Source organism: Lolium rigidum, chromosome 1 (genome assembly GCF_022539505.1).
Source record: "Lolium rigidum isolate FL_2022 chromosome 1, APGP_CSIRO_Lrig_0.1, whole genome shotgun sequence".
NCBI lineage: Eukaryota > Viridiplantae > Streptophyta > Magnoliopsida > Poales > Poaceae > Lolium > Lolium rigidum.
In genome coordinates this window covers 297,503,306-297,575,394 of record NC_061508.1, presented here as the reverse complement: position 1 = coordinate 297,575,394, position 72,089 = coordinate 297,503,306, and the positions used below count along the sequence as shown (strand labels likewise).

Sequence of the window (72,089 nt, the reverse complement as noted above, 5' to 3'; positions counted from 1 at the left end):
AACCCCGAAGGGACTCGAGTTTTTCGGACCCTCCGTGTGAAGCATGGCAACCCACACATATCCTCGTCGTTTAGTTCTGGGGAATGCCGATGTTCTCTTCTATTTGGCCGTGCTCTGTCCACCCTTGCTTGCACTGCTGTGTCTCTTGCTCCACTTGTTCCTTCGGGAACTGTTGCTGCTCCCGCAGGTCGTGGAATGTTTTGCCTTGCTGTTCCTTCGGGAGGTGTTGACACAAACGCCGTTCCCATGGCTCCGACTCCTGCCATCGCCATGTTGTAAAATGCCTCCCTTGGATCTCCTGGAGGTGGCCTGGATGAAAGGATAAAGGCCTGTGTCGCCATATACCCAGCTTCTGGTGTCTTGGGGATAATGTTCCCTCTCGTGTCTATCGACATAAAAGACATGTCGAGGTTTTGAACCAAGTGCTCTCTTTCTCCTTCAGGTATGTTTTGCAGCCTTGATCTTGCTCTATTTCGAGCTTCTCTATGGCTATCTCCCGAAGTTCCTGATTGTCGACTTAATTCTGCCCTTCGCCTGCTTGATGCGGAGGCTGCCTCCTTTCTTCTATTCAGAGCTGCTGTCTGTTTTTCCAATTCCCTTGCAGCTCACGCGAGCCTATATTGATATGCTTGCAACTCTTCTGGCGTGGATGTTGTGGCCATTGGTTCTGAACCATCCATAGCTCTCGCAGCTCTATCCCATGCTGCTTGTGGAAGTTGAACTCTAACACATGGTGTAGGCCCGACATATTTATTGCCTAAACCTCGCCTTAGGTCAGAGGGATCGATGTATGGATTTCCCAAATCGTCGAAAGCCTCAGATGTTTCCTCCTGATCGCGACTTGGCTCTTCAATGGCATAGATCTGATGATACTTTGAATTCCGATCTTTGCTGGGTTTGGTGACACCATCATAAAGATTGGTGAAGACCTTGCCCACAGTAATGGATTTGTCGATGAAGTTGAAGCTGTCGACGCTGCTCGAGTCATCGCTTATATAGGAGTCCGCGGATGACTCGAAGGACATGTCGCTGAAGATGTTGGCGAGCTTTTCGCTTGCCCTGGTACTGATGAATCGTGGCGATGAAGTCTCCTCTTCGCCTGACTCAATTGACGATGTTGAGTTCGAAAAGTCGGAATCGACCGCCGACAATCCCGACGAGATCGAAATTTCGAGACGATACGCTCCCTCTTTCTCGACGCGAAAGTGGAATCTTCTGAACGTCATCTCCATAGGCTCCTCCAGATATGCATATGCATCCAAACGGGAGGGCGGGTGAGGAACAAAATCGACAGGACCAGTTGCGATATGTTTACCTCGATCCATCACGTTGCTTGCTGTTGACGAAGTCGACGATCTTGAACGTGCCATCGAGATCAGATCCTTGACGCCTCTAATTCCCACAGACGGCGCCAATTGACAAGGTATTAACTTGTCAATGCCTACGGGTTGTAGACTAGGGTTTAGTTGGAAGTAGAGGGCAAGTAGATCTCGAAGGTTTCAGCCGAAAAGTACTCGACGATACGAAGACTAGGGTTTGTAAGACAATGATTCGATGCTTTCTTTGTCCCTCGACTCACCCTTATATAGGAGGTGGAGCCGAGGGATTCTTGATGTACAAGTTACAGAGTTCGGGAAGGTTTCCAACTCCTCCCGTAATATTACAAGTGTTCTTTCCTAATATGACTCTAGCTTTCCTTAACTAACAAGTTGGGCTTCCGAATTCTTCTTATCCTTCGGGTCGTGGGCCTTCAATAAACCCCGGGTACCATCTTCGGCAGGCCCATTGGGGATGCCTATGTCAATAAGTGGCTTTGCGAGTGTCTGTCTCTCTCACCATAGTTAAGATTCAATCTACTCTTTCTATTTACAACACTAGTATCACCGTTGTGGTTCATGTTCGTAGGTAGATTGGATCTTACTCGAAAACCCTAAACCACGTAAAATATGCAAACCAAATTAGAGGCGTCTAACTTGTTTTTGCGGGGTTTGGTGATGTGATATGGCCATGATGTGATGATGATTATATTTGATGTATGAGATGTTCATTATTGTATTATGGCAACCGACAGGAGCCTAATGGTTGTCTTTAAATTTGTTAAGACATGCGTGTCTATTCATCATGTAATAGCTTTATTTCAAGTAGTTGTTATAGTAGCTATAAGTGATGGACAACTATGAAGCGGCGCCATGGACCTTGGCGCAATGCTGGTGATGATGAAGATCATGCTCATGTGCTTTGGAGATGGATATCAAAAGCACAAGAAGAAAGGCCATATCATATCACATATTATGAATTGCATGTGATGTTAATCCTTTATGCATCATACCTTGCTTAGATCGCGACAGTAGCATTATAAGATGATCCCTCACATTAATATCAAGATAATAAAGTGTTCTCCCCTCGTATGCACCGTTTCTAAAGTTCATCGTCTCGAAGCATCTCGTGATGATCGGATGTGATAGATTCTACGTTCACATACAACGGGTGTAAGCCATGTTGCACACGCGGAAATATTTGGGTTTGCTTGACGAGCCTAGCATGTATAGACATGGCCTCGGAACACAGGAAACCGAAAGGTTGAACATGAGTCATATGGATGATATGATCAACATGTTGATGTTCACCATTGAAGCTACATCATCTCACGCGATGATCGGTTTTGGTGTAGTGGATATGGATCGTGTGCCACTAAAACAACTATGAGGGATGTTGTATTAAGTGGGAGTTCATTAGTAATTAGATTAAAACATGAACTAATTATCATGAACATAGTCTGAATAGTATTTTGAATTAAATTTTTAGAATTGGCATCCGTTATCTACCATGCGCTAGTTTTGTAATTGAAATAGAAATAATGTTAAGTCTGACAAGTAACTTTACGGACTGGTACCGTATTGTTAAAGAATCAAGAAATGATTAAGTCCTATTGCAAAGTTTTAGAAAACCTCACATTGTTGATTCAAAGAGCAATGGTTTCAATTAGTACCTAAAATCATCTTGTCTCCGTAAAACTTGAAGTTCAAATCCGTTTGAAAAGTGAGGAGCTGGAAATTTTGTTTTCAGAAATAAGCGAGGTATGAGATATATGTGATATCTAAGACCTTATTGCAAGATGATAGAATATAATCTAGTGAGACTACATAAACTCATAAGTTTTATGGGAATGTACGAAGGTTGAAGATGCTAGGCGTCCCAATCCTCCAACTAGTTGGGCACTAACGATATTCGCATATCCATGAAGTGATCGTCCTTAGTATGCACCGTTGCTAAGACTCGTCGTTTCGAAGCATCACGTGATGATCGGATGTTATAGATTCTACTTGTGCATACAACGGGTGTAAGCCTGATTTGCACATACGAGTACTAAGGTTAAACTTTACGATCCTAGCATGTACAGACATGGTCTCGGAAAGTCGTCATGATTTGATGGATAAAAATTATGAGTGAAATTGTTCATCACATTAAAAGGTTACTAATAGTGAAATCTGGAACACTTGTCATGTGATGATCAACTTCAAAGTAAGAACCTCAAGGTTATTAGTATTTGACCAATGGACCTAGAAGTTATTGAAGGTGAAGTGTTTTCTGAGAATGAGAAAAGCTAAAAGAGAAACTACAAAATATTTTTGGCAGAAAGAAAGAAAAGACTAGAAAGTCTAGCTCGGGTGTATATAGATGATATACATGTTATGAATGTATTCCTTGTTTGGTCACACAATGAAATTCTTGGGTATTCGTTCCATATTGGTTGGTATGAGGTGTCATACGAAACAATGAAAATACAAGAATAAAATGGCCTAAGTGACTGACAAGGAATATGGTAGGAATGCACGTCTGGAACAAAAATAAAATGTTATTATGTTCGTCGTTGGCATTCTATCTAGCCCTTCAGATTTATAATAAAGAACTTTATAATTGTTGTTTTGTTCTGGTTAAATGAAAACAATGAGTTGTTCCAATTATGATAACATTCCATGTACGATGGATAAGTTATTATAAATCTTTATGGTGAAGCACACATGCATAACACTGACGATAAAATGCCATAAGGCAAATGATGTGAATTCCACTCATTGGTGGAACCGCCATTTAGGTCATGTTAGAAAGGAACGCATGAAGGAACTCCATGCAAATGGATTTTTGGATTCATTTGATTTTTGAATCGTTTGGCGCTTGCAAATCTCTTCTAAAGAGAATGACTAAAATACCATTCATAGGCCAAAAGTTGAACGGGCAACTGACTTAGTGGAAATATACATGATGATGTATGTGGTTCACTGGGCATAGTTGTGTGCGAGAGATTCTTCTACTTCACGAAAACTTCCAAAAATGAATTCAGTATATATATGTAGATATATTTATTCGATAAGGAAGAAGTTTGAAACATTTGAATGGATTCAAATAAATTTCAGCATGAAGTGGAAATTATCGTAATAGAAAATTCAAATATCTATGATTGGATCATGGTGGAAATATTTGAATTACGAGTTTTAGCGAACATCTAAGAGAGTTATGAAATTGTTCTACAACTCACGTTTCTTGGAGTATCATAGTGATGATGGAGTATCTGGGAGACGTATCCAAACATTGTTGGGTTAATGATGAGATAAAATAAAATGACACCATTATATTTTGTGGATTATGCTTTAGAGACTACCGCTTTTACACTTAATAGAGCATCATCATAATCCATTGAAATGACACCATACGAGTTATGGCATGGGTATAAACCCTAATAGTCCTTTCTTAAATTTTGGTATGCGTAGCATAATTAAATGAGTTCATAACCAAAACCGGATGAATGTCTTTGTTGTTGTCCCAGAGAACAAATTGGGAATTCTTTCCACTATGAAGTAAAAGATAAAAGTGTTTGTTAATGTTACTTGCTTATTTCCAAGAAATTGTTTTCTAGCGAAGTATTTGAGTGGGAGGACAATGGAACTTGATAAGGTTCATGCCCTCAGCATGACGATCAGAGTAGTGCAGCATCGGAAATGGTTCCGGAAGCGGCCACGACGCATGGCTCCCATGTCTACAAAGTGTTATAGTCATGGAGATCAAAGTACCTATTGAACCTTGTAGATGTGGTTTACTTTGTGATCAAATAAATTATTTATGGACAAAGGATTGATTTTGAACAATGATAAACCAACTACATACAAAGATTTTATGATGGGCCCTGACTCCGTTAAAATGTCCATGCGCCATGAAATCCAACATAGGTGAATAATTTTTGAAAGTAAATGGGTCTATAAAATTGATGGACTTGGATGGAATATCCTTGAAGAAGCTCGACTTGTCGAAAAGTGTTTACGACAAAGTTCAAAGAGTTGACTACGATAACATTAGATCTTCCGTAGCCATGCTTATAGTCTATGTGGATTATTCTAGTAATCGCTACATATTTCTTTTATGAGATATGATAGTAGGATGGCAGAAATACATTCCTTACCAGAAGTGTGTATGAAGGATGTATACTAGATACAAACCGAGAGTTTTGCTAGTCCGTGGAATACTAGATAGGTATACAAACTTCACTGGATTAAGTAAGTATCACGGAGTTGGAATCTTCACCGGATGAAATAATCAAAGAGTTTTGATTTTATTAGAAACGATGAAGATGCTTGCATTTGCAAGAAATTAAGTGGGAGCGCTGAGACATAGTTATAATATTATATGTGGATGACATATCATTGATTATAAACGATGTAATTATATACTTGATGTGATTAAAAGGTTTCATTGAGAATTAACTTTAATGAAAGGATATGGACTGAAACATATTTAGTGTCAAGATCTATGAAAATAGATTGAAACACATAATAAGTTTAAGTCAAAGTACATAGAATGAATATTGAAGTAGTTCAATATAAAAATATTAAGAAGGTGTTCTTTTACATGTGAAGGGTTAACAAGACTTGGGTGTATTTGACACTCGATGAGTAAAAACACATGATTGATTTTAGATCACGAATAATATGTACAAAATTAGAAGTCCTGTGCTCTAAAGTGTTATGAGCATATACCAGAATGATTCATGTAATGATCATTGGATAACAGTAAGAATATCCCTGAGTGCTTTAGAAGAACCAAGGATATATATGTATAGTTTTGTATGGGGTAATGACAAATGAATCGTTGTAAGGTGTTCACCGTTATTAGTTTGGTCACATATAAAAATAAAATTTCAATCTCAATTAGGCTAAGTGTTGTTTAAAAGGTAGCACAATGAGCTAGAAGAAGTCTATGCTAGATTTAGATGAGGTCTAAATATTATGACAGATCCTACAAACGAAAGCAGAGTATGTCATTATTTTGACAATGACTGGGGATGTTTAAGTCAAGGAGTTCTTTGAGAACTTGTTGTAGTTCCGATAGTGTCGGAACTTTGAAGCTATATTGTGTGTGACAATATTAGTGACATATTTCAGACCGCGGAATTAAGGTTCCACCAGAAGACTGAACATATATGATTAATGCCGACTCATTTGGAAAATGAGTGATGCGTGGAGACGCAAATGAATTGCAAAATACATACATTTTTGAGCGTGTCAGATCCGTTGACTGAAACATCTCCCGTGAGCAAAACATGGTAAGCACCAGAAGGGCAAGGTGTTATATCTTTACAAATGTAAACTAGATTATTGACTCTAGTGCAAGTGGGAGACTGTTGGAGATATGCCCAAGTGGCAATAATAAATTAGTTATTGTTATATCTTAGTGTTCATGATAAATGTTTACATCCCATGCTATAATTGTATTAACCGAAACATTGATACATGTGTGTTATGTAAACAACAAGGAGTCCCTAGTAAGCCTCTTGTATAACTAGCTTGTTGATTAATAGATGATCATGGTTTCGTATCATGAACATTGGATGTTGTTAATAACAAGGTTATGTCATTGGGTGAATGATATAATGGACATACACCCAAATAAGCGTATCATGAGATCAAGTCATTAAGTTCAACTTGCTATAAGCTTTCGATACATAGTTACCTAGTCCTTCGACCATGAGATCATGTAAATCACTTACACCGGAAGGGTACTTTGATTACATCAAACGCCATTGCGTAAATGAGTGGCTATAAAGATGGGATTAAGTATTCGGAAAGTATGAGTTGAGGCATATGGATCAAGAGTGGAATTTGTCCATCCCGATGAAGGATAGATATACTGTAATGTCCCAGGTTTAGAGGCGATCGAGGGGTAGATTTTAGAAAGGGATGTGCATTGCATGGTAAAATCCGGGGAAATTTCGCGCTTTTAAAACAAAACTGCATCTAAGAGGGACAGGTTTCTCTCTCGACATCCTACAGGGCTAGGGTTTCGAGAGTGCGATGAACTTGTTACTACTTATCTAGATTAGGGTTTTGAGAAGAGATAGGTGATATTGCATTGAAATCATAAGTTGCATGATTGAATTACAAGTTAAGTTGTTTGAATGAATTCAAACCAAATTTGAATTTGAATTTCAAATTCAAACATCAAATGGTTATCACATAATTCAAACTTGAGATAATTTAGCAAACAATTATCATTAAGCAAGAATATAAGTAATACAACAATTACATAAAGTTCATTAAGGAAAACTTGAGCTTTATTGATAACCACACACATAATACAATGTCATTACAATATCCAGAATAGATAAATGAATTTACAACACATTACAAGAATTGATGAAATAGAAAATGAAAAAGGAAAATTACAAGTTATTTAAATGTCCTAAACTACATTGTGATCAGGCAACATATCCTATGCATCCGGACGATCTGTGTATCCGTGTATCCAGTCCATCCCCAGCCCTTTGATCTAAATCGAACACACAACATCATGGCCATGGCTAATTTACACTAACATGCCCGCCTGGCCACTAAGTGGATGTACCTTTACAATAAACTCCCGGCAACTAGCTGTTTCCGCTCCTTCCTAGAACAACTAAGCATCGCTGGCCGAACGCCGGCGGCGAGTCCACAGCACAACTTGTAGTGGCGGCTCAGAGCTGAAGACCACATAAAGCGGCGGCCAGCAACGACTACGTAACGCGGCTTGCCGCGGTGGTGGATCCCGGAAACCACATAACGCGGCGGCCGGCGGTGACCACCAAACGCGACGGTTCGGCAACAATGGCGAGCACAGCGCGCATGCGGCCGGTGTCAACCATCGAGGGCATTTGTAACATGCATGCAACATCACGTGTTACCCATAGGCCATAGCTGAGCACACCCAGGCGGCCAGGCCTGAACACATGTAGGTACGATCCAGTGTTTGTCTCCGCTGATCGGCCGGCCGGCTATGGCCGCCACAAGACACGCCTCATGTACTCGCCGCCGGCCGTCGGCCGCCACATTCTGTGGCCATCGTTCGGTCATCTCCATGATCCAGATCTGGCATGGAACGATATAGATCGGAGAATTTTTGTGAACTTGCCGTTTTTATAGGCGGTTTACTGTAAATTAGCCAAGATACTGATTTGGTATAGGCGATTTAGATCGGACGGCCAATGCTGGACGGATGCACGGATACATAAAAGCGCCAGATGCACAGGATACGTTGCCCCTTGTGATCATCATGCAATTCTTGCTCAAGAAGATCTTGATCTTCATCTTGATCAGCACTTGGTCCCTGCACACACACACAAAAAACCAAACAAGGATTAAGCCAAGTGGCAAAGCCACTTGGCAGGTTAAAAGAAAACTGGAATTGAGTAGATATGGATCAGCTCTGCCGAGCTGATCATCTCACCACTAGAACCAAGCCAATTACAAGGCACTTGACACACACACACAGCCAACCTGCTCACCAGGCAGTGTGCATGTGTAACAACACACAAGGCCAGAGTGAGTCACCACAAACTGCAGGCCAAGCTGTCGACCAACAGAGCAAAGCCAGGAGCATATAAAACCTTGCCACAGTAAACCCTAGATCATTCCATCGACAGCAGCCTCACAGAGTAAGTCACAAGAACACAAGAACACAAGAACAGCTTGAACAGCTACTGCTGTTCAACACATTTTCACCACCACAGCAAATAACCAAGAAGCATCAAACTCACAAGGAGGAGCAGGGCAAGCTAAACAAACCACCAGAAGCAAAACCTCTACATCAACTGAAATTCTTGGAGCTGGAGTGAGGTATACCAATCATCATGAACAAACCAGATGGTTTTGTTCATAAATAAGCATATGCACCAATCACACAGAAGAAAAAAGGGTATGAAACCCTGGATGTATCATCACTTGGTTGCTAAACCAATTGGTGCCGACAAATACAACTAAGGCTAGAAGGAAATCAAACCAGGGAACACTGGTTGTGACAACACAGTGTCACAACCAGAGAAATCCAGCATGGATTTAATCCTATGTAGCCATCCAGATTCACCAAGCACCTAATAGTCTAGCTAAACCATCAGACTGATAGGCAACATGTGCCTATCTTGTTTATCAACACCAAAGCCACTGGTAATTCACCAAGTGATTAGCCGATAAGCACCTATTCATCAAAGAAAGCCAACACTGGTGGGAGCCACCCTAACAGACAAGGATTTCATCGTCGGGGTTACCTCAACCACACAACCAATCCAAACGAGTTAAGCCTTACACATGCATCATCACCCAAGTGGGTTAGAGTGGGCTAGGGTCCCCAACAATTGTTGGCATCCCTCTAGCCCAAGCAAATCAATTGATATGATCATCACTGTGTCACAGTTCACATCATTTATCCAAATAACAAGGCAAATTAAGCAGATAAATGAAACAGATAAGCTACTGATGCACAGGGTCTTGCAGATGATCCAAAGGATCATTGCACACAGTCACTGATGCTTGGACAAGCACCGAGCACACCTGCACTAAGTCTGTAGGAAGCACAAATAGCACTGAATGAGTACCAGTGAGTCACAGAGAGGGGCACCCACTAATTCACAAACAAGAAATGATCATATGATCATCAGGGCTTGCTATAGCATGCCAATACATGTTAGAGCATCACTGAGCAGCAGAGCATGAACCAGATAATTATATAGCCACACATAATCGACAGTTGCTTCACAGATAATCAAATGGATGATTTATAATTGTATCCAGAAGCACATCAACTACATGATGTACCACTGGATCAAGCTAGACAAGGATGGCACACACACATAATCAAGTCATAACAATAATCAGAGCCATTAAACAAGTAAAGCACTTAGTGCTCATCACTGAATCATACCATTAAGCCAACAGCAATGCTCGGATGAGCATGCTCATGAATTTGAGCACAAGAACTAGCCACGAAGCTCAGGCACTTGCAAATTTGCAAGAATTGCATACTGCAATTAAGCCATTGAAGCATATATGAATACACATGAGTGTCAGGCAAGCATAGAAACAAGAACAGAGGCACAGGGAAGAATTCTAGCAAGTAAAGCAAGCTTTCACATGCACATAGCTTAGCAATCTTGCACAGCAGCACAAGCAGCACATCAGCATAAGCAAGACACAGACAGACACAGAAGCGAGCCGCAGCAGCAGTAAGCACGGCCACAGAGCAGCATGAGCACGGCTATCCTCTCCACGAGGAGGAGAAGCTGTGACCAGAACTAAGGGAGGAGGAAGAAGAACAAGCACACGAGAGAGAGGGAGAGATGGCGAACGTACCCAGGGTCGAGCAGGCAAACAACCATGGCGGCCACGGCGGCACACGTCAGGGCGCGGCGGCGCCAGGCCAAGCCAGGCCATGGCGGCGCCACAGCACCACCCCACCATGGCAGCACAGCCACGGCAGCGCCATCACGCCAGGAGCTCTGGGAGCCGCGGGATCACGCGGATCCCGTAACCCTAGCCATGGCGAAGAGGGTCGAGGACGAGCGGGAGCGGCGTCTGCTCCAGATCGACGCGGATGGAAAGGATCGCCGTCACAGGGCGGTTCGATTGCGCCCCATGGCGAGGGCCATGGCGGCCGGAGACCGCCGGAATCGGCCGTCGACGGTGAGGGCGACGCAGGTCGCCAGAGTGAGAAAGGGGATTAGGGTTAGGTCGAGGCGGCGCGAGGGGTGAGTGAGTGAGCGACCGCTCGGGTCGGTTGGACCCGAGCTGGTCTAACCCAACCCACTGGGCTCCACTGACAGGTAGGCCCAGGGGCAATTGTGACTTTTCACAACTCAATTAAAAACCAGAAACTTTAAAATTCAATAGAAAATTCATAAGAGCTCTAAAAAAATAATTAAAAATATGAAAATCAATCAGCATATAATTCTCTAACCAAATAAAATATCAAAGAGAATTTTTGAAGATAATTAAGAATAAGTCTTAATTTGATGATTTAAATAATGATTTAAATCACACATATTATTTTCAATAAAGAAAATAAGTCCATTAATGTAATTGGACTATAAAAACACCTTGACAATATTTCAAGGTTGTATTTACCCTAAATAGAGAATCTCCAAATTGTTCTTAGTATTAACCTCTCACATGAAATAATAACGACTTCGGAAGGAGGAAAAAACCCTAAAACTAGAATCATGCATAATTGCTTCTTTAACCATTGCCCTTATCGGACAATGATGCTATTTTTCAGAGACAGAGGACAAGGGTCAGTCCACACCATCCAACTGCAAAACTTTGCAGTGTTCAGGCAAGTTCATCACTTGCTCATGTCATTTGTGTATTTCTATCAAATTACTTGCAAAATACTATGGTTATCACTATTGCATAAAAACCAAAACCACTATTTTCATAACTATGAATATGACTATGTGGTTGGCAATGGAACCATGGATTGTGTTGATATGGTGGAGGTTCCATTGCAAGGGTTTATATCCATCTAGGATTAAACAACAAATGTCGCCTGTGATTCTTGTGCCGTAATACCCGTGTTAACCATAAGATCTGGAATGGGACGGACTAGTCAATCGTATTTCCACCTCTTGTACATCAACGGATGCGCTTACCGGAGCAGTTGTATCTGGCGGAACAACCGGAGGGTGGGGATCCCACTCTAATTCCCCACGGTAAAGCATTGCTTGCCGTAGCAGTTGTGTCTTGCGGAACAACCGGAGGGTGGGGATCCCACTCTAATTCCCCACGGTAATGCGGTCTATGATGGGTTGCAGCTGCCGGCGAAGGAGTTTATGGTAGAGCCCAGAACTGTTGTCGTGGTCGGGGTCCACCCTGAAATTACGGGAATAATGGGACCGGCGAGGACCCAGGGTCGGGGTTTGCAACAAAGGGTGGGTGTGCGAGGTAGCGGAGGAATATGATTGACTATGACCTTATACCGGGCCTCACACCGAAGGAAGTGTGGACGAGAAAGCTGCCCGGTTGGCACCAAGGTTAAGATCTCTTATGGGTAAAGCAACACACCTCTGCAGAGTGTAAAGAACCGTGACCTGTCACTCCCTATTCCGGGATAAGGAACTGCGAACGCGGCCGGAAAGGAGCTCCATGAAGTTCTAGTAAACCGGTGAAGGCTGACGGACATAGCTCTTGGAAATAAAAGCAATCTCTTGAAGAAATGTTTATCAAAACTTGCATTGGTATTAGATTTTCTGGTCTAATATCGTAGCTAGTGCATTAAACACCTCTTCTCTATAATGAACTTGTTGAGTACAGCTCGTACTCATCCCAAACTTAAATCCCTTGCTTAGATTGTCTGAATCGTCTAGAGGAAGGCTACGACCACACTGAAGGAGCCGAGATCATCGGCTATGAAGAACCAGACCTCTCTCGAGGTGTTGAAGGCGTAGACTATCTCATAGTCTACGGAACCGGGGAGGCTTCCGGAGGAGATTAAGCCTAGAACATCAAGTAGTAGTAGTAGCCGAGCAGCCCGAACTCTTAGTATTTAGCTGCTCGAGAGAATAATTGTACAACTTAATGAGACATCTATATTGTAAGCTAAGTTGGGTTCGCCTCGAACCCAGGAGTATTCCTCTTTGGACCCAAGAGGAGCTCCGAGACGATATGTGTATGATTATTGTAATATTAAATGAATGAGTTATGGACCTGCTATGTTCTGTTGTACTACTCGAGGGATGTAATATTTGCGGAATGGTACTTCGTGAATGTTATATCAACGACCGGCATACTACAACATGCAGTGGTATGCGGGTCACCACAGCTTGGTATCGAGCAAAAGCTTTGACCTTAGGTTGGAACCTAGTAAATGGGACCAAACGTTAGGAGTCAAATAGGATTAGTAAAGAATTCTCTAAAAATATGGTGTATATTCAATTGAGAATAAAACAATCATATCTTTTAGTGCGATAATTCTTTATTATCTCTATTATGATGCATTATTACTAATCTTATAATCTTTCTATTTCTACAGCCAACATGGCAAGTTCACGTCCGGGAAGAAACGTGAAAGTGATGGATTCCACACTGAGTGAATATGAAGGAGGACTTGCAGATATTCTACGTGCCATGTTACTTGAATTTGGGTGTGATCCCCAGATCCAAGTAAAGAAATACATGTACTACGATGGTACTGTATTGGCAAAGTGTAGGGTAGGACTGCGACTTCCCGAATCTTTGGGAATGAGCGTAGTAATGCCAGCAGGTGAAGCCAGAACTATCAACACAGCCTACCATATAGCCGTCATGAGAGCCATCACTGATATTCGGGAGCATAAGACGAAAGAGCTTATGGGTTCCGAATTCACCCACATTCCTCATATGCAGGAGGAAGAGGATCCCATGCTTAACCACTACAAATATGCAAAACGCAAACCAATAGCAGCTGCAAAATACATGGATAATAGCCGCAACTTAATATCATTGCTCTTTCAGTTGAACCATCATTTGACGGGAGCAATTGATACGATGCTGATGTCTACTTCCCCCTCCTTTTCCTGTAGACAGTATTGGGCCTCCAAGAGCAGAGGTTTGTAGAACAGCAGCAAGTTTTCCCTTAAGTGGATCACCCAAGGTTTATCGAACTCAGGGAGGAAGAGGTCAAAGATATCCCTCTCATGCAACCCCGCAACCACAAAGCAAGAAGTCTCTTGTGTCCCCAACACACCAAATAGGTGCACTAGTTCGGCGAAGAGATAGTGAAATACAGGTGGTATGAATAAGTATGAGCAGTAGCAACGGTGCCGTGAAAATAGCTTCGCCGGCGTGTAGTCGATGGTGGTAGAATTGCAGCAGTAGTAACACAGTAAAACAGTAAACAAGCAGCGATAGCAGTATTTAGGAACAAGGCCTAGGGATTACACTTTCACTAGTGGACACTCTCAACATTGATCACATAACAGAATAGATAAATGCATACTCTACACTTTTGTTGGATGATGAACACATTGCGTAGGATTACACGAACCCTCAATGCCGGAGTTAACAAGCTCCACAATAATGCTCATATTTTAGTAACCTTTAGTGTAAGATAGATCAAAAGACTAAACCAAGTACTAGCATAGCATGCACACTATCACCTTCATGCATATGTAGGAGGAATAGATCACATCAATATTATCATAGCAATAGTTAACTTCGCAATCTACAAGAGATCATGATCATAGCATAAACCAAGTACTAACACGGTGCACACACTCGTCACCTTTACACACGTGCAGGAGGAATAGAACTACTTTAATAACTTTGCTAGAGTAGCACATAGATAAATTGTGATACAAAACTCATATGAATCTCAATCATGTAAAGCAGCTCATGAGATTATTGTATTGAGGTATATGGGAGAGAGATGAACCACATAGCTACAGCGGAGCCCTCAGCCTCGTGGGTGGATTACTCCCTCCTCATCATGGAGGCAGCGATGGCGGTGAAGATGGCGGTGAAGACGGCGGTGGAGATGGCTCCGGGGCAATTCCCCGTCCCGGCAGGTGCCGAAACAGAGTTCTGTCCCCCGAATTGGAGTTTCGCGATGGCGGTGGCGCCCTGGAGTCTTTCTCGGAGTTTCGTCAATTGGTACCGCGTTTTTAGGTCGAAAGGGCTTTTATAGGAGAAGAGGCGGCGCAGGGGGCACTCGGGGCGCCACACCCTAGGCCGGCGCGGCCTAGGCCCGGCCCGCGCCGCCATGTGGTGTGGTGGCCCCTCGGCCCCTCTCCGACTCTTCTTCGGTGTTCGGACGCTTCCGGGAAAAATAGGAGGTTTGGCGTTGATTTCGTCCAATTCCGAGAATATTGCCCGAACAGCCTTTCCGGAACCAAAAACAGCAGAAAACAGGAACCGGCACCGCGGCATCTCGTCAATAGGTTAGTTCCGGAAAACGCATAAAAATGATATAAAGTGTGAACAAAACATGTTGGTATTGTCATAAAACAAGCATGGAACATCGGAAATTATAGATATGTTGGAGACGTATCAGCATCCCCAAGCTTAGTTCCTACTCGTCCTCGAGTAGGTAAACGATAAAAGATAATTTCTGAGGTGACATGCTACCAACATAATCTTAATCATACCATTGTAAAGCATATGAGATGAATGCAGCGATTCGAAACAATGTAAATGCAATGAGTAAACAAGTGAATCATATAGCAAAGACTTTTCATGAATAGTACTTTCGAGACAAGCATCAATAAGTCTTGCATAAGAGTTACTCATAAAGCAATAAATTCATAGTAGAGACATTGAAGCAACACAATGGAAGATTAAGTTTCAGCGGTTGCTTTCAACTTGTAACATGTATATCTCATCGATAGTTGTCAATGCAAAGCAATATAACAAATGCAATAAGCAAGTATATAAGAATCAATGCACAGTTCACACAAATGTTTGCTTCTTGAGGTGGAGAAAGATAGGTGAACCGACTCAACAATAAAAGTAAAAGAATGGTCCTTCAAAGAGGAAAGCATCGATTGCTATATTTGTGCTAGAGCTTTTATTTTGAAAACATGAAACAATTTTGTCAACGGTAGTAATAAAGCATATGTATCATGTAAATTATATCTTACAAGTTGCAAGCCTCATACATAGTATACTAATAGTGCCCGCACCTTGTCCTAATTAGCTTGGACTACCGGATCATCACAATGCACATGTTTTAACCAAGTGTCACAAAGGGGTACCTCTATGCCGCTTGTACAAAGGTCTAAGGAGAAAGCTCGCATTGGATTTCTCGCTATTGATTATTCTCAACTTAGACATCCATACCGGGACAACATAGACAACGAGATAATGGACTCCTCTTTTATGCATAAGCATGTAACAACAATTAATAATTTTCTCATATGAGATTGAGGATATATGTCCAAAACTGAAACTTCCACCATGGATCATGGCTTTAGTTAGCGGCCCAATGTTCTTCTCTAACAATATGCATGCTTAACCATAGGGTGGTAGATCTCTCTTACTTCAGACAAGACGGACATGCATAGCAACTCAAATGAAATTCAACAATGAATAGTTGATGGCGTCCCCAGTGAACATGGTTATCGCACAACAAGCAACTTAATAAGAGATAAAGTGCATAATTACATATTCAATACCACAATAGTTTTTAAGCTATTTGTCCCATGAGCTATATATTGCAAAGGTGAATGATGGAATTTTAAAGGTAGCACTCAAGCAATTTACTTTGGAATGGCGGAAAATACCATGTAGTAGGTAGGTATGGTGGACACAAATGGCATAGTGTTGTTTGGCTCAAGGATTTGGATGCATGAGAAGTATTCCCTCTCGATACAAGGTTTAGGCTAGCAAGGTTGTTTGAAGCAAACACAAGCATGAACTAGTACAGCAAAACTCACATAGAAGACATATTACAAGCATTATAAAACTATACATCGTCTTCCTTGTTGTTCAAACATCTTACTAGAAAATATCTAGACTCTAGAGAAACCACTCATGCAAACCAAATTTTAACAAGCTCTATGTATTTCTTCACTAATGGGTGCAAAGTATATGATGCAAGAGCTTAAACAAGAGCACAACAATTGCCAAGTATCAAGTTATTCAAGACATCATACCAATTACTACATGTAGCATTTTCCAATTCCAACCATATAATAATTAACGAAGAAGTTTCAACCTTCGCCATGAATATTATGAGCTAAGAACACATGTGTTCATACGAACCAGCGGAGCGTGTCTCTCCCCCACACAAGCATTTATTCAAACAAAAACAAAAACAAGAAACATACGTGACGCTCCAAGTAAAGTGCATAAGATGTGACCGAATAAAAATATAGTTTCAAGAGAAGGAACTCGATAATTTGTCGATGAAGAAGGGGATGCCTTGGGCATCCCCAAGCTTAGACGCTTGAGTCTTCTTGAAATATGCAGGGATGAACCACCGGGGCATCCCCAAGCTTAGAGCTTTCACTCTTCTTGATCATAGTATATCATCCTCCTTTCTTGACCCTTGAAAACTTCCTCCACACCAAACTCGAAACAACTCATTAGAGGGTTAGTGCACAATAATAATTAACATATTCGGAGGTGACACAATCATTCTTAACACTTCTGGACATTGCATAATGCTACTGGACATTAGTGGATCAAAGAAATTCATCCAACATAGCAAAAGAGGCAATGCGAAATAAAAGGCAGAATCTGTCAAAACAGAACAGTTCGTATTGACGAATTTTAAAATGGCAGCAGACTTGCTCAAATGAAAATGCTCAAATTGAATGAAAGTTGCGTACATATCTGAGGATCATGCACGTAAATTGGCTTAATTTTCTGAGCTACCTACAGGGAGGTGGACCCAGATTCGTGACAGCAAAGAAATCTGGAACTGTGCAGTAATCCAAATCTAGTACTTACTTTTCTATCAACGGCTTTACTTGGCACAACAAAACACAAAACTAAGATAAGGAGAGGTTGCTACAGTAGTAAACAACTTCCAAGACACAAATATAAAACAAAGTACTGTAGCAAAATAACACATGGGTTATCTCCCAAGAAGTTCTTTCTTTATAGCCATTAAGATGGGCTCAGCAGTTTTAATAATCCATTCGCGGGAAATAGTATTTGAAGCAAAAGAGAGCTTCAAGAGGCAAATTCAAAACAAATTTAAGTCTAACATGTTTCCTATGAAGAGGAATCTTGTACACAAATGAATTCATGAAGAACAAAGTGACAAGCATAAGAGGATAAAACACGAGTAACTTCAAGATTCTCAACATAAAGAGGGGAAACTTAATGTTATTAAGATGCATATAACCATATTTCCCTCTCTCATAATAACTTTCAGTAGCATCATTGATGAAATCCACAATATACCCATCACTTAAAACATTCTTATCATGGTTCATATGCATAGAAGTATCATTAATTTTGGCATAAGAAGAGTTATTCTCATTAATAGTAATTGGAGCAAGATTATTATCAAGAATTTGAACATGGTAAACATGTTGCATATTAAAAGAATTGTTTTTGGTAATCCAATCATGACTATGACAAGTTTCATAAGGATAATTATAACCTATATCATAGCATTCTTTATAATAATCATCAAAGATCGGAGGCACGAGTGTCATCATAAGAAATAGAATAGTTATCTTTCACGATCGGTTTATCTATGACCATACCATCATTGTTATTAGAAGGAGATGTATCAAACACATAATGATCAGTAGCAAAAGGATTTTCAAACACCTCTTCCCCAAGCTTACAGCTTTCTATATTATTATGGGAGGAAGCATGGATAGCACTGACACTATGGCAATTATTATCATCATTTTCAGAATTAGTTTCCCAGAGATTTGCAATATCAAAAGTAGTGTGTTCATTCAAATCATGATTGCTAATGTATGTAAAGGGCATAGGAAGATCATCGTATTCAGATTCATTATCACAATAATCATTAGGAGCAACATACTTACGGTTACCTAGCGTTATCTCATTCACGCGAGGATACGCCGTTACCTCTTTCTTTTTATTCTCCTTCTTCTTCTTCTTCATTCCCTTCTTCTTCTTCTTCTTCTCTTCCTTCTCCTCATTTCCTTCTTTAGGAGGAAGAGGCTTGAAGGGTAGCTTGTCCGCATAACCTGATTTACTTCCAGAAACAATAGAAGAAACTTGGAAGGATTCCTCCTTTTCATTAATTAGTTCAAAACACATGGCGGTCCTATCATATTTTGGCAAAGTGTCGTCTTCTAAAATATTTTGTATGTAAGTATTTGTATGGCTATTATCAATGCAATAAGAAAAACACCCATGCAGGACATCATCAATATCAAGATCACTCATATATAACAAAGAGATTTTTCTCGACAGTTCTTCACACCCTAAAAATAAAGTAAGTTCATCATACTGATTAGGAGTAATTTCATCATCACAATACAAATTTGCAGCACTCATTGGGTTCAAATTATCATTGGAGGAGCATTGAAAATTAAAATGACCCACTTCATGGCAAACTTCACAAATAAAAGGATAGAGGGCACAAACTTTTTTACCAAGATCATCTAGAGCCCTAAGCCACTTTCTAGTTTTTTCATTAATATGATGGATGCAATATTCATCTTTGACTTGATTAATTCCACAGGGTCTATGCATTCCACAAAAATTAACATGCTTATAAGAAATAGCATTCTTAGGAGTTTGAGCATGCTTATTGCAATAATTAACAACAATTTCATTCTTCATGCAAGCCTCTTTAAAAGGTTCATGATACTTATCAAAATTCTTTTTAGGCAATTCAAAATGAGAAGCAAAGGATTTATAAAGATTTGCAGCAACTTGAGAGTCAAGACCATAAGTAGCACTCATATTTCGAAATTTATCGGTATCCATAAAGGCTTCAATGCATTCATAATCATAATTTATACCGACTCTTTACCTTTGTCGTTCTCCCATCCTTCAGACGTTGTCCTCAATCCGATCAAGAAGATCCCACCTAGCTTCAATCTCCTTGCTTGTGAAAGATCCCTCCGAACGGGCATCCGGATAGTCCTTGTGTTGTCCTGAAAGTCTCGCATAAAAATTGTTAACAATAACATTACGGGGAGCTCATGAATGGGACATTTGAGCATTAGTGACTTTAGTCTCCCCACGCTTGAGAAATACTCTCTCCATCACGAGGATAAAAGTTATAAATATAATTCCTATCAATATGCACTTCATGAGGAGGATAAAATTTAGAATAAAACCGGGGCACAATATCATTCCATTCAAGAGAATCCCCATTATCCAGTAATTTATACCAATGCGCCGCTTTACCAGACAACGATATAGAGAATAGTTTCTTCCTCACTTCATCCATAGCAATACCGCACACTTGAATAAACCGCATAATTCATGCAAGAACAATAAATGATCTCCGGGTGGACAGTTCCATCCCCTGTATAACGGTTATCCATAACGCGTTCAATAATTTGCATAGGTATTTTATACGGAATACTTTCGGCAGGTGGATTTAAAATATCGAAGCATCATTAGAGTTATCGCATATGGGAGATAAAGCATTATCAGAGCAAAATATTTCTTCCAAAGCTGAGGAGCAAAAAAGATTATTTTTATATAAACTAGCTTCCCCAAGCTTAGACTTATCCATAGTATTAGTAGTAATTGCATTCATACTAATAACATCACTACTAGCATGTAAATAAGGTTCCATAGGTTTTTTAATTTTTGCATCAAACAATTCTAAATCAGGAAAAAGACTAAAAGGCTCACCAATTTTTTTTGTTGTTTTCCATTATGCCTAACTAGTGTAAACAAGAAACAAAAAGTTGCAATTGCAGGATCTAAAGGAAATAGCTTCGAGTACTTACAATGGCGGAAAATAGCTTAGTAGCCGAGATCCGGAGTGTGAGTACCTTTTACCTTTCCTCCCCGGCAACGGCGCCGTAAAATAGCTTGATGTCTACTTCCCCTCCTTTTCCTGTAGACGGTGTTGGGCCTCCAAGAGCGAGAGGTTTGTAGAACAGCGAGCAAGTTTTCCCTTAAGTGGATCACCCAAGGTTTATCGAACTCAGGGAGGAAGAGGTCAAAGATATCCCTCTCATGCAACCCTGCAACCACAAAGCAAGAAGTCTCTTGTGTCCCCAACACACCAAATAGGTGCACTAGTTCGGCGAAGAGATAGTGAAATACAGGTGGTATGAATAAGTATGAGAAGTAGCAACGGTGCCAGAAAATAGCTCGCTGGCGTGTAGTCGATGGTGGTAGAATTGCAGCAGTAGTAACACAGTAAAACAGTAAACAAGCAGCGATAGCAGTATTTAGGAACAAGGCCTAGGGATTACACTTTCACTAGTGGACACTCTCAACATTGATCACATAACGAGAATAGATAAATGCATACTCTACACTTTTGTTGGATGATGAACACATTGCGTAGGATTACACGAACCCTCAATGCCGGAGTTAACAAGCTCCACAATAATGCTCATATTTTAGTAACCTTTAGTGTAAGATAGATCAAAAGACTAAACCAAGTACTAGCATAGCATGCACACCGTCACCTTCATGCATATGTAGGAGGAATAGATCACATCAATATTATCATAGCAATAGTTAACTTCGCAATCTACAAGAGATCATGATCATAGCATAAACCAAGTACTAACACGGTGCACACACTTGTCACCTTTACACACGTGCGGGAGGAATAGAACTACTTTAATAACTTTGCTAGAGTAGCACATAGATAAATTGTGATACAAAACTCATATGAATCTCAATCATGTAAAGCAGCTCATGAGATTATTGTATTGAGGTATATGGGAGAGAGATGAACCACATAGCTACAGCGGAGCCCTCAGCCTCAGGGGTGGATTACTCCCTCCTCATCATGGAGGCAGCGATGGCGGTGAAGATGGCGGTGAAGACAGCGGTGGAGATGGCTCCGGGGGCAATTCCCCGTCCCGGCAGGGTGCCGAAACGAGTTCGTCCCCCGAATTGGAGTTTCGCGATGGCGGCGGCGCCCCGGAGTCTTTCCGGAGTTTCGTCAATTGGTACCGCGTTTTTAGGTCGAAAGGGCTTTTATAGGCGAAGAGGCGGCGCAGGGGGCACTCGGGGGCGCCACACCCTAGGCCGGCGCGGCCTAGGCCTGGCCCGCGCCGCCATGTGGTGTGGTGGCCCCCCGGCCCCTCTCCGACTCTTCTTCGGTGTTACGGACGCTTCCGAGAAAAATAGGAGGTTTGGCGTTGATTTCGTCCAATTCCGAGAATATTGCCCGAACAGCCTTTCCGGAACCAAAAACAGCGAGAAAACGAGAACCGGCACTGTGGCATCTTGTTAATAGGTTAGTTCCGGAAAATGCATGAAAATGATATAAAGTGTGAACAAAACATGTTGGTATTGTCATAAAACAAGCATGGAACATCGGAAATTATAGATATGTTGGAGACGTATCAGATGCTAGAGGAGTTTACTGAACCCAAGGAGGAGACTAGGGGGAAAGAACCTATGGAGAATGTGGTGCACACACCAGTTTACTCAGCTGGTGACTACATTAGTATTGATCCTCTTGAGCGTGAAACTACACCCGTTACACCTGGGAACTATCTGGGTAGTTCCTATGGGGGATATGAGGGTGGAGAGGAATCCGGAAACAATCAGCGTTCCGAGACTCCTATAGAAAACTCCACGGGTTGGCGTTGGGGATCTGATACTGGAACTCATAGTACTTCAGTGTATTATGACGGAGAGATGAATGAGGACGCCACGACCCAGAACCAGAGTTATCCAGGTAATGGTGGAGTTGATGGAGAGTATCCGACACAGGTTGAGTCGGATACAAATGTTGGAAACACCTATGGTGGAGCTACAGGGGAGTACACCCGATGGGTGGACTATGATGCACTTAATGACCAGTTTGTGAACACTGATTTCTCCCTAGGATCATCATCTGATTCTGATTACCAGCCGACGGGGAGACCTTATGTTCCAGGGTCTATCAGGAGGACGACACGTTCGACCGGATGGAAGCCTGGGGATGTACCGGGAGTGAAGATCGACTAGAGTCCACCAAGGAAGGCGGGACTACAATACACAAGTACCACGTGTATTGTAGTGTGTAATATTTGTAGAAATTTGTACATATACTTTAATAAGTGAGTTTGCATACTCACATCGACTTGAGTATTGTAATAAGACCACCTAAGTATGTATATACATGGTATATGTTTTGTATGATTTGGATTTGCTTCTTGATTTCCATTGCGTTACTAGTTCTGTGCACAAAGTTGAGCTCAGAAAACTTGCGCATGGAGTAATTATGAGTATCATCTTGTGTTGCAGAACTAGGGGGTTATGTCGGGAGCGATAGGTGAGGAGACCGAAGCGCAGCGCATGGAGCGCGAAGCAAAGCAAAAGGAAGAGGCTGATGAAGCAGCCGAGAATCGGCTTCCACCACCACCACCACCTATGACGCAGCGAGAATTTCGTCCAGTACATGCGAGTGGTAGAGGAGAGACAACGTGTAACGTTGGAGCAGTAGAACAAATTCTTCCAGGAGCTGCTGCAACAGAACAGGGTGGAGAGACCCGAGAATCAGGGAGTCACTTTATCAGACTTCCAGAACACCAAGCCTATATCTTTCGCATACGCGCCCGAGCCAATGGACGCGGAGGATTGGCTTATGGACACCGAGCGAAAGCTCAACACTGTTGGTTGTAACGACCAGGAGAAGGTTCGTTACGCTACACATTTATTGTGTGGACCTGCTGCATCGTGGTGGGACAACATAGTAGCCATTTATCCGGCTGGAAAAGTCTTTACCTGGGAGGAGTTTGCAAGGAAGTTCAGGGAATCCAATGTCCCTGAAAGTATTGTGGAACTGAAGCGTCGAGAATTTGAAAGTCTCGAGCAGAAGGACAAGGCAATCCTGACTTATGTCAGGGAGTTTTCAAAACTGTCCCGGTATGCTGTTGAAGAAGTCAACACTGAGGACAAAAAGAAGAAGAGGTTCTTGAGGGGGTTAAGTCCCCAGTTCAAGGTACAGCTCCGTATGATGAGAGCGACAGAATTCCAAGAGTTGGTGGATGCAGCCATCACTCTGGAAGATGATTTCAAGCAACTGCAGGAGGAAAAGAGGAAAAAGGCCAAGTTTGAGCCTAAGAGGTTTGTTAGTAACAAGCCCAATACCAGCTTGAGTTTCAAGCCAAGATACAACAACAACAACAACAACAACAACAACAACAGCAACTACTACGGTAGTAGGAAGAACCAAGCATTCCAGACTGCAAATCAAATAGTTTGCAGAAGTTGTGGATTCACAGGGCATTTTGCCAAGGATTGCAAGAAGCCCAAGATCATATGCTTTGGTTGTCGCCGTGAGGGGCACATCGTCGAAGGACTGCCCCAAGAGAAACACCGGAGGAGGTCAGTCTGGAGGAGGTGGAAGCCGAGGAGGAAACACCGGAGGGAACTGGAAGAATAAGAAGCCCTTCGGCAAGCTGAACTGCACTAGTCTGGAGGAGGTGGTCAACTCCGATCAGGCGGTGATAGGTACGCTCCAGATACTCACTCATCCTGGCAAAGTACTTTTTGACACTGGTGCAACTACATCATTCATTTCTCAGCAATTCATCATCAAACATGGGATTAGTTGCACTAAGTTTGATACACCCATAACCATACTTTCTGCGGGGGGAACGATAGTAGTAACCCATACCAAACAAAAACAAGTCATCATGATCAATAAGTGCGCGTTCGACGCAGACCTGTTCATTTTACCGATGAAGGACATTGATGTCATTCTTGGTATGAACTGGTTAGAAGCTAATGGAGCATTGATCGACTGTGTGAACAAGACGGTATCTTTGAAAAGCCCCGATGGAAGTAGAATGATCTACCAAGGCGATAAACATACACAGATCGAAGTTGAGCTATAGTTGAACAGTATGAAGGAGGTGAAATTGGAAGATATACCCGTAGTAAATGAATTCCAGGATGTATTTCCTACGGAATTACCTGGTATGCCACCAGATAGGGAGATAGAATTCACTATCGACTTAATTCCAGGAACAGCTCCGATTGCAAAAGCACCATATAAGATGGGGCCTAAGGAGTTGAAAGAACTTAAGGAGCAACTGGACGACTTGGAACAGAAAGGATTTATACAAGAAAGTGTTTCACCATGGGGATCACCTGTGATCTTCGTGGATAAAAGAGATGGAGGAAGAAGGATGTGTGGAGACTACATGAATCTGAACAACGTCACAATCAAGAACAAGTATCCACTTCCAAGAATACAAGATCTATTCGATCAAGTTAGAGGCGCGGGAGTCTTTTCCAAAATTGATCTAAGATCCGGTTATCACCAGATAAATATCAAGAAGGAAGATGTTCCGAAAACTGCCTTTGTCTCAAGGTATGGACATCATGAATACCTTGTAGTGCCTTTTGGATTAAACAATGCCCCAGCAATTTTCATGAATCTCATGAATAAGATTTTCATGCCATATCTAGACAAGTTTGTCATCGTATTCATTGATGATATCTTGATCTATTCCAAAGACAAGGCCGATCATGCCGAACATCTGAGGTTAGTGTTGCAAACACTAAGAGAACATCAACTCTATGCCAAATTTAGCAAGTGTGAATTTTGGCTGGATCAAGTGGAATTTCTTGGTCATGTCATCAGCAAAGATGGAATCGCTGTTAACCCGAGCAAGGTAGCAGCAGTTCTAGAATGGGAAGCACCCAAGACTGTCAAGGAAATCCGAGGATTCCTAGGAATGGCAGGATACTATCGGAGATTCATTGAAGGATTCTCCAAGATAGCAGGACCAATGACAAAGCTGTTAAGAAAGAATACACCATTCGTGTGGTCGGAGGAGTGTGAGAAGAGTTTTCAAACTCTGAAGGAGAAACTCACCACGTCACCGGTGTTAGCAGTTCCTGAAGTTGGCAAGGATTACACCGTGTACTGTGACACATCCAAGCATGGATTGGGCTGCGTACTCATGCAAGATCGGAAAGTGATATCTTATGGATCGAGGCAACTCAGACCTCATGAAGTAAACTATCCAACACATGACTTGGAATTAGCAGCAGTTGTGTTTGCACTCAAAACTTGGAGACATTTTCTCTATGGAGCCAAGTGTGAGCTCTATACAGATCATAAGAGTCTCAAATACTTCTTTACTCAGAAGGAACTCAACATGAGGCAGAAACGATGGCTTGAACTAATCAAGGATTATGATCTGACCATCAATTACACTCCAGGAAAGGCCAATGTTGTAGCAGATGCCTTAAGTAGGAAGAGCACTGGCGGAGTAGAACCAGAGTTATCACCGGAGTTGAGGGAGGAAATAAGTCAAGCCCAAATACAACTTTGGGAGAAGGAAGCTCATGAAGGACTATCAGCTTTACAAGTAGCCGATGAGCTAAATGTTAACTTGAAGAATGAGATAATGATGGGTCAGCTGGACGATCCATTCATCGTGGAGGAGATGAGAAGAATAGATGAGGGAAGACCATCAGAATTCCACCGCGGAGAATCGGGATCATTATGGTTCCAGAAGAGAATTTGTGTTCCGGATATTGCTGAAATAAAGGAAGTAATACTCCGGGAAGCCCATCAAACACCATACTCCATACATCCGGGAAGTACCAAGATGTACATGGATCTCAAGGAGTTATTCTGGTGGAACAACATGAAGAGAGAAATAGCACAATACGTAGCGGAATGCCATACCTGCTAGAGAGTGAAGGCTGAACATCAGAGTCCGGCAGGGAAGTTACAACCTTTACCCATTCCAGAATGGAAATGGGAGGAGATAGGAATGGATTTCATCACCGAACTACCCATGACCAATAAAAAGAAGGACATGATATGGGTAATCGTGGACCGGTTGACGAAAAGTGCACACTTCTTAGCGGTGAACCAGCAAGATAAAGGAGAGAAACTCATCGATCTTTACATCAAAGAGATCGTGAGTAAACATGGAGTGCCCAAGAAGATCGTGTCGGATCGAGGATCCGTGTTCACGTCAGCATTTTGGAAGCAACTACACGAAGCTTTAGGATCCAAGTTGGACTATAGTACCGCCTATCATCCTCAGACAGGTGGACAAACGGAAAGAACTAATCAGATCTTAGAGGATATGCTTAGGGCTTGTGCCCTAGACTTCGGAGGATCATGGGAGGAGCACTTGCCACTAGCAGAGTTTTCATACAATAATAGCTATCAAAGCAGCATCAAGATGGCACCGTTCGAAGCTCTGTATGGAAGAAAGTGTAGATCACCGATCTGTTGGTATGAAGCCGGAGCAAGCAAAGAGTTCAACCCTGATTATGTCAAGGAAAAGCAACAAATCATTGACATTATCAGGGATAGGCTCAAGATAGCCCAGAGCCGACAGAAGAGTTACGCCGATCAGAAAAGAAGAACATGGGAGCCACGAGTTGGAGACATGGTATATCTTAAGGTGAGACCGATGAAAGGACTTCAGAGGTTTGGAGTAAAAGGAAAGCTAAGCCCTAGGTACATCGGACCTTTCAAGATTCTGAGTCAAAACCGAGGGTTAGCATTTGAATTGGAACTACCAGGAAGGTTATCTCAGGTTCATAACGTATTCCATGTGTCGCAACTCAGAAAGTGTTTAAAGACCCCAGACGAACCAGTATCACATGAAGAGCTCGAGTTACAACCAGACTTAACCTACATCGAGAAGCCAGCAAAGATTCTCGAGGAGAACTGGAAACAACTCAGGAATCGAGCTATAAAGTACTGCAAGATTCAATGGAAGCATCATCCCGAGAGGGAAGCCACCTGGGAAAAGGAGGAAGACCTGAGGAAAACATACCCCGAACTCTTCAGGTATTACAACCATAACTTCGGGACGAAGTTTTCTTTAAGGGGGAAAGGCTGTAATGTCCCAGGTTTAGAGGCGACCGAGGGGTAGATTTTAGAAAGGGATGTGCATTGCATGGTAAAATCCGGGGAAATTTCGCGCTTTTAAAACAAAACTGCATCTAAGAGGGACAGGTTTCTCTCTCGACATCCTACAGGGCTAGGGTTTCGAGAGTGCGATGAACTTGTTCCTACTTATCTAGATTAGGGTTTTGAGAAGAGATAGGTGATATTGCATTGAAATCATAAGTTGCATGATTCAATTACAAGTTAAGTTGTTTGAATGAATTCAAACCAAATTTGAATTTGAATTTCAAATTCAAACATCAAATGGTTATCACATAATTCAAACTTGAGATAATTTAGCAAACAATTATCATTAAGCAAGAATATAAGTAATACAACAATTACATAAAGTTCATTAAGGAAAACTTGAGCTTTATTGATAACCACACACATAATACAATGTCATTACAATATCCAGAATAGATAAATGAATTTACAACACATTACAAGAATTGATGAAATAGAAAATGAAAAAGGAAAATTACAAGTTATTTAAATGTCCTAAACTACATTGTGATCATCATGCAATTCTTGCTCAAGAAGATCTTGATCTTCATCTTGATCAGCACTTGGTCCCTGCACACACACACAAAAAACCAAACAAGGATTAAGCCAAGTGGCAAAGCCACTTGGCAGAGTTAAAAGAAACTCGGAATTGAGCAGATATGGATCAGCTCGCCGAGCTGATCATCTCACCACTAGAACCAAGCCAAGTACAAGGCACTTGACACACACACGACCAACTCTGCTCACCGGGCAGTGTGCATGTGTAACAACACACAAGGCCGAGTGAGTCACCACAAACTGCAGGCCAAGCTGTCGACCAACAGAGCAAAGCCGGAAGCATATAAAACTTGCCACAGTAAACCCTAGATCATTCCATCGACAGCAGCCTCACAGAGTAAGTCACAAGAACACAAGAACACAAGAACAGCTTGAACAGCCACTGCTGTTCAACACATTTTCACCACCACAGCACATAACCAAGAAGCATCAAGCTCACAAGGAGGAGCAGGGCAAGCTAAACAAACCACCAGAAGCAAAACCTCTACATCAACTGAAATTCTTGGAGCTGGAGTGAGGTATACCAATCATCATGAACAAACCAGATGGTTTTGTTCATAAATAAGCATATGCACCAATCACACAGAAGAAAAAAGGGTATGAAACCCTGGATGTATCATCACTTGGTTGCTAAACCAATTGGTGCCAGCAAATACAACTAAGGCTAGAAGGAAATCAAACCAGGGAACACTGGTTGTGACAACACAGTGTCACAACCAGAGAAATCCAAGCATGGATTTAATCCTATGTAGCCATCCAGATTCACCAAGCACCTAATAGTCTAGCTAAACCATCAGACTGATAGGCAACATGTGCCTATCTTGTTTATCAACACCAAAGCCACTGGTAATTCACCAAGTGATTAGCCAGTAAGCACCTATTCATCAAAGAAAGCCAACACTGGTGGGAGCCACCCTAACAGCAAGGATTTACTGTCAGGGTTACCTCAACCACACAACCAATCCAAACAGTTAAGCCTTACACATGCATCATCACCCAAGTGGGTTCAGAGTGGGCTAGGGTCCCCAACAATTGTTGGCATCCCTCTAGCCCAAGCAAATCAATTGATATGATCATCACTGTGTCACAGTTCACATCATTTATCCAAATAACAAGGCAAATTAAGCAGATAAATGAAACAGATAAGCTACTGATGCACAGGGTCTTGCAGATGATCCAAAGGATCATTGCACACAGTCACTGATGCTTGGACAAGCACCAGCACACCCAGACTAAGTCTGTAGGAAGCACAAATAGCACTGAATGAGTACCAGTGAGTCACAGAGAGGGGCACCCACTAATTCACAAACAAGAAATGATCATATGATCATCAGGGCTTGCTATAGCATGCCAATACATGTTAGAGCATCACTGAGCAGCAGAGCATGAACCAGATAATTATATAGCCACACATAATCGACAGTTGCTTCACAGATAATCAAATGGATGATTTATAATTGTATCCAGAAGCACATCAACTACATGATGTACCACTGGATCAAGCTAGACAAGGATGGCACACACACATAATCAAGTCATAACAATAATCAGAGCCATTAAACAAGTAAAGCACTTAGTGCTCATCACTGAATCATACCATTAAGCCAACAGCAATGCTCAGATGAGCATGCTCATGAATTTGAGCACAAGAACTAGCCACAGAAGCTCAGGCACTTGCAAATTTGCAAGAATTGCATACTGCAATTAAGCCATTGAAGCATATATGAATACACATGAGTGTCAGGCAAGCATAGAAACAAGAACAGAGGCACAGGGAAGAATTCTAGCAAGTAAAGAAAGCTTTCACAGGCACATAGCTTAGCAATCTTGCACAGCAGCACAAGCAAGACATCAAGCATAAGCAGACACAGACAGACACGTAGCACAGCAGCAGCGCAGCAGCAGTAAGCACGGCCACAGAGTAGCATGAGCACGGCTATCCTCTCCACAAGGAGGAGAAGCTGTGACCAGAACTAAGGGAGGAGGAAGAAGAACAAGCACACGAGAGAGAGGGAGAAATGGCGAACGTACCCGGGGTCGAGCAGGCAAACAACCATGGCGGCCACGGCGGCACACGCCAGGGCGCGGCGGCGCCAGGCCAAGCCAGGCCATGGCGGCGCCACAGCACCACCCCACCATGGCAGCACAGCCACGGTAGCGCCATCACGCCAGGAGCTCTGGGAGCCGCGGGATCACGCGGATCCCGTAACCCTAGCCATGGCGAAGAGGGTCGAGGACGAGCGGGAGCGGCGTCTGCTCCAGATCGACGCGGATGGAAAGGATCGCCGTCACAGGGCGGTTCGATTGTGCCCCATGGCGAGGGCCATGGCGGCCGGAGATCGCCAGAATCGGCCAGCGACGGTGAGGGCGACGCAGGTCGCCGCAGTGAGAAAGGGGATTAGGGTTAGGTCGAGGCGGCGCGAGGGGTGAGTGAGTGAGCGACCGCTCGGGTCGGTTGGACCCGAGCTGGTCTAACCCAACCCACTGGGCTCCACTGACAGGTAGGCCCAGGGGCAATTGTGACTTTTCACAACTCAATTAAAAACCAGAAACTTTAAAATTCAATAGAAAATTGATAAGAGCTCTAAAAAATAATTAAAAATATGAAAATCAACCAGCATAAAATTCTCTAACCAAATAAAATATCAAAGAGAATTTTTGAAGATAATTAAGAATAAGTCTTAATTTGATGATTTAAATAATGATTTAAATCACACATATTATTTTCAATAAAGAAAATAAGTCCATTAATGTAATTGGACTATAAAAACACCTTGACAATATTTCAAGGTTGTATTTACCCTAAATAGAGAATCTCCAAATTGTTCTTAGTATTAACCTCTCACATGAAATAATAACGACTTCGGAAGGGGGGAAAAACCCTAAAACTGGAATCATGCATAATTGCTTCTTTAACCATTGCCCTTATCGGACAATGATGCTATTTTTCAGAGACAGAGGACAAGGGTCAGTCCACACCATCCAAATGCAAAACTTTGCAGTGTTCAGGCAAGTTCATCACTTGCTCATGTCAGTTGTGTATTTCTATCAAATTACTTGCAAAATACTATGGTTATCACTATTGCATAAAAACCAAAACCACTATTTTCATAACTATGAATATGACTATGTGGTTGGCAATGGAACCATGGATTGTGTTGATATGGTGGAGGTTCCATTGCAAGGGTTTATATCCATCTAGGATTAAACAACAAATGTCGCCAATGATTCTTGTGCCGTAATACCCGTGTTAACCATAAGATCCGGAATGGGACGGACTAGTCAATCGTATTTCCACCTCTTGTACATCAACGGATGCGCTTACCGTAGCAGTTGTATCTGGTGGAACAACCGGAGGGTGGGGATCCCACTCTAATTCCCCACGGTAAAGCATTGCTTGCCGTAGCAGTTGTGTCTTGCGAAACAACCGGAGGGTGGGGATCCCACTCTAATTCCCCACGGTAATGCGGTCTATGATGGGTTGCAGCTGCCGACGAAGGAGTTTATGGTAGAGCCCAGAACTGTTGTCGTGGTCGGGGTCCACCCTGAAATTACGGGAATAATGGGACCGGCGAGGACCCAGGGTCGGGGTTTGCAACAAAGGGTGGGTGTGCGAGGTAGCGGAGGAATATGATTGACTATGACCTTATACCGGGCCTCACACCGAAGGAAGTGTGGACGGGAAAGCTGCCCGGTTGGCACCAAGGTTAAGATCTCTTATGGGTAAAGCAACACACCTCTGCAGAGTGTAAAGAACCGTGACCTGTCACTCCCTGTTCCGGGATAAGGAACTGCGAACGCGGCCGGAAAGGAGCTCCATAAAGTTCTAGTAAACCAGTGAAGGCTGACGGACATAGCTCTTGGAAATAAAAGCAATCTCTTGAAGAAATGTTTATCAAAACTTGCATTGGTATTAGATTTTCTGGTCTAATATCGTAGCTAGTGCATTAAACACCTCTTCTCTATAATGAACTTGTTGAGTACGCTCGTACTCATCCCAAACTTAAATCCCTTGCTTAGATTGTCTGAATCGTCTGGAGGAAGGCTACGACCACACTGAAGGAGCCGAGATCATCGGCTATGAAGAACCAGACCTCTCTGGAGGTGTTGAAGGCATAGACTATCTCATAGTCTACGGAACCGGGGAGGCTTCCGGAGGAGATTAAGCCTAGAACATCAAGTAGTAGTAGTAGCCGAGCAGCCCGAACTCTTAGTATTTAGCTGCTCGAGAGAATAATTGTACAACTTAATGAGACATCTATATTGTAAGCTAAGTTGGGTTCGCCTCGAACCCGGGAGTATTCCTCTTTGGACCCAAGAGGAGCTCCGAGACGATATGTGTATGATTATTGTAATATTAAATGAATGAGTTATGGACCTGCTATGTTCTGTTGTACTACTCTGAGGGATGTAATATTTGCGGAATGGTACTTCGTGAATGTTATATCAACGACTGGCATACTACAACATGCAGTGGTATGCAGGGTCACCACATATACTCTGGGCCCTCTCGGTGGAATGTCGTCTAATTAGCTTGCAAGCATGTGACTAGGTCACAAGAGATGACATACCACAGAACGAGTAAAGAGTACTTGTTGGAAACAAGGTTGAACTAGGTATGGAGATGCCGATGATCGAACCTTGGACAAGTAAAGTATCGCGTGACAAAGGAAATCGGTATCATATGTAAATGGTTCAATCGGTCACTAAGTTATCGCTGAATGTGTGGGATCCATTATGGATCTCCAGATCCCGCTATTGGTTATTGGTCGGAGAGGAGTCTCGGTCATGTCCGCATAGTTCACGAACCGTAGGGTGATGCGCTTAAGTTTTTTTGAACCAAGACACAGTAGGAGAGGCTCCTACCGTGGTTTTTCATTCATTATCACAAATATTTACAAAGATGGTGCAAGCACCCTTTACATAGACCAAGAAAAAAATTAAACTGAGTCTATGAAACTAAAAATGTGTTCTACTAGGTTTTGAGGAACCCTGAACCTAAGCAATAATAAGTCAGAGCAAACTCTTTCTCTCCACGAAGCTCTGGTTGGTCTAATATCTCTAAAAATAAGATTGTTTCTCTCTTTCCAGATCCCCCATGCACCAATAATGATTTTTTCAAAAAAGTGTTTTCCTTGATGCATCGAGCTAGCCTGTGATATGATGTCAATTGAGGTATTTGCAGCAGGCCAAATAATGTTTAATCTGGGCCAACAACTAGAGCTGAATGGACATTTGAAGAATACATGAACCAACGTTTCTTCTTCTCCAGAATTACACAATGGGCATGAGAAATTATTATCAATATTAATACCTCTCCTTCTTAGCATATTCCTAGTATTCAGTCTGTCTGCTAGTAGCAACCATGCAAAAAACTTTAGTTTTGGCCAAATTTTTGATTTCCATATCCACAAGAAAGGAGCTGGTGGTGTTATGTTTCGGAAACAATATCTGTAGAATTTTTTGATGTAAATTTTCCTCCCCATTTGTCATTCTCAGTAGTAATCTGCAAGTTTTCATTCATCACATGTTGTAATTGTTCCCAGTCATTATATGCTTCAGGTGAAAGAGGCAAATGAAATAATTCCATAAGATCTGTAGTTGAACAAAACTCAGTCACTAAACTGTCGCATAAGTAGATTCGGAATATGAGATGGAGACCGAATTTTGTTCGGAGTCTCGGATGGGATCCAGGATATCACGAGGAGGTCCGGAATGGTCCGGAGAATAAGATTCATATAATGGAAGTTGATTTCTAGGTTTCGGAAAAGTTCAGGATTTTTCCGGTGAAAGACCGGGAAGGTTCTAGAAGGTTCTGGGGGTCCCACTAGTGGGCCCACGATGCTAGGAGGCCTAGCATGGGCCGAGGGGATTCACCCTAGCCTAATGGGCCAGGGGCACATGCCCCTCAAGGCCCATGTCGGCCAGCCCACTAGGGTTCCCCCAAACCCTAGGGGGATCAACTTGGGGGGAAGAAAACTTCCCCCTCCTTGTCCGCCGGCCCTAGATGGATCTAGGGGGTTAGGGGGGCACCCAAACCGACCCTCCTCCTTATATAAAGAGGGGAGGGGGTAGGGTGCGCACACCCTTGAAACCCTAGCACTGGTTCCCCCTCTCTCCTCCACTACACATCTGCTCCGGCTTGGCGAAGCCCTGCAGATTTTCTCCTCCACCACCACCACCACGCCGTCGTGCTGCTGGGATTCCGAGGGGATCTACCACACCTCCGCTGCCCGCTGGAACGGGGAGAGGATGGGCTTCATCGACACCGTACGCACGACCGAGTACGGAAGTGCTGCCGGATTGCAGCACAGGACGATCGACTACATCAACAACGAGATCTAATCTCGTAGGCTTTGGAATCTTCGAGGGTTAGTCTCACATACATCTCGTTGCTTCGATCTTGGTAGATTAGATCTTGCTTATTCCTAGATTGGATCTTGGTTTTTGTTCATGTTCACGGTAGAATTTTTTGTTTTTCATGCAACGAACCCATCAGAACTTTCACCAGAACTCTATGCTACACTAGACTGCTACTTGAATAGTGGACTAAGCCTTGAACTGCAAGTTTTCTGCTAATCTAGCTTCAGAAAGAGCCTTGACCGGTACTAGGTCGTCGCAGGGCTTCCCCACGGGTGGAGCTTATGCGTCATACTCCATGGCCTTTCATGAGTTTATTAGAGGGCACCCAACTCTCATTGGTTGCGACGTTTGAACAACTAAACTCATATAGGTGTGTTCTTCGACGGATGTTCTGCAGGACAACATCTGTGCTTAAATAAGCCACTTAGAACACATTAAGATAAATCAGCCTACCATGCAGATTAGGAAAGTATTACATATTTTACGGAGTGGTATCATACAAGGAGTAAGGATACTTTCCTCTTAGTTGACATACAGCTTGTCTCCCAGTTCTAATTCACGGGATCTCCGATCACATAGAATGAGTTACCACTGTGGAGAACTTAAACGGTGTGTCTCATACCCATCTCCTTTGATGCATTATCTATCACGTTACGTGATAGACCCTTTGTGAAGGGTTCTGCCAAATTTCTAGACTTATGGATATAATCCAATGCAATAACTCCAGAGTTTCTCATTTTTCTGACAGATTTTAATCTTCTCTTCACATGCCTTGATGACTTCATATTATCCTTAGAACTGTTAACCTTGATGATCGCAGTTTGATTATCACAATTCATTGGGATAGCGGGTATTGGTTTCTCAACCACAGGTAAGTTCATCAAGAGTTCATGAAGCCACTATGCTTCAACAATGGTTGTGTCTAGTGCTGTGAGTTCTGCTTCCATTGTTGACCTCGTTAAGATGGTCTGCTTGCAAGACTTCCAAGAAACAACGACACCACCAAGTGTAAATACATATCCACTAGTGGCCTTAATCTCATCAGCATCAAAAATCCAGTTTGAATCACTATAACTCTCTAGTACCCTCGGATACCCGGTATAGTGAATGCCATAACTCGCAGTGCCTTTTAGATAGTGCATCACTCTTTCAAGAGCATGCCAGTGATCATCACAAGGATTTGAGACAAATCAGCTAAGTTTGCTCACAGCAAATACAATGTCAGGCCTCGTAACGCTAGCCAAATACATAAGCGAGCCAATAGTCTGAGAATATCTCAGTTGATCTCTAGCAGTCGTTTTATTCTTTGTAAGCAGCACACTAGGATCATAAGGCGTTGGACAAGACTTGCAATTGCTATACCCAAAACGACTCAAGATCTTTTCCACATAGTGAGATTGAAGCGGTGTAATCCCACCATTGTCATCCTTCAATAGATTGATGTTTAAGATTACATCAGCTACCCCAAGATCCTTCATCTCAAAGCAGCGAGATAAGAAATCCTTGGTCTTCTTGATGTTATATTCAGGTTGGTTCCGAAAATCAGTATGTCATCGAAGTACAAGCAAAGAATGACTCCTTTGCCCCCACCATGGCGATAGTACACACATTTATTAGCTTCATTTACAACAAAGCCTTCAGCAGTTAAAGTTCTTTCGAACTTCTCATGCCACTGCTTAGGTGCTTGCTTGAGACCATATAAAGACTTCAACAATTTGCACACCTTTCCTTCTTGACCATTTGCTACAAATCCATCTGGTTGGTCCATGTAAATTTCCTCATCCAACTCTCCATTTAGGAAAGTTGTCTTAACGTCCATTTGATGAATGAGAAGAACGTATGAGGGATCCAGTGATAGTAGTACTCTAATGGTAGTCAATCTAGCTACAGGTGAGTAAGTATCAAAGAAGTCTTCACCTTCCTTTTGGGTATAACCCTTGGCCACAAGTCGTGCCTTGTACTTTTCAATTGTACCATCAGGCCTAAGCGTCTTCTTAAACACCCATTTACATCCTACGGGTTTGCACCCATAAGGACGATCAGTAATCTCCCAAGTTCCATTAGCCAAAATGGAATCCATCTCACTTCGGATAGCTTACTTCCAGTAGTCAGCATCTGGAGATGCATAGGCTTCTGAAATAGAAGTGGGAGTATCATCCACGAGATACACAATGAAATCATTACCAAAGGACTTCGCAGTCCTCTGTCTCTTACTCCATTTAGGAGCTTCATTGTTATCCTCCTCGGGATTCTCAAGGTGTTCTATCGGAATGGTGGATTCAGGAATTGTAGCGAATTCCTGGATAGATGTACTAGGCATCCCCTAATTCGATGAGCTAGGCATATCCTTCATGGAAAATATATCCTCAAAGAAAGTCGTATCATTCGACTCCATGATTGTACCAACATGCATGTCGGATACCTCGGACTTTACTATCAAGAATCTATAGCCAATGCTATGAAAAGCATAGCCCAGAAAAACACAATCAATAGTTTTTGGTCCAAGCTTGCGCTTCTTCGGAATTGACACATTGACTTTAGCCAAACATCCCCAAGTCCGTACGTAAGAGAGTTTCAATATTTTCTTCTCCCATTCCTCGAATGGAGTTATCTCCTTATTCTTTGTGGGAACTCGGTTTAGGACATGACACGCAGTCAATATCGCCTCCCCCCACCATACCTTGGAGAGACCCGATGTGTCTAACATGGCGTTAACCAAATCAGTTAGAGTGTGGTTCTTTCTTTCGGCCACTCCATTTGACTGAGATGAGTAGGGAGGCGTCCTCTCATGGATTATACCATGTTCCGCACAAAATGAGTCAAACTCATTGGAGAAATACTCTCCACCACGATCAGACCTAAGCCGCAGACCTAAGCCGCTTGATCTTTCGTTCAAGCTGATTTTCTGTTTCAGATTTATAGATTTTGAAGAAACTTAACGCCTCATCTTTCGATTTCAGAAGATACACATAACAATATCTAGTTGAGTCATCAATCAACGTCATGAAGTATTTCTTTCCACCTTTTGTCAACAAACCATTTATCTCGCAAATATCTGAATGTATGAGTTCTAGAGGTGCCAAATTTGTTACCTCCGCAGTCGTATGAGACTTGCGATGTTGCTTAGCTTGAACACACACTTGACACTAAGAACCCTTTACATTAGTTAAACTCGGGATTAAATTTAGTTTAGCTAGCCGCGTCATACAACCAAAATTAACATGACAAAGACGTGAATGCCAAACATTTGTCTCAATGTTGGTGCAAATATGATTAACAACTTTATTACAAACGTCTGACAGGGATAGGCGGAACAAGCCTTCGCACTCATAGCCTTTACCAACAAAGGTTCCAAATTTTGACACAACAAATTTATTGGATTCAAACACAATCTTGTAGCCATCAGACACAAAAGCGATCCGCTAACAAGATTTTTACTGATAGAAGGGACATGATGCATGTTCTTCAGGCGCACGATCTTCCCCGAAGTGAACTTCAGATCGACCGTACCAACTTCACGAACAGTAGCATGCGAGCCGTTGCCCATCAGCACGGAGGAAGTCCCTGCGACCTGATAAGAAGAAAACATGGAGATATCAGCACAAACGTGTACATTGGCACCTATGTATCCACCATTCAGGAGAATGACATATTGAAAGGATAGTAGGAAATATACCATACCCATCATACTTCATCTCAGTGTCTCCAATGACAACATTGGCAGTCTTGCCGTCCTTTCCTTGCTGACGCTTGTCAAAGCAGTTTGGGCAATTGGGAGCCCAATGATTAGGATCACCACGGACGTGACATACTTCTTTCTTCTTATCGGTCTTCCTTTTGAAATTGGTAGACTGTGAGGCCTTGTTCTTCCCATCAAATTTTCCTTTGCCATCATACTTGTTCTTGTTCTTGGACTTGTAGGATTGGAAGTTCTTCTTCTGTACCACGTTGGCACTAGAACCTCCCTCAACACCTCGAGCACGTGTGTCTTTTGCCCTTGCCTTTTCTTCCACGTCAAGAGATCCAATGAGATCCGTAGTGGAGAACTCTTGTCTCTTGTGCTTTAGAGAAGTAGCAAAATTCCTCCATGAAGGAGGAAGCTTGGCAATGATGCCTCCGGCAATAAAATTGCCCGGTAACACACAAGTAAACTGCTCAAGTTCCTTAGCAATGGACTGTATCTCATGAGTCTGCACAACAATGGAGCGCTCATTAGTCATCTTGAAGTCATAAAATTGTTCCATGACATATAGTTCACTGCTCGCATCCGAGACCTCAAACTTGGCCTCGATTGCGTCCCACATATCCTTGCCCGTAGAGATGGACAAATACGAGTCAACAATGTTCTCGCCAAGAACGCTGATGATAGCACCCCTCAGAAGGGTGTCGGCATCCTCAAAAGCTTTCTCCTCGAGGGGAGTAAGCTCTCCTTCAGGATTTCCCTTAGTGGCGTCAAAGCATCTCATGGTTGTAAGCCAAAGAATAGCTCTCGCACGCCACCTCTTGTAATTCACGCCCTCGAAAGGAGGAGGCTTGAGAGATGAAGGAAAGCTAACCGGGGAATACTACCTATAAGGTTTTTGGATTGTTGAATATATTAGCAAATTTCCCCATGATTTAATCAAAGAAAACATTAGATAAAACATGACTAAAAAGTTTGAAACTAAACTAGTCATGCAAATCACCATAGAGTAAAGGAGCAACAAGTCTAAACAGATTGATAAGAGCAATGTGTTTCCTGACAATCAGCCTGAACATGTTGCTAGGAGAAGGAAGAACATCATGATCTCATAAAAAGAAGGTAAGAACACATACGGTCCAGAAGAGGAACCAGCGGTGGTGTTGTCGCCGTTGAGAGCTATGTCGCTGAAGAGGTTGCTGATGTCGGGGAAGAAGTCATCTTTGGGGAAGTAGTTGTCGGCCTCTGTGTCGACGTCGAAGTCAGCAGTCGCGCTAGAGCGCTCCCCAAAAACCTTATCGCCTCTCTCCCGTACAGGATCACAAGAGACGGGGTTCTGGAGACCTGCTGTCCCGTCCAACGGTGCACGCCGGTAGACGGGATGGAGAAGTCTTGAGCGGCGGCGCAAAGCTCTGGAACCGAGTGGTAGGCGCATATGGTGTTGTGTCTCGCAGTGTGTCTCTGGAGAGGAGCGACCTCTTTTATAAGCACAGAGAGAGGAGCCGAACAAGCCACACGAGGAGATGAAACGAAGGGTCAGGGAGGTGAACCGAACAGGTAGCTGAACAGCCTTAAAACCCACTAAAAAACGTTTCAGATTCTTGCGTGTATTCATATACCGTTCATGAGTGGCAAAAGGAAAGAGAGAGAGGCTTTCGTCTCGAGGCATTCCCGCAACCCGCAGTGCGGCGCGGCGCGACGTGTCGTGTCATGTCGTGACGAGGAGAGCGAGCGGCGGCGTCGGAGGAGGAGGAGGGCGCGTGTGGTCAGCTCCTATTTCCTCCTATTATTTCTCTCATACAAATAGTATGAAGAGCTCTCCTTGTAAGCTGCTTCAACTCTTCTTCAACTATCAATGTGGGACTAAACTTGTCCCACCACCTGCCATGCATGAATGGGTCAAGTGGGCCTCTAGGATTTATTAGGAATTTATGGAATATTTATTGTGTTGATCCAATATGGTCCAAATTCCAACATTATTCATGTTAGTGACACTTGTGCTTTGACTCTCAAGAACTCAATTATTGCTGTGTTAGTTGGTAATGGGATGAGTGTGAAAGATATCAGAGGGCAAGGCTACGATGTAGCAAGTAACATGAGAGTGTACTATATTCACTATCTTGCTCATCAACTTCAGTTGGCTCCTGCTGCTGCTTCAAGGGAGGTACCTAAGGTCCACAACTTCTTCCAAAATGCAATTTTATTGTATATATTATTAGTGCATCTCCCATACTGCTAGATAATCAGGCTATTGGAATTGCAAAGGAGATTGAACTAGGAGAGCTTGACACAGGAAGATGATTAAATCAAATTGGATTTTTACAAAGGGCTGGAGACACAAGATGGAGTTCCCACTATAAGTCAGTAAAGAGCTTTTTAAGGCTGTTTGGTCCATCAGTTTTGGTACTAAGAGGTGTAGCAAATGACCGTTCAGTTCCATGGGGTCCAAGTGGAGATGCCGATGGTGCCCTTAATTTTCTGGTTACATTTGAATTTGTCTTCATTCTACACCTCATGGAGAAAATTATGAAGATCACTGATGTCGTGTGTGTCAAACTCCAAAATAAAACTTTGGATACTGCAAATGCACTGGATATGGTTTCTAACACAAAGCTGTTGCTTGCTGAATTGAGAGAAGGTGGATGGGATAGTCTTATAGAAGAGGTGGGCGCCTTTTGTTTGAAGCATGAGATTAATATACCAGATATGAATCAAAAGTAAGTATTTTCCAATAGTCACTTACCCATTTATAAACGTACTCATTAGTGTCTAAATAGTGAAAATGATTTACATTTCTCTGATATTTGTAGCAACTTTAGGTATGTTGATGTGAAGAAATCTCGAAATAAGCATGACAACACCACAATATTCCATCACTACAAAGTAGATGTGTTTAATGCTGCAATAGATCAACAACTGACAGAGTTGAATCATCGATTTAGTTCTGAAGTAACTGAGCTTCTAGATCTTTGTACATCCTTGGATCCTAGATATGATAATTTTGAAAAGTCAAAGATATGCAGACTAGTAGAAAAATTCTATCCTGCTGATTTTGTAGTCAAGAGAGGGATAGGTTGGAGTGTGAGCTTCCACATTTCCAGCTTGATACATGCAACCATCCAGAGATCATAAATTGCAAATCACTTGCTGAATTGACAAAAGGAATAATTAAGACTGGCAAATCATCTGATTATCCAATGGTTGAGAGGTTATTATGGTTAGTGGTCACTCTTCCGGTGTCAACTGCAACAGCAGATCGAGCATTTTCTGATATGAAACTAGTCAAGACACGTCTTCGCACTAAGTTGGGAGATGATTTTCTTCGCCATTGTCTCATAGTCTACATAGAGAGGGATATAGCAGAAAAGTTTTGTGTTGAAGAAATTATTGAGGCTTTTGATCTTTGTGCTCGTAAAGCCGAGTTTAAAACTAGCAACCTGGCTACCGGTTTCCAACGTACGAGCGAGTTGTTCGGGGGCCCCCCCTCCCTCCGTCCTTGGCTAGACAAACACAAACCTCGCCGTTTTGTGTGGCTTTGCCAGAGCCAGCCAGCCAGCCAGGTGTTGACCCTTGATTTTGTTTGGTGCCTCGTCAAAAGCGGCACACTTCTAGAAGCTTTTCCACGTGATTCCAACATGAGATCGAGTTCCATGACTTTTTTTACGAAAATTTTGTTGATTATTAATAATAATCGGTAGCAATACAAACATCTATAAAAGTAATAAAATTGTATTTTTTCGTAATTTTGTAAAAAAAAATCATAAATTATCCCAAAAAAATCATAAATAAAATTTTCAATAACTAGCAACGAGTGCAAGCGCGAAGAAATGTTTATCGTAGTGGAGTTGTTGCAGTAGACAGAAGTAGCTTAGCTTTTAAATCTCCGTACGCCGGTAGTAGGCAGAGATCGTAAACACCAGCAGGACGACACCTGCGGTCGTCGTTACCTTGCTAAAGGCGCAATCTTGGCCTTCACTATGCCTTCCTTCTCCTCTATGCCGAGGGAAACCCTACGTCCGGTTCACTGGACCCACGACGACGACTCCAAGGTGCCATTATCTTCTTGAAGACATCGTCTAGGCTGTCGAGGATTGACCGATGCGGCATTCGGAGTCTGGGGTGGTGATGTGCTGAAGGTGGTGGCCGCTGCCCAAGGATTGCGCTTCTGGGGCGCAATGTACGGCGTGGTAGACCCTAGGTTCGGTATATTGCCGAAGTCTGTCAAGACCATGTCTTCTTCTCGCTGACTCCTCTAGGATCATGAGGGGAGGTACGTTGTTCCGGGTTACCTTGAAGTTAAGGTCGAGCTTTAATGTTGTCTTGCTTGGTTTCTGGCGCGGTTCTGAAGCCATGTGCTCTTCTTCCCCCATTCGTGACAAAATGTTGGGCAATGAGTGCCGTTTATCTTCGGGTGTGTGTGTGTTGTTTATCTCTTGACGTTGTATCGTGGAACGAAGTTGTAACCTTCTTAGCTTTGTATCAACTGTCTTGGTATTTCTTCCAGCTAATTTATACACCTTCTAAGATATATTTTTGAAAAAAATTATTACAATTTCACGGAACGGTTTGAGCAGTCCACAAATCACAAATCAGCTTTCCTCCGTTCTTAAATACAAGGTCACTTTGTTTTTTGAGGCAATTTTGATTACTAGTAGGATCAACCAAATATTAGTTGCATGCAATTTGAAACTATATCATCCGATGCACAATTCAATGAACTTTCTAATGATATATTATTAAATAACATATAACTTATATTCGGTTGAATAAATCATTACTCAAAGTTTGAAATGAAAACGATATAGCCTTGTATTATTGTGAGTATTCCACTATTCCTCCGTATGAAACTGTTGTTGACTTCAGAACTAGTGCCACATCAGCGGTGCTCAGTGCCGTACTCTTCTTGCACAAGACACAGCCTATGCAACCAAGCTCAGTTGAGGATGCCTGCAGCCATGTAGGACTCAACGCTGTCCTTCAACGTCTCCTCCATCGTCCTGAACCTCCATCCCAGCCTCTGCAGCTTCTCGGAGCTGAACACCTTCTCATCCCCCACTTGGACGAACCTGCCGAAATCATCGTCACCATGTGCCAAAATCATCACTGTATATACGTCCCTATGGTGAGCGAATCAAGTGTTGGCTGCTTACTTGTTGGGGTAATTGAGGTTCGGATGCAAGTTCTCGATGACGGAAACCATTTCGGACACCTTCCTGGCGTACGCGCTGCAGATGTACCTGCCGGCCGCCTCCGGGTTCTCGTACGTCAGCACGAGAGCGTCGGCGACGTCGCGGACGTCCACCATGTTCCTCACCTTGTCGTCCATGGCGTCAACGCCGTCGCCTGCGCAGATCAGATCACTTAGAATTGCACGGTGGCTATGGTGTTGTCTGCATTTGTACCTCTGAATGTGAAAGGGCAAAAAAATGAAACCGGCATACATTTCAAGTATTTGATGAGGAACAGGCTGCTGGTGTTCACCGTGGGCTGCAGTAGAGGGCCGAGCACCAGCGACGGGCACAGGGTGACCACGTCTAGCCCAGTCTTCTCGGCGTAAGCTATGGCCTCGCGCTCGGCCAGCGTCTTGGAGAGGCAGTACCAGTTCTGACAAAAAGCCACAAGATAGATTGGTACTATGATCTCGGTCACCACCCGAATAAGCTAACTAGAGCCGACGAAAGTTCACCTCGATAGTTCTGCAGTAGTCTTCATTGGACCAGCAGTCCTCGTCCACCGAGGGTCCCTCAGGGAGGTTCGGGTTGACGAAGACCGCGCCGACCGACGACACCACCGCGACGCGGCGTACTGCGGCCTCGCTGCAGGCCCTGAGCACGTTCAGCGTGCCGGCCACCGCCGGTGCCAGCAGCTCCACCTGCGCCGGACAACTTGCGTGTAAGCCGGCCGGGAAATCAGCCAATCGGCCGGCATAGCTCGATCTTGTAGTGTTACCTCGGGGTTGTTGGATTTGGTGGCGGGAACGGGGCTGGCGACATGGAAGACGCCGTCGCAGCCGGCCACGGCTGACGCCACGCTCGCGTAGTCCAGCACGTCGGCCTCGAACAATCTCAGCCGCTCGCCGGCGCCGTCCAGCGCCCTCAGATGATCGTTCTTGGGGTCGCCTGCACACACACACAACGCATGACAATTCATTACGTTGGCAACTGATCGAATTTTACCTCTGATCGATCGAGGCCGGCCGGGGGTCGACCAACAAGAGACAAGAACGTCTCACCAGGGTCACGGACGGTGCCGTGCACCGCGCAGTCTCCTCCGGAAAGGAGTCGCCGGACGAGCCACGAGGCGATGAAGCCTCCGGCGCCCGTCACACACACCCTCGTCGTCTTCGTCGCGCCGGCTGGCTCCATGGCTTCTCGATCCTCTCCTTTGGCTTGAGCAGCCACCTGAAAGAAGACACTACCCATACTCATATCATCTCATATTGGAAGATGATGAAAACGTCACCTTCGATGTCCCTATCCTTCAGCCGTCCGACAGAGTTCATATACACTCGACTGTCAAATAAAAAGTTTATATTTGTCCGAACGTGCCAATTGACCCGTTCATCTCATTATTAGCATCTGAGTAGAAGAAAAGATTGGCTAGATAGTGAAAGAATGGAATGGTGTCTGTCGCTTTTTCATATCGACATGCAGTTTAGGAACCTCCGCCTAACCAAAACTCAGAACCGATCGCGCACGGCTCTTCCTCGCCGCCGCCTCCATGCTCTTTCTTCTCTCCCGGCGCCTCTACAAGGCGTCTTGCCACGATGCCACCCACGCTACGTTGAAGTGGACCGCCGGAGAAAGAAAGCTGACAGGATAAAGCCCCTGTATGTCAGGCTGAACCTCTGTGGGCCTCCAGAAAACAATCGGCCCAGGAAACAAGGGAGTTGGCGCTCCTGCTGCACCAGCGACTCAGCGAGCGTACCTCAGGTTTAGTCCCACCTCGCTTCTGGGCACAGACGCGGAAGATGGAAGACGCTACATATACAGACCCCCCGCCAACCTTGCAACGTACTTACCTGGACGGGGTCTACGAGCGATCAACTAGGCTCGTGGCCTAGGTTAATGGGCCACATTGCACTTGGTGGATGCGTTAGCTTATCATCTCCCCAAGTGGGAGAGTGAACGTCATAATTTGTGGTAGAGGGGGTACGCGTTCGCGCGGCCCCTGCCAATTCTTGAAAATTAAAATTTGGTCCCTGGATCTGTTCTGTTCCAAACGTATATTGGATGTGTTATGCGTGCTGACCTGTACCCGACTCTGCAAGCCTTGTTGGGGACATTCAAGTCAGGAAGTCCCAACTCTGTTACCATGCTGAACGTCACAAGTTACAGGCTAACATGGGAGACCTGTTCAGAATTCAACTGGCCGAGGAATTATAATATGCATCAGATATTTCAGCGAACAAAACATGCAACTAATCTGCTTGAAACTACTTTTGTGCTTATTTCACAATTCACATGATTCTTTCTTTATTTAAATGCTTCTACGTATTTTAGGGTTACATGACTCCTTGATGATTGTTTCACTGTTTACATGAATCGGAGAGGGGTTTGCAAACCATCAACAGCTAAACTCGTCTCAGCTGCATGATCAGTTCAGGATGCCAGATGCTCTGTAGGATTCGACGCTGTCACCGAGCGTCTTCTCTACAGGCCTGAAGGTCCACCCTAGCTTCTGAAGTTTCTCTGAACTGTAAATGATATTGTGTTCCACTTCCTCAAAGCTGCAAAGCAGAAAGAACTATAAGTTGCTTGCGAGTTAAGAATTCAAAAAATGGAAGGAAGGACAAACATCGAAGCATTTTGTGATATGGGACATCTTTTAGTTAAAAAAAATTTACATTCCATATTACTGTACTGCACTTTATATGATATGCCAGTCCCAATTCTAGACTTTCTGAGTGATGCGGACATGCTCAGGAAAGAAAAAATGGACTTCGATAGTTATACTTCCTTTTAAGAAATATCATCTAGATTATCAATGCAGAATTGAAGTAGCAGCAAGAAAAGCAAAGTTGCCTGCTGAGAAAGGCACTTACTTTTTCGGATAAGTGTACATTGGATATATGGTCTTCAGTATGTTTATCATATCAGACACTTTAATTGGTGATGAACTGCAGATGTACCGTCCAGACGCCTCTGGATTTTCATACATCAAAAGAAGAGCATCGGCAACATCACGAACATCCACTATGTTCCTGATTTTATTTTCTACAGTCTCGTGTTCTCCTGCAGAAAAAAGTATTTTCATTTTTACAGAAACATAACTATGAGCTTACACAAGTTTGGTGATTCAAAATAGCTTGATTGTAAAGGCATAATGTTCTTTTCTGCTATTGGTTAACATGTTTGGTTGAGTTGGAAACAAACAACAGAGGCATGCATCATTTCTGATGGCCCAGTTCAAATAGAGCAATTCCAGTTAACACTCGTTTATGTAATTGCATAAAAGAAGAGAAAACTAAGATAAACACACCCACCTTTAAGATAATTAAGGAGGATTTTGCTGCTTGCATTAACTGTGGACTGCATCAAGGGGCCAATTACCAATGATGGGCAAATAGTTACAATATCCAACCCAGTTTTTGCTGCATAAGCAAAAGCCTCACGCTCTGCAAGTGTTTTGGAAAGGTAATACCAATCCTGCCAGAATGACAACACAGATAATTTGCTTCAAATAGGTGATCCAGAGCAAGGAATTACAAAAAGAGACCAGGAACATTTTGTGTGGTTTGCTGAAGAACATCATTTTTTTATTATAAAGTCATAGACACCTATTCAATGACTTCCGCTTTGGACAAAGCAATGCGAAAAAATCGAAAGAGCGTGGATAGGTGACTTTTGAGTTAAAGAAAAATTTCAACATGTGAAAACGACCGAAGAATTCAAGACATGAATTTGAGAGTCAAGGCCCAGAGTAAGGTAAATGTTATAGTATTAACATATTTGTAAATGCACTGAGAAGGCATATGAAACTTTTCTCTTCCCAAAGGACATCTATTACACGTAACAAACTTGGAGAATGGAGATATGTGTGGTTGCAAAGCTCCCTAAAAATGCCAGATATTTTCAAAAAAAAATCAAGCATTTCAGGATGTGCTCACAGGATCCAACAAAAAGATAACCGTGATATGAATTCAAACAGGAAAAAAAAGTCTCTAGCTCTTAATTTGGTGGATCCTAAATTACAGCTAACCTAAAACCGGTAAATGATTGTTTACAACATATTTGAATCTCGAGATAAAAATATGGTTCAGCAAAGAATACTTACTATTGAAGATTAAAATTAGATATAAAACCACATGTATTCCAAGTCAAATATATGTTTGCGATTAATTAAGAGTCTATGTATACTAGCCTACCAAAGGTTTAGCAAATGTGAAGGCATTGCCTTACTTACCTCACTCTTTCTGCAGAGGTCCACGTCTGACCAGCTTTCTTCATCAAAGGCTTTACCCTTAGGCCAGCTAGGATTATTGGACACAGCAGACATTGAAGACACCATAACAACTCGCTTAACTTTTGCCTCGTAGCAAGCCTTCAACACATTCAGTGTGCCTGTTACAGCGGGAGCTATGACTTCTGCCTACAAAGCAGTAAAGAATACATTATTATCGTCAGCACTTGTTTCTAGAAATCAACCAATGCGCAGTGATATCCATATAATAGAACTATATTAGAGAAAGAGGTAACTTTCAGATAGCTTGATGTCGCAGAAAGCACAAATCAGGCAATAAACAATGTCTGATGTCATGAACTATGTTCATAGGCAATCACAGACATCCTGAAAGGATGGAAAATTAATTGCAATATGCTTCTAGGCCTTAAAGCCAAGTAGGCGTTATATCTAACTCAGGAAGCAAAGCCACCACACATAGTTAGCAATAAATTGCATCATACTAAATCACAATCTTCACCAGCTTGTTTCCGCTGAAAACCCCACAAAACTGACAAACATATGTCCTTAAAAATTCACCTCAGGGTTGGTTGATCGGCCCAAAGGGACAGGGCTAGCAACATGGAAGACTCCCTCACAGCCAGCAACCGCTGATGCAACGCTGTCATAATCCAGCAGGTCAGCCCTGACCAGCTGCAACCTTTCCCCAGTACCGTCTAGTGCCTTGAGGTGAGCATTCTTATCATCACCTGCAGCACATGGGCACACACAAAACACAACACCGTCATCATGTATATAAAATTTCTTGGGTCCATCACACACAAGTAAACCCAATTTACTATTCAATCTAGACAGATGCTCGTGCTGCTGCACAAGATTTTTTTTTTTTTTGCGTTGTTTGAGTTGTTTAAACCCTTGCGTCGTCATAGTTCTTAACTTTATGCAAAATAAAAAAAACTATACAAAATTACATTAATCTAAGGAACTGGTCAAAAGCCATACATATGTGATATGTCTGCATACGTTGTAGGATACTTGGCATAATTAAATTCTTAGCAATTTAAGAAGTAATCTCATAAGAGTGATTAGTGAACAGACCGTCACCAACTTAGATCTAAGATAAGAGTGCAGAAATTCAATAGCTACAAAATGTAGGAGTTTATAATTCTTGCAATTTCATCTCAACATTACACAGTTTGCTCCAAGAGACTTATAAAAACTGCTAAAGCATCAGAATTTTAGGATCTCAAGAAGCTTCTGTCGACATCCAAGAACCACGTGTTGCCCTCGTCTGGTTTCGTTTCAGCAACTTACATACCGCTGGACAATAAATTAATAATAGATCTTCGACGGCACGACCAAGAGAAAAGAGGAACTTGGGGAGGTGGGAACTGAGAAGGACGGATCGGGCAGAGGAAGGCCCTTACCAGGATTGCGCACGGTGCCGCGGACCGCGTAGTGTCCCTTGGAGAGGAGGAGCTTGACCAGACAGGAGGCAACGAAGCCTCCTGCGCCGGTAACGCACACGGTCTTCCTCGCCGCCGCCTCCATGCTCTGTCTTCTCTCGCGCCGCCTCTGCCAGTCCCCTTCTGCTCTGCGGAATTTGGTTGCTCTGCGTCTCTCCACGCCGCGCTGAGGTAGACGGCAGGCCAAAGAGTCTAGACACCAGACTACAGGAGCCCAGAGAGGTCGAGACCGGTGTTGCTGCTAGTTTCGAGGTCTTTCCAGTCTTTTTTTTTCTCTCTCTCTCTCTTTGAGATGAGAATCTTTCCACTTCGGTTTCTTTTGCCGTTGACCTACGAATGGATGAGCTCATGGGTCCGACATTCGTCGCTCCAAAGGTTCAGAGAGTTTTTAAATGGGGAGAGTCGAGCACGAGCGAGGGCGAATATCCAGCAATTAGTTGTGGATGTACCTCTTTTTTTTTTTACACTTTTAAGTTTTTTAAAAAAGTAAACTAAAATTGTAGATGTTGGCTATGCTATATATTAGGAATCTGGAAATTTTTGTGTCAAAATAAGATCATACGTATGTGACCTGTGCAAAAAAAAAGACATAGGTGAATAGCGTCATGTACTATTTACGTATCATTTATTATTTTTGTGTAGATTATACATGGTCATATTTTCGAATGAAACTGCACAAATGCATAAAATACAACACAATTTTGGTCCATAATTTTAGTTTCCATTTTTTTAAATTAGAAAGTGTCACGAAAAGAAAATTGCATCCGTAACTAGTTGTGGATTCAAGTTTCCATCACGAGCCGGTTGATCTGGTGAAAATTAGCCGGCTGCCCACCCTTTCGAGCAACAACTTTTAGCACTTCGCAATCAAATAGCTATACTGCTATCTTTTTTTTTGTTTTGTGTCAATTTTAATTTTTTTTACTAAGTTTAGATAAAACTGTGATGTTAATTAAATTTCTGTATTATTAAATTGCATTTTAAAGTGTCATAAATACTGCTATGTTTCTCCATAAAATTGGTCAACTTTATTAAGTTACAAAAATTAGAAGTACAAGTATTGGCAAAGGAAGGGAGTGTCTGTCTTTTTTTTCATATGTATGTAACTTTGCTAGTAACACTTTTTTCCATCGTCTCTAAACTTTTGCAATTTTTCGATTGAATCCATGTAAAGACATTTGCGATAAATATCTATTTGGTTGCAGTACGATGTAAAGGAACGTTTCACCGTCAACATAAAACACATGTGCCCCACACATCTAACATGGAAGAAACACATCACATTAAAGAAATCTCTCTCTAGCATTCGCCCAGAAATCATTGCAACAGTTTACTTGTGGATATACCGAAAACTAGAAAGCTGGCATGTTTTGAGAAAATATGGTCTGAAGACCTTATGTTGTTATTCTAAAAATCTGTTATTATATTAATTGTTGGAGTTGTTTGCAGGTGAAGGAGGACGCTAGGAACAGGTTGGAATTCTATGCAAGGGTGTTTGAAAAAGTAGCTAAAGAAATATTTGGTTCAAGAAGAAGCTGGATCTGCTGGACGCCAAGGTTGATGATGTAGAGGAATAAAAAGAAGAAAAGAAGAGGAAAAAGAAGGAGCATAAAATCTTGCAAATTTAAGTAGGAGTAGTTTTGGTTTGCGACTGGATCTCTTCCTGCTTTTATCTGCTTTTCCCCCCTCTCTATTGTCCTCTCCTTTTACTGTCAAGTTGAACTAGGTTTTCAGTCTACCTGATCTGTAAAAACCTTAAGTACATGTTCTGTGTTGCGTTGGGTGGCGAGGGTTGTTACGTTGTAGCAGAAAACTGGTTTCCTTAATGAAATCGGGGATGACTCCCTTTTCTCTAAAAAATACTTGTGGATATACCAAAAAATGATAGTCGTTAGTACCATTTTCGACCATGGAGGCACCACCATGCACCGAATCTAATTCGCCGACAACGAATCCACCATGTTGGAGGCCCATTGTAGACATATCAGAACCCTGGACCAAACACTCCAGCATGTCGCCTTCTCAAGCCGTACGTGCCTAGGGAGCTCACAGTTCATGGCTTCCATGGCGAGCTGGAAGGCGAGATCTTTCATGCCATCCATGGTGAGCGCATTGATACGTCTCCGACGTATCGATAATTTCTTATGTTCCATGCCACATTATTGATGATATCTACATGTTTTATGCATACTTTATGTCGTTTTTATGCGTTTTCTGGAACTAACCTATTGACGAGATGCTGAAGGGCCGGCTCTCGTTTTCTGTCGTTTTTGGTTTCAGTAAATCCTAGTAAGGAAATATTCTCGGAATCGGACGAAATCAACGCCCAGCATCCTATTTTTCCACGAAGCTTCCAGAACACCCGAGAGTCGCCAGAGGAGAGCCCTGGTGGGCCCAGGAGGTAGGCCGGCGCGGCCCAGGCCCTGGCCGTGCCGCCTTACCATCTCACCGCCTCTTCGACCCTCTGACGCCGCCTCTTCGCCTATAAGAAGCCCCTCGACCTAAAACCTCGAGACGAAAAAGCCACGGTACGAGAAACCTTCCAGAGCCGCCGCCATCGCGAAGCCAAAATCTGGGGGACAGGAGTCTCTCGTTCCGCACGCCGCCGGGACGGGAAGTGCCCCGGAAGGCTTCTCCATCGACACCACCGCCATCTTCATCAACGCCATCGTCTCCCATGAGGAGGGAGTAGTTCTCCATCGAGGCTCGGGGCTGTACTGCGGTAGTTATGTGGTTCATCTCTCTCCTATGTACTTCAATACAATAATCTCATGAGCTGCCTTACATGATTGAGATTCATATGATGATGCTTGTAATCTAGATGTCATTATGCTAGTCAAGTGGATTTTACTTATGTGATCTCCGGAGACTCCTTGTCCCACGTGTGTAAAGGTGACAGTGTGTGCACCGTGTGGGTCTCTTAGGCTATATTTCACGAATACTTATTCACTGTTATGAATGGCATAGTGAAGTGCTTATTTATATCTCTTTATGATTGCAATGTGTTTTGTATCACAATTTATCTGTGTGCTACTCTGGTGATGTTATTAAAGTAGTTTATTCCTCCTGCACGGTGTAATGGTGATAGTGTGTGCATCGTGTTAGTACTTGGCGTAGATTATGATTGTGATCTCTTGTAGATTATGAAGTTAACTATTGCTATGATAGTATTGATGTGATCTATGCCTCCTTTCGTAGCGTGAAGGTGACAGTGTGCATGCTATGTTAGTACTTGGTTTGGTTATGTTGATCCGTCATGCACTCTAAGGTTATTTAAATATGAACATCGAATATTGTGGAGCTTGTTAACTCCGGCATTGAGGGTTCGTGTAATCCTACACAGTTAGTGGTGTTCATCATCCAACAAGAGAGTGTAGAGTCTAGCATCTATCTATTTATTCTGTTATGTGATCAAAGTTGAGAGTGTCCACTAGTGAAAGTATGATCCCTAGGCCTTGTTCCTAAATATCGCTATCGCTGCTTGTTTACTGTTTTATCGCGTTTCTACCGTCTCGCAATATTACCACCATCAACTACACGCCAGACAAGCACTTTTCCGGCACCGTTACTACTGCTCATACTTATTCATACCACCCGTATTTCACTATCTCTTCGCCGAACTAGTGCACCTATTAGGTGTGTTGGGGACACAAGAGACTTCTTGCTTTGTGGTTGCGAGGTTGCATGAGAGGGATATCTTTGACCTCTTCCTCCCCGAGATCGATAAACCTTGGGTGATCCACTTAAGGGAAACTTGCTCGCTGTTCTACAAACCTCTGCTCTTGGAGGCCCAACACTGTCTACAAGAATAGAAGCTCCCGTAGACATCAAGCACTTTTCCGGCGCCGTTGTCGGGGAGGAAAGGTAAAAGGCACTCATACTCCGGCTCTGGGTAACAGTACTTTTCTGGCGTCATTGTGTTTGTGCTCGAAGCTATTTCCTTTAGATCCTGCAATTGCATCTTTTTGTTTCTTGTTTACACTAGTTAGGCATAATGGAAAACAACAAAAATATGAGAGATCTTTATGAAGTTTATCTTGAATTAGGACATGATGTGTTTGAAGAGAGAATTAAAAAACCCATGGAACTTTATATGCATGCTAATGGGAATGTTATTAATATGAATGCTTTGAACACTATTGTTGCTAATGCTATGGAAAATTCTAAGCTTGGGGAAGCTGGTTTTGATGAACATGATCTTTTTAGTCCCCCGGGCATTGAGGAGGAAATTTACTTTGATGATACTTTACCTCCTATTTATGATGATTATAATGATAGTAGTCTTTTAGTACCGCCTGTTATGGAGGATAAATTTGATTGTGATTACAATATGCCTCCTATATTTGATGATGAGAATAATAATGATAGCTACTTTGTTGAATTCTCTCCCACTATTGCTAATAAAATTGATTATGCTTATGTGGAGAGTAATAATTTTATGCATGAGACTCATGATAAGAATGCTTTATGTGATAGTTATATTGTTGAGTTTGCTCATGATGCTACTGGATATTATTATGAGAGAGGAAAATATGGTGGTAGAAATTTTCATGTTACTAAAACACCTCTCTATGTGCTGAAATTTTTGAAGCTATACTTGTTTTATCTTCCTATGCTTGTTACTTTGCTCTTCATGAACTTGTTTATTTACAAGATTCCTATGCATAGGAAGCATGTTAGACTTAAATTTGTTTTGAACTTGCCTCTTGATGCTCTCTTTTGCTTCAAATACTATTTCTTGCGAGTGCATCATTAAAACTCGCTCGAGCCCATCTTAATGGCTATAAAGAAAGAACTTCTTGGGAGATAACCCATGTGTTTATTTTGCTACAGTAATTTTGTTTTATATTTGAGTCTTGGAAGTTGTTACTACTGTAGCAACCTCTCCTTATCTTAGTTTTGTTGCATTGTTGTGCCGAGTAAAGTCGTTGATAGCAAGGTTGATACTAGATTTGGATTACTGCACAGAAACAGATTTCTTTGCTGTCATGAATCTGGGAAAAATTCTCTGTAGATAACTCAGAAAATTATGCCAATTTACGTGAGTGATCCAAAGATATGTACGTAACTTTCATTCAATTTGAACATTTTCATTTGAGCAAGTCTGGTGCCTCAATAAAATTCGTCTTTACGAACTGTTCTGTTTTGACAGATTCTGCCTTTTATTTCGCATTGCCTGTTTTGATATGTTCGATGGATATTTCGATTCCATTGACTTTCAGTAGCTTTGTGCAATGTCCAGAAGTGTTAAGAATGATTATATCACCTCTGAACATGTATATTTTGATTGTGCACTAACTCTCTAATGAGTTGTTTTGAGTTTGGTGTGGAGGAAGTTTTCAAGGGTCAAGAGAGGAGGATGATATACTATGATCAAGGAGAGTGAAAGCTCTAAGCTTGGGGATGCCCCGGTGGTTCATCCCTGCATATTCCAAGAAGACTCAAGCGTCTAAGCTTGGGGATGCCCAAGGCATCCCCTCTTCATCGACAAATTATCGGGTTCCTTCTCTTGAAACTATATTTTTATTCGGTCACATCTTATGTACTTTACTTGGAGCGTCTCGTATGTTTTTGTTTTTGTTTTTGTTTGAATAAATGCTTGTGTGGGAGAGAGACACGCTCCGCTGGTTCATATGAACACATGTGTTCTTAGCTTTTAATATTCATGGCGAAGTTTCTTCTTCGTTAAATTGTTATATGGTTGGAAACGGAAAATGATACATGTAGTAATTGCTAAAATGTCTTGGATAATGTGATATTTGGCAATTGTTGTGCTCATGTTTAAGCTCTTGCATCATATACTTTGCACCCATTAATGAAGAAATACATAGAGCATGCTAAAATTTGGTTTGCATATTTGGTCTCTCTAAAGTCTAGATTATTTCTAGTATTGAGTTTGAACAACAAGGAAGACGGTGTAGAGTCTTATAATGTTTACAATATGTCTTTTATGTGAGTTTTGCTGCACCGGTTCATCCTTGTGTTTGTTTCAAATAAACCTTGCTAGCCTAAACCTTGTATCGAGAGGGAATACTTCTCATGCATCCAAATTCTTGAGCCAACCACTATGCTATTTGTGTCCACCATACCTACCTACTACATGGTATTTCTCCGCCATTCCAAAGTAAATTGCTTGAGTGCTACCTTTAAAATTTCTATCCTCTACCTTTGCAATATATAGCTCATGGGACAAATAGCCTAAAAACTATTGTGGTATTGAATATGTACTTATGCACTTTATCTCTTATTAAGTTGCTTGTTGTGCGATAACCATGTTCATGGGGACGCCATCAACTACTCTTTGTTGAATATCATGTGAGTTGCTATGCATGTTCGTCTTGTCTGAAGTAAGGGAGATTTACCGCTAGAATGGTTAGAGCATGCATAATGTTAGAGAAGAACATTGGGCCGCTAACTAAAGCCATGATCCATGGTGGAAGTTTCGAGTTTTGGACAAATATCCTCAATCTCATATGAGAAAATTAATTGTTGTTGAATGCTTAAGCATTAAAGAGGAGTCCATTATCTGTTGTCTATGTTATCCCGGTATGGATGTCTAAGTTGAGAATAATCAATAGCGAGAAATCCGATGCGAGCTTTCTCCTTAGACCTTTGTACAGGCGGCATAGAAGTACCCCTTTGTGACACTTGGTTAAAACATGTGCATTGCGATGCTAATCCAGGTATTCCGAGCTAATTAGGACAAGGTGCGGGCACTATTAGTATACTATGCATGAGGCTTGCAACTTGTAGGATATAATTTACATGATACATATGCTTTATTACTACCGTTGACAAAATTGTTTCTTGTTTTCAAAACCAAAGCTCTAGCACAAATATAGCAATCGATGCTTTCCTCTGCGAAGGGCCATTCTTTTACTTTTTATGTTGAGTCAGTTCACCTATTTCTCTCCACCTCAAGAAGCAAACACTTGTATGAACTGTGCATTGATTCCTACATACTTGCATATTGCACTTGTTATATTGCTTTGCATTGACAATATCCATGAGATATACATGTTATAAGTTGAAAGCAACCGCTGAAACTTCATCTTCCTTTGTGTTGCTTCAATACCTTTACTTTGAATTATTGCTTCATGAGTTAATTCTTATGAAAGACTTATTGATGCTTGTCTTGAAGTACTATTCATGAAAAGTCTTTGCTATATGATTCATTTGTTTACTCATATCATTTACATTGTTTGGATCGCTGCATTCATTACATATGCTTACAATAGTATGATCAAGATTATGATGGCATGTCACTCCAGAAATTATCTTTGTTATCGTTTACCTGCTCGGGACGAGCAGAAACTAAGCTTGGGGATGCTGATACGTCTCCGACGTATCGATAATTTCTTATGTTCCATGCCACATTATTGATGATATCTACATGTTTTATGCATACTTTATGTCGTTTTTATGCGTTTTCTGGAACTAACCTATTAACGAGATGCCGAAGGGCCAGTTCCTGTTTTCTGCTGTTTTTGGTTTCAGAAATCCTAGTAAGGAAATATTCTCGGAATCGGACGAAATCAACGCCCAGCATCCTATTTTTCCACGAAGCTTCCGGAACACCGAGAGTCACCAGAGGAGAGCCCTGGTGGGCCCAGGAGGTAGGCCGGCGCGGCCCAGGCCCTGGCCGCGCCGCCTTACCATCTCACCGCCTCTTCGACCCTCTGACGCCGCCTCTTCGCCTATAAGAAGCCCCTCGAGCTAAAACCTCGAGGCGAAAAAGCCACGGTACGAGAAACCTTCCAGAGCCGTCGCCATCGCGAAGCCAAGATCTGGGGGACAGGAGTCTCTGTTCCGGCACGCCGCCGGGACAGGGAAGTGCCCCAGGAAGGCTTCTCCATCGACACCACCGCCATCTTCATCAACGTTGCTGTCTCCCATGAGGAGGGAGTAGTTCTCCATCGAGGGTCGGGGCTGTACCGGTAGTTATGTGGTTCATCTCTCTCCTATGTACTTCAATACAATAATCTCATGAGCTTCCTTACCTGATTGAGATTCATATGATGATGCTTGTAATCTAGATGTCATTATGCTAGTCAAGTGGATTTTACTTATGTGATCTCCGGAGACTCCTTGTCCCACGTGTGTAAAGGTGACAGTGTGTGCACCGTGTGGGTCTCTTAGGCCATATTTCACAGAATACTTATTCATCGTTATGAATGGCATAGTGAAGTGCTTATTTATATCTCTTTATGATTGCAATGTGTTTTGTATCACAATTTATCTGTGTGCTACTCTAGTGATGTTATTAAAGTAGTTTATTCCTCCTACACGGTGTAATGGTGACAGTGTGTGCATCGTGTTAGTACTTGGCGTAGATTATGATTGTGATCTCTTGTAGATTATGAAGTTAACTATTGCTATGATAGTATTGATGTGATCTATGCCTCCTTTCGTAGCGTGAAGGTGACGAGTGTGCATGCTATGTTAGTACTTGGTTTGGTTATGTTGATCTGTCATGCACTCTAAGGTTATTTAAATATGAACATCGAATATTGTGGAGCTTGTTAACTCCGGCATTGAGGGTTCGTGTAATCCTACACGATTAGTGGTGTTCATCATCCAACAAGAGAGTGTAGAGTCTAGCATCTATCTATTTATTCTGTTATGTGATCAAAGTTGAGAGTGTCCACTAGTGAAAGTATGATCCCTAGGCCTTGTTCCTAAATATCGCTATCGCTGCTTGTTTATTGTTTTCTTGCGTTTCTACTTGTCCGCAATATTACCACCATCAACTACACGCCGACAAGCACTTTTCGGCACCGTTACTACTTGCTCATACTTATTCATACCACCTGTATTTCACTATCTCTTCGCCGAACTAGTGCACCTATTAGGTGTGTTGGGGACACAAGAGACTTCTTGCTTTGTGGTTGCGGGGTTGCATGAGAGGGATATCTTTGACCTCTTCCTCCCTGAGATCGATAAACCTTGGGTGATCCACTTAAGGGAAACTTGCTGCTGTTCTACAAACCTCTGCTCTTGGAGGCCCAACACTGTCTACAAGAATAGAAGCTCCCGTAGACATCATGCATCATCCTTCATCCCAGGAGCCGTAGGAGAAGCATCTGATGAGGAAGGAGCAGGGGATTTGGTTGGAGCAATAGCGTTCGAAGCACACAATGGAGGTAGCAAGTCGCGGGAGAGGGGAGAAAGGAGGAGCGACAAGCGGTTGCCCAAAGGGGGAGTATATGAGGAGTAGAAGAGCAGTCTTTGAAGAGGAGCGAGGAAGAACAGTGGGGTGGCTGGGCTACGGGCGGGGCACTCAAGAGATGAAGGATGAGAGAGGGTAGTCACGTGCCGAGAGAAGCTACTGATATCTCAACCATTTTAAAATGCTCTCTCCAATCCATAATTAGTGTCGGAGCTTTAGTTCAATGTAGTCTAAATTTAAATTAAAACTCCGACTAGAAACAATGGGTCGGGATGGAAGCTGGCAGCTTAAATGACCACTATAGAGAAGATAAAACCACCGCCGGCCTCACCGCCAACAAGCATGGTCTCGAAAGAAGGAAGGCCCCCATGTAGGCCTGTAGGCCGACCACCCTAACGATTGCCACTTTGCGCTACGACCACACATTGGAGATGTGTAGCCCCTCATGTCACCACCATTTCACTAGAACCTTGTCTCGCTCAAGTCCACATCAGGCACAACACCGCCCTCTATAACTTGCAGGGCAAAAGTAAGCATCAAATACTCATTGATCGTAACAAAAACATTTAGAATGGGTCGTAACACAAACAACTTTGGAGGAAAATTAATGTAGACAAAATCCCCAAAACACAATTGCAACATACATTAAATCCTTCCAAATACATGTCTTGAATCATTCCACATGTCGCTTATGTGTACATGGAAAACAACATACACTCTTGTAGCGTGTTGAAACACCGGACGCAACACAAAAAATGCTTCGCCGCTTTCAGCGACAATGACCACAAATACGCCTCGCCAGAACCTGTTGGAGTCTTAGAACCATTTCATTGTTCTTCTCATACTATCAAAGTCGGTAGAGCTGCTCCGCTAGCTGGTCGCTGAATTTCCTCGTAGAGCAACAGAACACCATTAAAATTCCCGAGCATAAAACCATCAACCAGTGGGTTATGTATGATCTGGAGAGGGCGGAGATGATCCTTCTTAGGAAAAAAAAGAGTACACTACTGAAACACATACTCAGAGCTTTGTGTTTCCCATGTTTATAATGGGTTTTGACTATGATCAATTTTGCATAAAGCTTTGATTTCAAGAGAATCACTTCTTCCTTTGCGATTAAGCAATGTAAACCAGGGACTTATTTGGTCAAATTAAAAATATGAGAAATGGAAGGACTAGAAAAAAATATGATTATATTTAATTGGTTATAAGTATGATTCTTTTTTGCATAAAGATCTTCTTTCAAGTAAATCACTTCTTTTTTAGAATAACAATGCACATCAGGGATTTCTTTGGTCAAGCTGAAGATCACTGGTGGACTCAACTGAAAATATCGGAGAAGGAAGGACCAGCTTGAGCATCACCTTTGTTTTCCTTGAAGGCAATGATCATCTAGAAAATAAAATATAGTCATTAGTTAAAGCGTCAAACGGACTTCATATCATATCTTTTTTTAGTTCCATTGACCCAAAGAAACCCAGGCAATGAGGAATTTTAGGACGCTTGCACGTCTTCTAATTATGTTTTTCGGGAAGATGGACAATCTACTCATCTAACTCGGGATGTCCGATTTTGATACCATGTTGATCCAGTTGAAAAGAAAACAGGGAGCATATTTTCACTGGGGTAAAAACATGCAACATATTCATACTTAAACAGGTTCGGCCATCTGAGTGAAAATATGTTTCACACAAAATATTTATTTTTTCTATGGCAACATGATTCTCTTGATGATTGTGTCACCAACTTATTTTGTTTCACTGTTTACATGAATCAGAAAGAATTTGCAAGTATAAACAGCCAAACTTGTCCCAGTTGTAGTTGGATGCTCAGTTTAGGACACCAGATGCTCTGTAGGATTCAACGCTGTCTCTCAGGGTCTTCTCTAGAGGCCTGAAGGTCCACCCTAGCTTCTGGAGTTTCTCCGGACTAAAAATCATATTGTCTTCCACTTCAGTAAAGCTACAAGACAATTTGGAGAGAAAAAAAAAATGAGTTCCAAGTTAAACATTGAAAAGCAGGAGGGAAGGCCAGCATTGAGCTGCATGTGTTTTAACATCGAATATGGCACAGTATATAAACGGGAAACTCCAGTATGCTTTATCCAATTTTCCAGCCCTATTCAAATACCTTTGAGTGATATACATACATGCTTATCTCAGAAAAATACATGGACTTTGAATTCTACACAAAGTCAACCAAAGGTTGATCATCCTTCTTTTTAAGGGAATGTCAAGTTGTCAACTACCTCATAACATGGATAAATAGAATAGCTAGCACGTGTAATATAACACAAAGTTGCCTGCTGAGAAAAAGGTTTACCTTTTCGGATAAGTATAAGTTGGATATAAGGTCTTCAGAATATTTATCATATCAGAGACTTTTACTGGAGGTGAATTGCAGATGTACCGTCCAGACATATCTGATTTTTCATATGACAGAAGAAGAGCATCGGCAACATCACGAACATCCACTACATTCCTGAGTTTATTTTCTACAGTCTCATGTTCTCCTGCAAAAGAAAGCTATATCAATTTTTACAGGAACATAATTATAAGCATTAACTAGTTCAGTGAACAACTTGATTTTAGTTATGTGGAGGTCTTCTATGCTATTGATTAATATGCTTTGTTGAGTTGGATACAGGCACCCAGTGCACACCTATCATTTCTGGTATCCATGTTTAAAAATAGCAATGCTGAGTACTCCCTCCGTCCCAGTTCGCAAGGCAAATTTCCAAAAAATATTTGTCCCAAAATCTCTCACCTCCTAGGCACATTTTGCATTTAATGTGGGAGTAAACTAATTCATTTTTGCATGCAAACACTCCTCTTTTCATCTCCCACCACGCACTAGTACTCCATGCATGTGAAAACACCACACACTAGTACTCCATGCATGTAGAAATCTTGGCCAATGAGATTTCACCTTGGACCAAGATATTGGCAAATTTTGCCCTGCGAACTGGGACGGAGGGAGTACTATATTCTTATTTATACAACCGCATTAAAACCAAGAGAGGTGTAAATAAATACGTAGTACACCCACCTTTGAAATAATTAAGAAGTACTTTACTGCTAGAGTTTACTGTAGACTGCATCAAGGGTCCAATTACCAATGATGGGCAAATAGTTACGATGTCCAACCCAGTTTTTGCTGCATAAGCAAAAGCCTCACGCTCTGCCAGCGTTTTGGATAGGTAATACCAATCCTATCAAAATAACAACACACATTATTTGTTTTAAACGGGTGGTCCAAAAAAAATTCAAAACGGAGGGAGTAGGAAATAAGAGACCAGGAACATCTTGTGTGGTTAGCAGAAGAATGTTGTATTATCATAAAGCTGTAAGCTTGTACGGAGTACCATGTATTGATTGGGCTTCCTTTAAAAAAAATAGGATGGAGGACAGGGATAGGCGTTATGGGTTCGGTTCCAAATAGGATGTTATGGATTTGTTTGAACCAAAATGAAGATCTATGTGCAGATTATCACCCACTGACAGCAGTAGCAATGCATGTTTTGGACCATACAGAATCCGGACAGGACACATTATATTGAAGTGGCTGTTGACATGAAATTTGGACAGGTATTCTGATGCTGCGTTGCGGTGTTGCAATAGGTATGTGAGTGTGTGTAACAGGATTTTAGTGCTGTTTTTGCAGCTAAACACTTGTAGTGTACATTGAGCTTAGTGGTTTCTCCTTGAGTCAAAGTTGGAAACATGGTGGTTGATTTCCCCACCCTTTTATCTATAAAAAAAAGAGAGATACAATTCAAGATTAAAATCAACTCTTAGTCATATACTACCTCAAAGAAACTCTTAGGTCGTGTACATTCCAAGCGAAAACATTGAATCGAAAGTTTAGGAGTCTATGCAATACAAATAGACTGTGTGGGCTAAACAATGAGGTGTTGCCTTACTTACTCCATTCTTTCTGCAGTGGTCCTCGTCTGACCAGCTGTCTTCATCAAAGGCTTTGCCCTCAGGCCAGCTAGGATTAGCGACGATAGCAGCGCCCGAAGAGACCATGATAACTCGCTTAACTTTTGCCTCATGGCAGGCCTTCAACACGTTCAGTGTGCCTGTTACAGCAGGAGCTATGATCTCTGCCTATAACAAAGCAGCAACGGTTCCATTTTCAGTAAATACTAACTTGTTAAAATTCAGCGATTTGTAATTATGTTTATGTTCCTGACAACTATTCACCTCTGGGTTGGTTTTTTTTTTTTTTTTGAACAAGAACGGCCTCGAAAGGCCTGGAAGCATTAATTAAAAGCGGTGGGTACAGAAATTACAGCAATGCCCTTTTACATCTCTAGCCCTAAAAAACCTGAAATTTGAAGAAAAGACATTGCACTTTACAGAAAGGACCCTAGCAAGAAATCTGGAAAAGCAATCAGGTGCTCGGTCCCCTTCTCCACCGGTCGCCGGCGACCTCGAGGCGCAAGACGTCGAGGTCAGAGAGGAAGTAGCTCGGGGCGCTCTCCAATCCGACGAAGAACTACCAGCGACGGCCATGTCAACACCACCGGGGACGAACCACTTGGGGGTGTAGCCACGGCGAGCTCCGACGCTGTGTAGCAGAGGGCCTCCAGAGGAGGTTGGGCTTCTGGTCGAGGGCCGCCCTTCGGCCATCGAACACGGGGGCGAGGCATCGATGCCAGCAAATGTCCCCCAAGGAAGAACTCGCCAGACAGCACGGCAGCGCAACAACATGCCAAGATCAACCAAAGCTTCCAAATAGCACCACCGAGGCATTTTATTGCAGCAAGAAGGGGTGGGGAAAACAAGAGCAAGACCAGCCAAGAACAGATCTCGCCATGGACGCGGCAGCAAGGTGGTAGCATGAGATCCACCGATGCTTTTCTCAGTTCCAAGAATCAGAGATTGAAGAACAAGAGAAATAGCATCACCAGATCCGGATCTGCCCACCTTTTTATTCGCCGGGGAGAAGCTACAAACTATAGAACCTAAAACTAGAAGAAGCCAGACCTCTCTCCCACCCACCGTCAGCCACCATGGCCGCCGGCGGCGAGGGGGAGAGAGGCCGGCGGGAGGAGCAAGGAGAGAAAGGCTCAAAGAGAGCAAACTCCACACAGGGTACTGTAGCACAACGAGAGCTGGGTGGGGGTAAAATAGCTATCCACCTCTGGGTTGGTTGATCGGCCAGAAGGGACAGGGCAGGCAACATGGAAGACGCCCTCGCAGCCTGCAATCGCTGACGCTACACTGTCATAGTCCAGCAGGTCAGCCCTGACAAGCTGCAATCTTTCGTCGGCGCCTTCTAGAGCCTTGAGATGGGCGTTCTTAGCATCACCTGAAGCACATTCACACACAAAAAAGCTTACCACTATGAGCAGTCCAGAGTCCAGGCTGCCATCGCATATCGCATAAGTACACCCAAACGATGTTCAAGATTTAAGAGCTACGAATGTAATACAGTATCTTGTGATATGCATCTCGGCGTTCCACCACACATTTTGCCCCACGAGAATGGATCTAGACAAAACGGAAAACTGCTGGAGCATCAAACTTTAGGATCTCAAAGAGCATACAACCACGAGCTTCAGTTGACTGACTCCCAAGTCCCAACAAGGGCTATTTGATAAAATGTCCCACTTTACTTTGCCATTTGACCCAAAGGACACATTTACTTTGACATGAATAGAATGCCCCACTTTACATTACTCATTTGCTAAAATGCCCCATTTGAATGATTTACTGCAAGTTAAAGTGGATTGATGCAAACCTGCCTAAGCTAATCTGTTAGTCGTCCGTATGGCCGTATCTCTCCCGTTGGGACAAAGCCAGGCTACGCCGCGACGAGCTGTCCGACTGTCGCGACGAAGCTCCGCGCCGCCCTCTCTCCGCCGCCGCGTCCCAACACTTCACCGCTCTCATCCAGACCACGAGTCGCCGCGACGCGCCGCCGCCGCCATCAGTGGCCCCGCCACGCCGGAGAAGTCGCCCTACCACAGGGACGCGGATGAAGGAGCTAAGAGGGACGCCGCGGGGAAAAGAAAGCACGACACTGGGCTTGGCTGCGGCGGCCGGCCGGCCGGTCATCGCCATCTCCCGACCTGTGCAAGTGCGTATTCGTATATGGAGGAGAGAGAGGCAGATGTGCATGGGTGGCCCAGCTCTACGTCAATCCGCTCAGGGCCAAAGGATTAATTGCAGGTTAGAGAACTAGGTTAAGACTTGACAGGATATTATTTCAACTAGTACCAGCAAATCACCTAAACGGGGCATACACTATATAAAAGTCATACACTTTTACCTCTTCATAACGATTTAAGTACTGTAGTTGAGCTAATTTCCTACGTTTTGCCTGCCCCGTAACATGGCGCGTGTGCACCTGGCTCTGGTCGTTTGGGTATGACAGTTTTTATTCTTTTTATTTTTAACCGCATAGCCTACCGGTTACCGGCTGAGATCCTCTTTCCTTCGTATCCATTCAGAACTTTTCCGGTCATGTTGCTGCATTACGGTCCGGCTGAACTGTGCTACTCCTGTTTTTAGACCTAGCTTTGTCATAAAAAACGTGGCAGCCGCTTAGACAAATCTAGAGATATCCTGCCTCATTGACTGCATTAGAAAACTCCGGGCCTCCACTTCTCTTTCGGTCCTTCCCACAAAAAAAAGGAAACTCCGGGCCGCATCCTGCCCTCACCTCTTCATCTACCTCTGCTACCACTGCTTTTCCGAGGACGCAAACCAAGACGCTCCCTTTGCTCACCACCTGTAGGCTGTGGCCTCACCCACCTCAAAAATTTCCCACGGCTCTGAACCTCCTGACCATGGCGGCTGGGACACAAGGCTGAAGACGCCGTCCGCGTCGATTTCGTGGCCGGAGGAGGATGGTCACGGTGTTGGCGAAGAACATCTGGAGGATGACCCCATATGGGTGGTTGTCGTTGATGTCCTGGTGCAGCGGCACCCGAACCTGCACTCATCACATCGAGGGGGACAGGAAGACGGGGAGCAGTCCAGGGATGGGGTGATGCCGTCCCAGCAGGCAGCAGCAGGTCCCTAGCACGCCGCCCCCAGGAGCTCGACCGGAACCGGCGGCCACGAGTCCGAACGCGACCGTGATTACCACCTGGCCTTCTGGAATTCGAGGACGGGTAACATTATTTTGACAGAACGAGGCCTACACTGGCGGCGCGGCTGCTTTGAGCACATCGTCTTTATCTTCCTCAAGACCAATGAGGTATGCAGCGCTACTGTTTGCAACAGCACTCTTTGCCTCCAATGATGTGGACAGCTCCAAATGCGGTTGTTGAGCCCCATAGATGATTTGAGGAGTCATTTCAAGGTGAGCCATGGGTTGTCTGATCGTATCTGTGATTAAATTTGGGGATTTCAGGTTTTTACACAGATCTCTGAACTCATCCTCTTTCATTGTGTAGGATATTTGGATTAAATGAAAAGGTGGAGCAGAGGTGAAGTGTGGCCAGTTTGAGAGAAATACATGGATATTCAGAATGCAATCCGATGAATTTTGCTTCTGTTTTTTCCTTTAAATTGAACCATGTTTGCATTTGAATGATATTTTGCAGTTACAATAGCACGAACCTATCCATCATTCCAGTAAACACAAGCAACAAGTATATGTCTTTATTTCAGGCCCATCACTCTTCAGATTTTACGCCACGGGCGCGGCGTGCCGCCGCGCCAATGCCTCCTAGTTTTAATAAATGGGCAATGTAAAGCAGGGCATTTCATCCATGCCAAAGTAAATATGCCCTTTGAGGCAAATGGCAAAGTAAAGTGGGGCATTTTATCAAATAGCCCTCCCAACAACCACATATTGTGGGCTTCACCTCTGTATCAACATCAACTACTCTCTACTGATCTGTTCCTACATACTACTACCTCATAAACATAGATCTTAGACGGCACAGCAAATGGAATAAGCATTCGGGGAATGGGAATGGAAGCGGATCAAAGCGAGGTGGACCGGGGCGTGCTCTTACCAGGATCGCGCACTGTGCCGCGAACGGTGTAGTGGCCCTTGGAGAGGAGGAGCTTGACGAGCCACGACGCGATGAAGCCTCCTGCTCCGGTCACGCACACGCTCTTCCTCGCCGCGGCCTCCATGTTCTTACCTTTTCTCCGCCGCTTCTACAGCTCTACTAGCTAACTGCTCCCTCCTCTGCTCTGTGCTGTCTGCTCTGCCGAGTTTGGTTGTTGAGCATCTCGCGAAGCTGCGCTGAGGTGGGCGGCAGTCGGCAGTTGCGCGGAGTTCAGAATTTCTTTTACATCTTTCTCCGTTTGGTCCTCGGATTTTGGCGAATCTATGCTTTAGGGCTTCTGCAGTGAGAGCAAGGCAAATTTTACCCCTTTTTTTTGTAAATTAGGGCAAAAACAAAAGTGACCCGGGCTCATTTATTCTCGACACTAGGCGTATTCCTATGTTTTGATATGGATACCAATAATTTTGGCAAAAATGACGGTTTTGGGAAAATAGCGACGACTTCACCAAAACAACGATGATTTGAACAAAATGAATACCAAATTGCAAATTCCTAAAGATGAAGAATCCTGCTCCGGTCACGCACACGCACAAAATGCACACCTCCACATTTTATTATTCAAGCAACGCTAAAGACAATCGAGGCCAATATTGTCTTACAGAAAAGCTACAATGTGGTCAGAATAGGCAGAGAAACCTTCCACAGACATCTCATGCTCATGCAATACATCAACATTGGTTGCTCAATCAAGGACACCTGCAGTCCTGTATGATTCGACACCATCCCTGAGGGTCTCTTCAAGTGGCCGGACTTTCCAGCCCAGCATCTCGAGCTTTCTGGAACTAAATGAAGGCTCATCACTCACTTGGACGAACCTGCGATTGGTTTGGAACAAAATTGAGCATTAGGTCACAGTAGCCACGCCATGACATGCCACCATCACCACTAAGCTGGAAGCATGATGAACTTATAGGCAGAAGTAACACAATGATCAATGATCACCATTATTGGGTAATTCCACAAGGTACAAAGCACCCTAGCAAATAATCAGGAACAGCGTCTATCACCAAAAGTTAGCTAGACACGCAAATCAGAGGAAGAGTTCTAATAAGGGCCACCAGGTTTCATTTCTTATGCATCTACTGAAACTATGGTTAGGCTTACTTGCTCGCAAATTTGTAAGCGGGATACATGCTCTTCAGCAGGTCTATGACATGAGAGACCTTCGTTGCATGTGAATTGCATACATAGCGTCCGGAGACCTCTGGGTTTTCATACACCAGGACAAGAGCATCGGCAAGGTCCCGAACATCTACGAAGTTTCGAATTTTAGTCTTCACCTCGTGATCACCTGCAGACAAGTCAGGGGACATCAAAGATGGTCGCTTTCCACACATTGGAGGGCCTAATGCAGCCATATAAACATACTGGAGTGAATTCAGGCGGTGGCAATGGCAATTTCTTAGTGCCGCGCGCGAAGCGAGGCAAACCTGTCAAGAAATCAACTATGACCGAGCTGCTGACGTTCACTGTAGGCTGCAACAAGGGCCCGATCACCAAGGATGGGCAGACTGTCACAACATCTAGTCCGCTTTTCTTTGCGTATTCGAAGGCCTCAAGCTCTGCTAGTGTTTTGGCAAGGCAGTACCAATTCTGTAAGAACAACGGGAGGCAGAATCAGAACCTGTGAAAACCGAAAACCACATGTCTGCATAAGTAGGATGATGTCTGAAACGCATGAATTTCACTGAAACGGTTCAATTCTGAAAGAACGTTATGTTTACACAATGTGAGACTAGCAGGTGGATGTTTCAGCAACCCATTGAGACTTTGTAGCACAATTGTAACATCACGCTGCAGTAAGGTGTGACATGTGTCAGGACCTCATGATTTGGTGATCTCACCTCGGTCGTCCTGCAGTACTCGACGTCAGACCAGCAGTCTTCATCCATGGCCTTGCCTTCAGGCCAGCTGGGATTCACCATGACAGCAGACACCGAAGATACCACCACGACCCTCTTGACCTTGGCCTCAGTGCAAGCCTTGAGGACATTCATCGTGCCGGTCACAGCAGGAGCAATCAGATCAGCCTGCACAAACATGGATTTGCTAACAACCAGAACATGACGAGTTTTCCCTGTTTTTGCTTGTTGGCAACTGATCGAACAGGTAGAGGGAAAGCGATAGGAAAGAGGGGTGAACTGACGACTGACGTGCCTCGGGGTTGGGGGTGGAATTGGCGAGGACGGGGCAGGCGACGTGGAAGACGACGTCGCAGCCAGCGACGGCCGCCGCCATGCTGCCGTAGTCCAGCAGGTCGGCCTTGAACAACCGCAGCCTCTCCGCGGCGCCGTCCAACGCCGGCAGGTGCGCGTTCTTGGCGTCGCCTGCCGACAGGCACAGGAAAATCGAATCTCTGTTCAGTAGCCGTCACAGTCAACGGAAGAATCCCAATGATTCAAGAACTGAACTTACCCGGGTCACGGACGGTGCCGTGGACGGCGTAGCGGCCGCCGCGGGAGAGGAGCAGCTTGACGAGCCACGAGGCCACGAAGCCGCCCGCGCCGGTCACGCACGCCGTCGTCGTCGTCCTCCCGGCGCCCTCCATCGCTGCGATGGTAGGAGTATGGTGATTGATGGGACAGAGGAAGAGTATCGGCCTTACTGCAGTGCAATTACTTGAAAGGATGCTGCACTGATTTGGCTCGCTATTAGAGCACGTGGAAATTGCATGAGTTGACAAACACAATGCGTCAATGCCTATCATATTTTACCGGTGAATTATGCAGTACATGGATAGAGATGGCCAATTAAGTATGCAAGTTAGCTCGTGCCGACTTCGTATCATCTATCCTGTTTCATAACATAAGCCCTTTTGCCAAGCTAAAATAGCTTGTTAAAAAAGAATTATATTATGAAACGGATGGAGTAATTTGTAAGATGCTTAGATGAGTGCTTATAAAAATCGATCAAGCATTTTAGTAAGATTTGTATCGGAGTTGTGCCTAGTTAATTAAGCGTCTAACTAGTATAAATAAGCACCGGTTCTTAACAAAAGATTGGTTTATTTCTTTAAGGACCTCTCATGAGCATGTTGCATTGTACATGCCTAAAGACCATCTCCAAAAGCATATTTATTAGAGAACCAATATGTGATTGGATGGTTGGAAGGATAGTGGTACCTCCAAACCGGAGATTAAACCCTATTTTGATGTTTTCGTCGATAGCGAGACGTTTATGTTGACTTCGTCAATCTCAATATTCGTAGGATCAATTTCTTGCACTCTTAAAGGTGCTCATAGGAGTAAAGTGTATGTGTGTACGTTCATAGAAGCGAGTGTACCTACATATTTGTGATCGTTTATGTATGTATTATGTTTCGCAAAAAAGAGCACACCTATTTTTTTGGGTGTTTTTGCCTATGTGGATAGGACTTGGTGGTGGTTTGGAAAAGTGTCCGTGCGGAGGCCATCCCTACTCCCACGGCGTGCGCCAAATTCTATATGCATGCTCAATTTTTGGTTTTTTTTATCATACTTTTGTCCATTCTTGTCTATTTCTTGACCATTTTTCATCAAAACACATAAATCAAATACATATAGTAAACCTTTAACATTAGTATTTGATTGACATAATTCACACGTTTATTTAAATTACAAATTTAAAAAAAGATAATTTGAAGACATAGTTCACACGATCAAATGGATCTATTGGTTTTCTCTATGGTTTCACATGTGCTCAACCAAATTTACTTGGAGCTATTCATGAGTAGCCCCGTGATGAATATGGCGGTGCATCTTGAGGTATGCTTCAAACTATTGTGGTGCACGCTCCGGCACAATCGAAGGCCTCTGAAAGTCCCACTCTCCATAAAGCCTTTTTTCTCAAGCCAATGCGCTTCAAATCTAAATCGTTTACACTTCACTGCATTAACAACTGTGGAGAGGAGGAGTGACAATGATGGCCAGTTATTTATGCAGTAGATGGATAGAGATGGCCGATTAGTCATGCAGTACATGGTTAGAGATGGCCAATTAGTTATGCAAGTCAGCTCGTGCCAACTGCGTTAGTTGTTTCTTCTTATATAATGACATGATTCAATAGAAATCATGATGATGACATGAATGAAACAAACAAAGAAGAGACTAATTCTTATTAGATTAGATTTACTTTTCTTTACAAAATTATACATCCTTACACAATAGAAATCAAGGTTACGTCACTTAACATCAGAGGTATAATTTACTTGAGAGGTTCATCAAGCCAAACAACATGATCCAAACCCCTCTAACTTAGCAAGCTCGTGGGTTTGACTCACGGGGTATAAATTCACACTTAGTCTTGATATAATCCCTAGACATATAATAGCGATCATCAAAGACCGGTGTTGTGATTCCTTATCTTTGTACCCCATTCAGAATAGTGTTCACAACCACCGCACAATCAGAAGAGAAGACACCTCTTACAGCCAGTCCACTGTGCTAGAGTTAGACCATATTTGAGGGCAAGTGCTTCGAAACTGGAGTGAGAGCACCTTGAGCATGATCAATTTTCACATTCAAGGCAACGGCAAAATTTCCTCCACTAGTGATACAGAAGCCGAGCATTTCCCCTTTTAGAAAAAACAGTATGACTTAATTTGCACCCATTTTTCTCTGTTTTGGTGCATATGATTCAAGTAGCCATGACATCTCAATCCTATACTTTTCCTATTCCTATGATTTTTCTATCCTATGAATCAAAGAATCCCTATAAATTTTCATATAGGCTATAGCAACTAAAGTATGAAGATCATTAAAATAAGATTGAACAATAAAATGGAAGATAACTATCTTGCAAATAGTCTATTAGTTAACATAGAGGGTGAAATTCTTATAACAATGAAGATGTCGTTGAGGATTTTAGAAGCGAAAAAGGTCGGAGAGCTGATCTGTTGTATGTAACTCCATGCCTTATGGTTAAACTGAATTTTAATATGCTACTATGCTTTATTTTGCTTTGTAGCCATTCATGAATGATGATCTCCTAAACCAAAGATAGTATTAAGTGTTGACTAATGCTTAGTTTTGGAGCAATTCTTTGTGCTCTTCTTTGGTTTGATCCGCCCAAGGTTTTCTTTCAAGATACATCAATGAGTGATGCTCTTATCCGTGGTAGATGCACATAGCGTGACTGTCTGCTAATGCTAGAAAGACATAAATGAAAGGCGCTTCCTGAAGCGCAAAATACATTTAAGCATGAAAAATGACCGCTTGCTACTGATCAAATAGAAGCATGTTATCTTCAAAAAATTGGGAGGCTGCCAACTTTTTCTTTCAGGGAAGGGAGGCTGCCAACTAAACATGTGTAGTCAGTTCTAAAAGCATCTTCTTACTTCATCCGCTTATTGGGCCTCTACATTTAAAATGGGCTCTTTCGAATGTATGGCACGTTTTGTGTTTTAGACCATAGGCCAGTTGCTGTGTTCCTCCCTAACACTACACTAGATTCAGATACATGTTGACATCTTGTAAAAGAAAAGATACATGTTTGCATCGTTGAGTTATGTGAAACATGTTTTCTAATCCCAGCCGTGATTCCGTTTCTTTATTAGCTTTAGCTACTAAATGGACTTTGACGTCGGAATGAAAAAATTGTCTTGGTGTTGTTGCATCTCTGTTTAAACTTCAAACCCCCGACGGAATATGAGCC

The 72,089-nt window shown here is 42.9% G+C and overlaps 4 protein-coding genes and 1 non-coding gene across 5 annotated transcripts; 1 reads left to right on the top strand and 4 right to left on the bottom strand.

Annotated features, from left to right (window-relative positions):
* Positions 1–43,313: 43,313 nt before the first annotated feature.
* LOC124683980 (cinnamoyl-CoA reductase 1-like) lies at positions 43,314–44,745 on the bottom strand. Its single transcript, XM_047218395.1, has 6 exons — positions 44,613–44,745; positions 44,330–44,499; positions 44,067–44,252; positions 43,822–43,984; positions 43,531–43,723; positions 43,314–43,446 (listed from the first exon to the last, which is right to left on the bottom strand). Exons 1-6 carry the CDS (start codon positions 44,743–44,745, stop codon positions 43,314–43,316), a joined length of 978 nt encoding a protein of 325 aa, XP_047074351.1.
* A 648-nt stretch (positions 44,746–45,393) lies between these two features.
* On the top strand, positions 45,394–45,554 carry LOC124685578. Its single transcript, XR_006997562.1, has one exon. It is a non-coding gene; the product is annotated as a U1 spliceosomal RNA (small nuclear RNA).
* Positions 45,555–45,830: 276 nt separating this feature from the next.
* Positions 45,831–49,475, bottom strand: LOC124696610 (cinnamoyl-CoA reductase 1-like). The gene is made up of 6 exons (XM_047229318.1): positions 49,210–49,475; positions 48,362–48,531; positions 47,786–47,971; positions 46,866–47,028; positions 46,425–46,614; positions 45,831–46,109 (listed from the first exon to the last, which is right to left on the bottom strand). The coding sequence occupies exons 1-6, from the start codon at positions 49,331–49,333 to the stop codon at positions 45,977–45,979; spliced, it is 966 nt and encodes a 321-aa protein (XP_047085274.1). The 5' UTR covers positions 49,334–49,475; the 3' UTR covers positions 45,831–45,976.
* Positions 49,476–60,099: 10,624 nt separating this feature from the next.
* Positions 60,100–66,533, bottom strand: LOC124683979 (cinnamoyl-CoA reductase 1-like). The gene is made up of 6 exons (XM_047218394.1): positions 66,399–66,533; positions 63,567–63,736; positions 62,344–62,529; positions 61,466–61,628; positions 60,740–60,929; positions 60,100–60,379 (listed from the first exon to the last, which is right to left on the bottom strand). The coding sequence occupies exons 1-6, from the start codon at positions 66,520–66,522 to the stop codon at positions 60,247–60,249; spliced, it is 966 nt and encodes a 321-aa protein (XP_047074350.1). The 5' UTR covers positions 66,523–66,533; the 3' UTR covers positions 60,100–60,246.
* A 502-nt stretch (positions 66,534–67,035) lies between these two features.
* Positions 67,036–69,006, bottom strand: LOC124683978 (cinnamoyl-CoA reductase 1-like). The gene is made up of 6 exons (XM_047218393.1): positions 68,874–69,006; positions 68,616–68,785; positions 68,303–68,488; positions 67,889–68,051; positions 67,563–67,749; positions 67,036–67,273 (listed from the first exon to the last, which is right to left on the bottom strand). Exons 1-6 carry the CDS (start codon positions 69,004–69,006, stop codon positions 67,141–67,143), a joined length of 972 nt encoding a protein of 323 aa, XP_047074349.1. The 3' UTR covers positions 67,036–67,140.
* Positions 69,007–72,089: the final 3,083 nt, after the last annotated feature.

Bases quoted from the DNA above. Each gene is read 5' to 3' on its own strand.
- LOC124696610 (XM_047229318.1), bottom strand. From the start codon at position 49,333: ATGGAGGCGGCGGCGAGGAAGACCGTGTGCGTTACCGGCGCAGGAGGC. The intron at 47,029-47,785 runs GTAAGTAAGGCA...TCATTCTGGCAG, and splicing joins ACCTCTGCAGAAAGAGTGAG to GATTGGTATTACCTTTCCAA. The intron at 46,615-46,865 runs GTGGGTGTGTTT...TTTTTTCTGCAG, and splicing joins CCTCCTTAATTATCTTAAAG to GAGAACACGAGACTGTAGAA.
- LOC124683979 (XM_047218394.1), bottom strand. From the start codon at position 66,522: ATGGAGGCCGCGGCGAGGAAGAGCGTGTGCGTGACCGGAGCAGGAGGC. The intron at 61,629-62,343 runs GTAAGTAAGGCA...TTATTTTGATAG, and splicing joins ACCACTGCAGAAAGAATGGA to GATTGGTATTACCTATCCAA. The intron at 60,930-61,465 runs GTGGGTGTACTA...TTTCTTTTGCAG, and splicing joins ACTTCTTAATTATTTCAAAG to GAGAACATGAGACTGTAGAA.
- LOC124683978 (XM_047218393.1), bottom strand. From the start codon at position 69,006: ATGGAGGGCGCCGGGAGGACGACGACGACGGCGTGCGTGACCGGCGCG. The intron at 68,786-68,873 runs GTAAGTTCAGTT...GCCTGTCGGCAG, and splicing joins CGGCACCGTCCGTGACCCGG to GCGACGCCAAGAACGCGCAC. The intron at 68,052-68,302 runs GTGAGATCACCA...TTGTTCTTACAG, and splicing joins AGTACTGCAGGACGACCGAG to AATTGGTACTGCCTTGCCAA.
- LOC124683980 (XM_047218395.1), bottom strand. From the start codon at position 44,745: ATGGAGCCAGCCGGCGCGACGAAGACGACGAGGGTGTGTGTGACGGGC. The intron at 44,500-44,612 runs GTGAGACGTTCT...GTGTGTGTGCAG, and splicing joins CGGCACCGTCCGTGACCCTG to GCGACCCCAAGAACGATCAT. The intron at 43,447-43,530 runs GTAAGCAGCCAA...TGATTTCGGCAG, and splicing joins AACCTCAATTACCCCAACAA to GTTCGTCCAAGTGGGGGATG.